This window comes from Diabrotica virgifera, chromosome 3, assembly GCF_917563875.1.
Source record: "Diabrotica virgifera virgifera chromosome 3, PGI_DIABVI_V3a".
Taxonomy (NCBI): domain Eukaryota; kingdom Metazoa; phylum Arthropoda; class Insecta; order Coleoptera; family Chrysomelidae; genus Diabrotica; species Diabrotica virgifera.
In genome coordinates, this window is record NC_065445.1 from 41,929,534 (window position 1) to 42,001,622 (window position 72,089).

Sequence of the window (72,089 nt, forward strand, 5' to 3'; positions counted from 1 at the left end):
TTTATAAAAAGTTCTGCATGCCCCAAAACCTAAGATTCAATCATCAGATATCAAATTTTCTGAATATTATACGAGGTATGTCAAAAAATATGAATTTCGGTCAAGGGTAAAGTACCTTTATTTCTCTCAATATCGAAAATTCTTATGATAAAAAGTTGTTTGGAATTAAAAACTAAGATCAAATATGCAATTACATGCTTCTTATTGAAAAAAAAAATTTTTTTCTCAAATTTAAGGATACCCAACATTGTTTTTAATTATTACAAATATGATAACTCGTTTATTATTCATTTTACGAAAAAAAGTTATTCTTCGTAAAAAGCTTTGCATGGTCTAAAATCTTAAACCACAACCATGATATATAAACTTTTATTAATTTTATACGAGGTGTGTCAAAAAATATGAAATTCGCTCAATATTATAGCACCTTTATATTTCACAGTATTTCAATTAGAAGGATGTAATTGCATATTGACACATAGTTTTTAGTTCTAAACAACTTTTTTAATAACTGTTTTCAATATTGTGAAAAATAAAGGTACTTTACCTTGAGTGAAATTCATATTTTTTGACATAACTCGTATAAAATTAATAAAATGTGATATCTGTTGGTTGCATCTTCGGCCTTATGACCTACAGAGCTTTTTATAAAGAATACATTTTTTTCGTAAAAGTAATAATAAAAGAGTTATCGTATGTGTAATGAATCAAAACGAAGTTAGTATCAATAAATTTGAGAAAAATTTGGAAAATATTTTTTTCCAATTAGAAGCATGTAATTACATATTTGAGCTTAGTTTTTATTTCCAAACAACTTTTCAGAATAAGCATTTTCGATATTGAGAGAAATAAAGGTACTTTACTCTTGAACGAAGTTCATATTTTTTGACATACCTCGTATAATATTCAGAAAATTTGATATCTGATGATTGAATCTTAGGTTTTGGGGCATGCAGAACTTTTTATAAAGAATAACTTTTTTTCGTAAAATTAATAATAAAAAAGTTTCCCATATGTTTCCAACTCAAGTAGACACGCTGTATATAATACAAAACAACTTAATAAAACAAAATATTAATATAGGATATAATACAGGAAAAGACAGGATCAGATGAAATGGATAAAATAAATAAAATAAAGAAACACAAGGAGCGATAAGCGACGATATTATAGTATTTTTACTACAAAAACGTTATTACGTAGGTCAAAATTTTTGACGTAAGAGAACTGTCAAAACATTAGAATGTGACTTTTCATTATTGCCGTGTTTATAATAAACATAGCAATAATGAAAAGTCACATTCTAATGTTTTGACAGTTCTCTTACGTCAAAAATTTTGACCTACGTAATAACGTTTTTGTAGTAAAAATACTATACAAACACTAAGCATCAAATTTTTGAAACAATGGAAAACTGCTCACTGCATGGCTCAGAGACGTGGGTAAGTAAAGAAATGGAGGGTACAATAAATACAATGGAATTGCTGGTTTGGAGTAGGAGCAGTAGGTTAACACTAATGGACAAAGTGAAAAATGAACGAAATAGAGAAGTAATGAAAGTGAAGGAGACACTAAATGACGAAAGAGAAAACGAAAATAATCTGGTATGGACATTTTGCAAAGGATGAACGAGACAAGAATACCGCTGAGAACTTCGAAATGTAAAATAAATAAAAGGAGTAAAAGAGAATTAGATATAGTGCAACGGACAGATAAAAACAGGAATGGAAAAAGAGACCTCACTAAACAAGATACATATGACAAGAAGCAATAGTGATTGGGATGTGATAAATATTAAACATAATAATAGTACATTATTTCACGGTGTTTGCTCTAAATTTTAAAGAACCCCTTGGATTGATATGAAATTTGGCATAAACATAGCTTAGACGTCAAAGAAAAAAGTGATATTGTGCCGATGTGTGCTTTTGCCCTGCGGGTGACTTTCACCCTCTCTGGAGGGTGAAAAGGTATATGTCCAAAATAAGTCCGGAAATGGATAAACTGACTAATTTTAAGTAACTTTTGTTCTATAGAGCTTTTTTGCCAAGTCAACACTTTTCGAGTTATTTGCGAGTGAATATGTTCATTTTTTAACAAAATAACTACATTTTTAGACGGTTTTTCGGAAATAACTCAAAAAGTAAACATTTTGTCGAAAAAAACGTTCTTAGCAAAAATATAGCCTGTAAAAAAATGGTGTAGGCGTGAGGTCTGTGGATCTCGTAGAACCAGGGTTATAGCCAATGAAAAATAGGTGCATATTCGCCAAATTTCAAATATAATATTCAGACATGAAATATCCAAAAAATTAAGCACTTTTTGGGGAAAATCAATTATAACTTTGTTAAAGTGTTTAAAAAAAGCATTATTCGTGTTTTTATAAAAAGTTTCTAGCATCAAATTTAAGCAAGTTACGCTCAAAATAAACTTGGTCCCTTTTGTTTTGGCAAAAAAAAAATCGGGAACGCCACCCCCTAATTAGCAACTTAAACGAAATTAATCGTTACCGCTCCACAAATTATTTTACTTATGTATAGGTCTGGATACCGCGTATGAAAAAAAAGTTGATTAATAGCAAGCTGAAAATTTGTTAATAGCTTAAGGGTGTCTAGTCGAATAAACTTTGATATGTGTGAACACTGGAACAGGGGCAGTTTTAATTGTGGAACAGGTTAAAAATTTGGAACGGTCACAGCACGAAAACGGCACATTTATTTTGTCCGACAGAACAGACTTAAACTCTTCGAACAGAGATTAAACTCTCATGCAAAAATCAGACTGCTATTTATCACCAAATGGGCGTTTTAATGAGTGGAACATGTAGAATATGTCAAATGACAGGCATTATGACAGGTAATAAATAGCAGTCTGATTTTTTCATGAGAGTTTAATCTCTGTTCGGAGAGTTTAAGTCTGTTCTGTCGGACAAAACAAATGTGCCGTTTTCGTGCTGTGACCGTTCCAAATTTTTAAACTGTTCCACAATTAAAACTGCCCCTGTTTCAGTGTTCCCATATATCAAAGTTTATTCGACTAGACACCCTTAAGCTATTAACAAATTTTCAGCTTGCTATTAATCAACTTTTTTTCCATACGCGGGATCCAGACCTAGTAGTGTTTATATGATCTGTAAGTTTCATCGATTCAAAGTGCTTATTTTTGAAAAAAATTGGTTTTGAAGTAAAATTTTTAAAACTTAATTTTGAAAAATATGCTTTTTTCAAAATAACTTAAAAATTGTTAGAGATACCAAAAATCCCTAAAAACAAAAAAAAGTCAGCATTGCTTTTGTAAATATCCTGTATTTTTTGTTTTTCTCTAAGACAAACATTAATTAAGATTTGGTGTTTCTAAATTTGCATACATTCTTGATCAGTGACTCGTTCAACCACTTTAACTACAGCCCTTTCAAAAATAAGGAGTTTGAACCGATGAAACCTACAGATCATATAAGCAATACATACATGAGTCAAAAAACTTGTGACGTCGTAATAGGTCTGGATCCCGCGTATGAGAAAAAAGTTAAAGTCTAGCCGGATAAACTTTGATATATGGGAACACTGGAACAGGGGCAGTTTTAATTGTGGAACAGGTTAAAAATTTGGAACGGTCAGACCACGAAAACGGCACATTTATTTTGTCTGACAGAATAGACTTAAACTCTCCGAACAGAGATTAAACTCTCATGCAAAAATCAGACTGCTATTTATTACCAGTCATAATTCCTCTCATTTGACATATTCTACATGTTCCACTCATTAAAACGCCTATTTGGTGATAAATAGCAGTCTGATTTTTGCATGAGAATTTAATCTCTGTTCGGAGAGTTTAAGTCTGTTCTGTCGGACAAAATACATGTGCCGTTTTCGTGGTCTGACCGTTCCAAATTTTTAACCTGTTCCACAATTAAAACTTCCCCTGTTCCAGTGTTCCAATATATCAAAGTTTGTCCGACTAAACACCCTTAAGCTATTAACAAATTTTCAGCTTGCTATTAATCAACTTTTTTTTCATACGCGGGATCCAGACCTATAACGATTAAGTTCATTTGAGGTATTAATTAGGAGGTGATTTTCCCGATTTTTTTACCAAAAAAAAAGAACAAGCTTTATTGTGAGCGTAACTTGTTTATTTCTGACACAGGAATTATTTTTTTGTAAAACAAAAATGAAGCTTTTTTAAACACTTTAAATAAGTTGTAATGAGTTTTCCCCGAAATGTGCTTCATTTTTGGTTATTTCACGTTAAAATGTTCCATTTGGAATTTGACGAATATGAACCTATATTTCATTAGATATAACTATGCTTCTACTAGGTATAGAAACGTGGTATATACACCATTTTTTTAAATTTTTTAAAGGCTATATTTTTGCTAAGAATGTTTTTCGACAAAATACTTACGTTTTGAGTTATTTGCGAAAAACCGTCTAAAAGCGTGGTTATTTTGTTGAAAAAATGAAAATATATTCACTGGCAAATAACTCGAAAAGTATTGACTTAATGAAAAAACTCTATACATATATCAATAGTTACTTAAAATTAGTCAGTTTTCTCAGAACAGAGGTTCTCAAGGTCTTTTCAAGTCATCTTTGGTGCCACCTATATTTTTGGATTGCATGATCAAGACTTACGAAGTACTATTATTATAATTTTTTTTGTGTTTTGTGTACCAACGTAAATAATGACATGTACCTACCACCAGTGGTATGTACCACAGATTGAGAACCGCTGATTTAAAACATTTGGCCTTTACTAAAAAAAAAAAATTGTTTTTCAAAAAAAGAATACTTAAACAATTATTTCTTTTTGGAACAGTTGAACCTAGGTATTAACAATAATTTACCTAAATAGGTACGTAATAATTCTAAACAATACTAATTTACTAACATTCATAGGACTGTGTACCTAATTCTCATAGTTCCGAAAAACTGTTAAAAAAAGGTAGTATCACAAAAGCAGCCTCGAGCAAAAATCAATTTTACTCATTACTCATAAACAATAAACAGTAAAAATAAATCAATAACTAATTTGACCCGCTTTTAAATAGTTTATGTTATGAACTGATATGCAAATGGCATAGCTAGATAACTCAGTTTGTTTATAATAGAGAAATCAGCAAATAATGAAAACTTAATACAACGATAATGTGGTTTGTTCAGTTTAGCTGTCATCACCATAATAATCAAACTGTTTTATTGGTAATTGTACTTAATCAGTCTGTATCCAATTGATTTTAAAATTATTTTTTGTATTATAAACATTTTTTTGTATTCAAAATAGATTTTTATATTTTTTTGGGTAATATATACCTATCACATAATATGTTCTTCACAATTTTCAAACAGTCAATAGAACTAACAAATGGCACAAATAAATAAGTAGTAAATAAGTATAACTAAAATTATTATATATCTACAGGTTTTAATTTGTTTATGTTTTTGTTTTCTGCATAGCTATCTACCTCATCATTCTCTTTGCCTTATACACATTTATGAAGTAATTGGGTATTATATTTTTATTTTATTATTAACTACACCAGTTGTAAACTAAGTTGATGCCTACTCTTTAAAACAATTTTAAATTTTAATGATAATGAGGAGAACATTTGGTAATTTTTTGTTTTGTCAAAAAGTATCTTCTCATTTTCAAATATTTTAGTTAGGTATACTATATCTATATCTGTTAATATGCGAGTATAAAACATCGCATTTTTATATAACATTTGTTTAAAAATGGATGTAGTTTATCAATGTTTTGTATAAAACAAGAAATATTTGTCGTTATTTCAAAAGAAATAAATTTTCAAATCCTATATGTACTACAAAAATTAAAAATTAAAAATATAAGAGAGTATAATACTTATGCTATTATTATAGATAATATAATGATCATTATTTACGTTTATGTTATTATTTCAATGTTAAGGCACTAATAATTAACTCTTTCACCTCATCTAAAATATTTCAGTGTAACATATCCTATGCAGAAATGGAATTGTAGACGCAATTAAAACAGCCACGTTTGTACGTTTTATGTTAGCAGTCAATTTAGTTTACCAGGAGCTTTGTCAATTTAGTATTTTATGTTTATTAATAGAGAGTAGTTCGTTCCAATATATGCACCAGGCGATACCACTTGTAAGTAGCCTGACCCTGCCGTGGAGGGCTCGGACCTGTTATATCCCTAGCTACTCATTTGACCACGATGGAACCAAATGATAATATAGTCTCCTGTTTTATATCGCTGACGCGGCTGTGGGATTATAGCAGGGTAGTCTGCTATATCTAGGGCCTACGGTAAACAAGGAAGGTAACATGGCCAGTGCTACGCTTCAACCGCCTATTATTACCCCTGGCTTTACCCAAGGTACTCATTTTATTCAGGCTGAGTCGACCTGGGGCCTATAGACCTTTTAAAATGTCTAGTTGTTCTTGTTGGCGCTAGGATTTGAACCCCAGCCTACCAGCACGCGAGTCAAGCATACTACCGCTTGAGCTATGCCGGCCCTTGGAACCAAATGATAAGGAATCAAAAACCAAAAACCAAAACCAAACCCAAAACTTTTTCTCAAGTGGCACCTCAAAGGATTTAGCACCTCTGAACACGCGGTAGTCTCCTCATCACCATCAAAGGGACCCACATGAGGGCCTTTTTGTTCTTAGTTCCAGTGAACGGTTCACCAACGGAGGTCTCTGTATCCCCGTAGTTCCATTCTCAGCCGTTGAGCTCTCTCTTGGGATACTTGGGATTAGGAACTGTAAGATCACCTCAATTTGAATACTCATCCTCCTTGTTTCCATTTCCTGACCGGGATGAATGGACAAAACGACAACCTGTACGTATCCGTCGGAGCAGAGGGATAGAATTTGAGTCTAGTCATACTTTCTTCGGCCATGTATAAGTCATTCAGGCCGAGATCTTTGCGATCTTGGTATGTGTTCAGGAAATCTTTGCGATCCTGACCAATAAGATCAATTCTATATTTGTACCGGGAAACATATGTGGGGAAGGGAACGAACGGGCTGACGACCTGGCAAGACAAAGTCATCTACATTGTCTGTGGTACCTGAACCTGTGATTGGAGTGTCGTTCAGTATTGGGCGAGGTAGTCACAATAAGCTTCTTTGCAGAGATTCCAGAGCTTCTAGCCTAGTAATGGAAGTATGAGAAAGGCTGGGCTCCACATAGTGGGGCCCTTCAAAAGTCTTAGAGCCCAACTTCTCCTTCTAATCCGTCGAATATGCTCTCTGTTAGTCAGCAGGATTACCGGCCACTTCGTAAACTCGAGCTGGATCCGCATGCTTGTATTGGCAGATAGCCCACGGTGCTATCTATGTGATGATGAGTGAGAAGGAGGAAGCATCCCTTAATATTTTTTAGAGGTGCTAGGCATTGTTCTATCAGAGGTTGCACATTTTGGGTTCATCCTGTACCTATGCAACCGAGCCAAATAAAATAGTTACCTCTAAAGAGACTTGTGGCTTTCTATGAGGCCGTAATAGTTTGAGTCCCAGAAACGCCGAAGACCAGGTCCTTAAAGGTCTAATCCATTTAGTCCATCTAGGTCTAATCCAGTGTCTGTGATTTTGTCTTTTTTGCTGATATCTCAGCAACATATTGATACAAGAAAATTTAGAATATGTACGCCATTGTGAAGGTTTTTATATTTCTTAACAAATAAACTATTAGATATTTACATAAGTATAAATATATAGTTTTAAAAAGCACGCCTAAATTTCTGCAGAAAACGTATGGGTTTGCTTCCTACAGTAATTTATTTATAGATGGTTTGGCTAATTTCCCTAAAGTAAATCGTATTACCAGCTAATAGGGAGATAACGTAGAATGAAGTAAACACTTCTGTTGTATATAGGTATATTATAAATTTATTAAAAAATTTTTTTAAAATTCATCCACAAGGGAGTGGTTGTACAAAACGTTTTCGGTCAAACTGACCATCCTCAGTGTAAACCTGGAAATAAGTGAACCACTTAGATAGAAATGCAAAAGGGTGAAATTTTGACAGTTAAAAAAAGAAAATGTGGTTACTTACGTCCAGTGTACAAGTAATTGAAACTAGCCACTTGAATAGGTGTAAAACCTCAAAATAACATTATTGCTACATTATGAGCTGTATAGTAATCGACAATAAGTCGATGTATTAAGATTAAAAATGTATCACATGTGGATGTATGTCATCCTTGCTCGGAATTAGCACAAGGTTGTGATCAGGTGAGAGGTTAACAACCAACTGATTAGACAGATTGGTGCCTGAAAATTCATGACAAGATGTCAAAGAAGATAGGTGGATTTCTCAAATGTCAACCGAAAAATTTTTGACAATGTGCATTAATATTTAACTTAATTATTCAATTGTGAATATGCAACTATTAAATTTGTTTGATATGAATTCTAAATTGTAAATAAAGGTTAATAAGCTATAATAATATATTCATTAGTGCACCGTAAACAAAAGCAAAATTCTACTCATATGCTGTGACGTCATAGACTGTTTGTCTACTGTATAGGACTGATAATAATTATATTAATTTGAGCAAAGTTATAATGAATGAATATTATTGAAAATTATATAGAAAATTTTTAAAAATTTTTTATCAAAATATGATATTTTAATAGAGTAGCAGCTGTAGAATTGGAAGAAATGCCAATAGGGAATGGTCGGTTGCATATGTTTCAGGGAACCAACGAATATAATGAGAAAATACCAATCTATAGATCTGTAATGTGAATTATTGGAGGTATTAAAGGAAATGATATTAAAAGAGGGAAGTGGAATTGAAAAAATGTATGTACATATCTTAATCAAGAAATCTTCTCTAAAAATATTTTGTTATGACTGAATGTAAAAAGTTTGTCCCATATAGAACTATTGAAAATCTAAATTTAGAAAAATTATTAAAAAAGGTGATAAGGTAAGTTGCCTATGTTCAGTGGACAAATAAATGAAATATAATTACTGTTTTGAAATTAAATTGTGTGAATTGTTAAATGGATAAAGACTGATATTAAATTAGGAAAACTGCGCTGAAAGAAATGTACATGTTTTGATCAAAGAAGAAAATTAATTTTGATTGTAAGCTCTAAATGTAAAAAGAATATGTCACATATTAAACTATTGAAATTCTAGATTGAATATTGTATTGACCAAAGTTGGTATAAAGTAAATTTATTAAATGTTGATAGCTGAGATTTATTTTTTAATTTGAATCTAAATGAAAAATAGAGTGAATCAATTAAAATGTTGGAAATTCAACAAAATTTTTGGTTATTGTCTATATTAGAATGTCATATCCGAAAAGATCAAGGGTTCCATGGTGTGATTTTGATATAATGAGAAAATGATTTTGTTAAGTGAAAATAATTAAAGAATGAGATGGAAGAGATAGAGTCTTGACAGGAGCACAGAGTGAAAAAAACTGGAAGATACTAAAAGAATATTTGATTAGGTATAATGTTTGGGTTTTTTGTTTATTTTGGGTTTGTAGTGGTATGTATAGGAAAGAAGGCCAATGTGAAGGTGAATAAAAATATAGAATTATGGAAATAATTGTCTATGAATGGGGGTGAAATCACGGTTAAGAGAAAGTTGACGGTTAACACAGTTTGGACTTGTCCTTGCGTCCCTGACAATCTCTAAATCCTCATATAGGTCTAAACGAAGGGTATTCTTATCTTGGATGTTATGAATCAAAGTCACACCATCTGGGATGTTAAGGTGGTGTTTGTTGACTTTGAGATGGTGAGAGAAAGCTGATGTATTGTCACGTTTAGTGTGCTCTGCTGCTCTAGTAGATAGTGATCTATAGGTTCTTCCTACATAAGAGGCATCATAATGTAGGAAGAACCTATAGATCACTATCTACTAGAGCAGCAGAGCACACTAAACGTGACAATACATCAGCTTTCTCTCACCATCTCAAAGTCAACAAACACCACCTTAACATCCCAGATGGTGTGACTTTGATTCATAACATCCAAGATAAGAATACCCTTCGTTTAGACCTATATGAGGATTTAGAGATTGTCAGGGACGCAAGGACAAGTCCAAACTGTGTTAACCGTCAACTTTCTCTTAACCGTGATTTCACCCCCATTCATAGACAATTATTTCCATAATTCTATATTTTTATTCACCTTCACATTGGCCTTCTTTCCTATACATACCACTACAAACCCAAAATAAACAAAAAACCCAAACATTATACCTAATCAAATATTCTTTTAGTATCTTCCAGTTTTTTTCACTCTGTGCTCCTGTCAAGACTCTATCTCTTCCATCTCATTCTTTAATTATTTTCACTTAACAAAATCATTTTCTCATTATATCAAAATCACACCATGGAACCCTTGATCTTTTCGGATATGACATTCTAATATAGACAATAACCAAAAATTTTGTTGAATTTCCAACATTTTAATTGATTCACTCTATTTTTCATTTAGATTCAAATTAAAAAATAAATCTCAGCTATCAACATTTAATAAATTTACTTTATACCAACTTTGGTCAATACAATATTCAATCTAGAATTTCAATAGTTTAATATGTGACATATTCTTTTTACATTTAGAGCTTACAATCAAAATTAATTTTCTTCTTTGATCAAAACATGTACATTTCTTTCAGCGCAGTTTTCCTAATTTAATATCAGTCTTTATCCATTTAACAATTCACACAATTTAATTTCAAAACAGTAATTATATTTCATTTATTTGTCCACTGAACATAGGCAACTTACCTTATCACCTTTTTTAATAATTTTTCTAAATTTAGATTTTCAATAGTTCTATATGGGACAAACTTTTTACATTCAGTCATAACAAAATATTTTTAGAGAAGATTTCTTGATTAAGATATGTACATACATTTTTTCAATTCCACTTCCCTCTTTTAATATCATTTCCTTTAATACCTCCAATAATTCACATTACAGATCTATAGATTGGTATTTTCTCATTATATTCGTTGGTTCCCTGAAACATATGCAACCGACCATTCCCTATTGGCATTTCTTCCAATTCTACAGCTGCTACTCTATTAAAATATCATATTTTGATAAAAAAATTTTAAAAATTTTCTATATAATTTTCAATAATATTCATTCATTATAACTTTGCTCAAATTAATATAATTATTATCAGTCCTATACAGTAGACAAACAGTCTATGACGTCACAGCATATGAGTAGAATTTTGCTTTTGTTTACGGTGCACTAATGAATATATTATTATAGCTTATTAACCCTAATAGCACACGACGTCCAATGGACGTCCAAAATAGGTCCATTTTTGGTCCTAACGTCCATGGACTATAAATGGACGTCCTTTGGACGTCCCACGTTGGACGTCCTTCGGAAGGAATAAATATGGACGTCCTTTGGACGTCCGACTTTGGACGTCCTTCGGACGGAATAAAAATGGACGTCCTTTGGACGTCCGACTTTGGACGTCCTTCGGAAGGAATAAATATGGACGTCCTTTGGACGTCCGACGTTGGACGTCCTTCGGACGGAATAAAAATGGACGTCCTTTGGACGTCCGACGTTGGACGTCCTTCGGATGGAATAAATATGAACGTCCTTTGGACGTCCATATACTGGACGAAATACGGACGTTTTATGAACGCTTCCCTAATAGCACACGACGTCCAAAATAGGTCCATTTTTGGTCCTAACGTCCATGGACTATAAATGGACGTTCTTTGGACGTCCGGCGTTGGACGTCCTTCGGTGGACTAAATATGTACGTCCTTCGGACGTCCTTCGGTGGACTAAATATGTACGTCCTTCGGACGTCCGATGTTGGACGTCCTTCGGGTGGAATAAATATGAACGTCCTTTGGACGTCCGTACTGGACGAAATACGGACGTTTGCTGATCGTCTATATTGGACATATTATACGAATTACGGGATAAAATAGCAAAATAATTCAATAAAATATTTTATGTTAATAAAATAGTTTACATCGAAAAGATAATTATATTTAATTCAAAATTGCACAGTTTAATATTCTAAACATGTTTTTGTTTTTTTTTTGTAAAGTGTGAAAATCTTATTTGTAAATTATTTGTTACAATGTTTTATTATTCTAGTTACCAAGATCACATAAGTTTGCTAATTAATTCTAGTAAGCAAAAATATAATTTTTATCAATGTATCCGTACTACAAATGAATCTTAAGAGCATCTTTTTGAAGTTGAATATACGTGCTCAAAATAGGTCCAGTCTTAGTCCTAATGTCTATGGACTATAAATGGATGTCCTTTGGACGTCCGACGTTAGACGTACTTCGGGTGGAATAAATATGAATACGGTGGACTAAATATGTACGTCCTTCGGACGTCCGATGGTGGACGTCCGATGGTGGAATAAATACGAACGTCCTTTGGACGTCCGTACTGGACGAAATACGGACTTTTTGTGGACGTCTGAAAATCACCCCCACTACTTGGTTCCTCTGTTGACAAAACTATAGCGATAGGCGATAGATTTTCGATTCACCCACCGATATCAGTATCAGTTCGAAGTTGGAGAGTTGATCTCTCAGTCGTTGTCGTCGTTAGGGCTCCGCGTAGAGTTTTATTCATTAACCACTGATTTTCATAATGTAAGAAATTATATTATATACGAATTAAAGTGTAATATACTTATACATATACTATATATTACGTAAAACTATGAAGACGCTGTTTCACAACATAACACAGAGTCCGACCGCCTCATCGGGCCATTTAGAGCATCAATGCATAAGTCCATCCAATGGATTATTATGTGCCCCTTTGACATAGGCGCACAACATTTTAATCTACCACCCTGAGGATTCCTGCTCCTGGAGATTTTCTGAAGTGCCGAAACAGTCTATGTTCCTGATTCCTCGATCAGATGAGAAGTTTTCGGAGCCATCAACCCCAGACAGCTACTGGAGCTCCACGTTGCAGCCAGTCACTTCTTGGTAAGTGAACGCCAAAGAGGAAGCATTCAGACTCTGCTGCTACCACCGTCTGGACATAGCCTATCGATTCCTGATGGCCTAGAGGACAAACTCGCCGAGAATGGTGGACAAAACCACCAGCCAGGACAACTGGTATCCAAACATTGGTATTATTTACGTTTTTTATTACATTTACATATTTTTTCATGCTCTTTGATATATTTCTTATGCTTTCTGGTATATTTTTCATACATTTTTCAATCTTATGGGTGTTTGGTAAAGAATGGGCCATAGCTTAACCTTGGATTACTGAGCTTAAAATAGGTCGATTTAAGCTAACTTACTTTAGTACGAAAGATGATAATAACCGAAATACAGGGTGTCAAATTTAAACTTTTATTTTATTCTTGATTATTTCCTGGGCAATACATCATTTTTGGTGTTGAATTTAGATTTCTTGTCCCAAAAAACCCCCGCTTACCAAATTTCGTGATATTATCCCATGCTTGTTAGGAAATATTCAAGAATAAATAAAATAAAAGTTTAAATTTGACACCTTGTATTTCGGTTATTATCAACTTTAGTACTAATGTAAGTTAACTTAAATCGACCTATTTTACCCTCCGAAATCTAAGGTTAATCTATGGCCTATTCTTTACCAAACACTCTGTATAAGTACATAATTGCATTCTAGCCAATCTTTTTGATTTTCTATAAAGTATAGACTTCCTTGAATTTTTACTGCAATGTAACTTCTTGGATTTGAATTTAAAATTTATTGTTAAAGGAAATTTCCGCTAGCTCGGTGGCCCCTTTGTTCGTCTTTCTACTACTTTCTACCCAACGGTTCTTTTGTCAAACAGATTGGGTTGGTATGTACCTGGTAAGCAAAAGGTATTTATCTCAGTATTTTATAATCTATTTATAATATTGAAATATCTAAGCGAAGGCGGATGAAAAAAAATTAGACAAAAGTTGAATGATTATTATAATATAATATTACACTATATAATAAGTATACATAGATAGAATATTTTCTTTTTAAGAAATTGTCCATTATCTCCAAATGAGCAAGGTGTCGATTTGAAATATATGTATAATATACAGCCCATTACGCACCACCTTAAAAATTGAGCATTTTTGATGTCTCGAATTTCCTAAACCAGTTGTCCCATCTAGGTGATTTTTTTTATAATATCCTCCTTAAGGTGATACAGTAGCGATCAACAGGTAGCAAAAACGCGTTCCAAGATTGCGGCTGTAATTTTGAATATTTTTTCGAGATATTTGGCACACGTATTCGTAATATAATAAAGAATGGCGGTACAGAGCCCAATTTGAAAAATATATTAATATGTGGAAATTACTCTGTAATTAAATACAATATTAAAAAAACAAGCCTGTACCGCCATTAAGAAGAACAAAAAATACACTTTCTTCAAATAAACTTTTTTATGCGATGCCTAGATTTTGTGTCATTTTGGAACTACTAAAATTTTTTATTTCATTAGTAGTTCCAAAATGACACAACATCTAGGCATTGGATAAAAAAGTTTATTTGAAGAAAGTGTATTTTTTTGTTCTTCTTAATGGCGGTACAGGCTCGTTTTTTTAATATTGTATTTAATTACAGAGTAATTTTCACATATTATTATATTTTTCAAATTGGGCTCTGTACCGCCATTCTTTATTATATTACGAATGCGTGTGCCAAATATCTCAAAAAAATATTCAAAATTACAGCCGCAATCTTGGAACGCGTTTTCGCTACCTGTTGCTCGCTACTGTTTCCTCTTAAGCTTGTCATGCACGGGGAGCTATATACTGTAATATATATTATATCACATCGCTCTCTATAGTAATGAGTGAGCCTGCACACACGGAACCATTAGTTCCGTGTGCCACATCAATGAGGGTTGTTTGTCTCGTTAATTTATTGACTAATACGAGATCTGGTCTATTATGCGCCACTGTTTGGTCTGTGAGCACAGTGGGGTCCCAGTATAGCTTGTAGTTGCCATCCTCAAGCATACTCTCAGGGACGTATTGATAATATGGGAGATGGTCGGTTTGGAGATATGGTTTTATTATTATTATTATTATTATTAATTATTATTGTAGTACCATTTAAACACAACGTTTTAAAAACTTTTTTGCCTGTTATTGCTTTTTCGAAAAGTTAATTTTTATCGAAATATTTTGAATATTTGTCAAATCCACCACATATTTGTATATGGTTAAGTACCATTATGGAGACTTGGTAATATTATGCAAACTTATTTATGCTTTACATTTTTAGGTATATTTTGAACCATATTAAAAAAGAAGCCAGATCTCGATAAAACGTGCCTTATCGAAAAAAATACAAAGAGGCAAAAAAGTTTTAAAAACATTCTGTTTAACTAATGGTACCTCAGTAATAGTTTAATTGGAACGTACACATTCAAAATTACTGAATAGAGAATTGAAAACCCTTTCAACTGAGGTGCCACACAACCCCTATTCCCATTTAAAAAAATCATTGATTACGTCATCACGCTCAGATGGGTGACATCACTAGTATGAAATATATGTCAAAAAGTTGTAATTTAAACACAAAAATCGACCTGTTTCCGGATTTTTCTCTATAGTCGTCCATTTTAGAGAAAATTAATTTATTCCATAATTTAGGACCTCTCTGTATATATTATATCACATCGCTCTCTATAGTAATGAGTGAGCCTGCACATACGGAACCATTTGTTTCCTGTCTGCAGGCTCACTCATTACTATAGAGAGCGATATGATATAATATACATATATTACAGCATAGCTCCCTGTGCATGACAAGCTTAAGGAGGTAACCTATAGCCTAGGCTATAATATTATAAAAAAATCACTTAGATGGGACAACAGGTTTAGGAAATACGAGACATCAAAAATACCCCATATTTAAGGTGGTGCGTTAATTTCTTGGAGAAGTGTATTGTAATTTAATGTAAATAATGTAATATCCAATAATTGTAATTTAATATAAGATGTAATATAAGTTTCTTAAAAAATATATTTTTTATTTCCCACAATACATTCTTCACAGGTCTAAATATCAACTATAGACGTCCACCGAACGTCCTCCCAGGACGTTAGATGGATGTTCGGCAGCAAGACATTGGACCAAACTGGGACGCCCTATGAAGGCCCAATTGACGTCCACCGAACGTCCCCTTGGACGTTAGGTGGACCTCCATTGGACGTTTGGCAAAGTGGAATTTGGACCAAAATTGGACGTCCTGTTAAGGTCCAATTCACGTCCCCTAGGACGTCCGATTAAGGTCCGATTTACGTCCGATTAAGGTCCAATTTACGTCCAATTAAGGTCCCATTTACGTCCGATTAAGGTCCAATTTACGTCCGATTAAAGTCCAATTTACGTCCGATTAAGGTCCAATTTACGTCCGATTAAGGTCCAATTTACGTCCGATTAAGGTCCAATTTACGTCCAATTAAGGTCCCATTTACGTCCGATTAAGGTCCAATTTACGTCCGATTAAGGTCCAACTTACGTCCGATTAAGGTCCAATTTACGTCCGATTAAGGTCCAAGTTACGTCCGATTAAGGTCCAATTTACGTCCGATTAAGGTCCAATTTACGTCCGATTAAGGTCTAATTTACGTCCGATTAAAGTCCAATTTACGTCCGATTAAGGTCCAATTTACGTCCGATTAAGGTCCAATTTACGTCCGATTAAGGTCCAATTTACGTCCGATTGAGGTCCAATTTACGTCCGATTAAGGTCCAATTTACGTCCGGTTAAGGTACAATTTACGTCCGATTAAGGTCCAATTTACGTCCCCTAGGACGTCCGATTAAGGTCCAATTTACGTCCGATTAAGGTCCAATATACGTCCCCTCGGACCTTAGATGGACGTCCAATGGACGTTCGGTAGCGCGACATTTGGACCAAAATAGGACGTATAAAGGACGTTCCTCGGACGAAAACGGACGTCCAATGGACGTCCCTAAAGTACGTGAAGGACGTCCAATGGACGTCCATTGGACGTCCTTGTGCTATTAGGGAACCTTTATTTACAATTTAGAATTCATATCAAACAAATTTAATAGTTGCATATTCACAATTGAATAATTAAGTTAAATATTAATGCACATTGTCAAAAATTTTTCGGTTGACATTTGAGAAATCCACCTATCTTCTTTGACATCTTGTCATGAATTTTCAGGCACCAATCTGTCTAATCAGTTGGTTGTTAACCTCTCACCTGATCACAACCTTGTGCTAATTCCGAGCAAGGATGACATACATCCACATGTGATACATTTTTAATCTTAATACATCGACTTATTGTCGATTACTATACAGCTCATAATGTAGCAATAATGTTATTTTGAGGTTTTACACCTATTCAAGTGGCTAGTTTCAATTACTTGTACACTGGACGTAAGTAACCACATTTTCTTTTTTTAACTGTCAAAATTTCACCCTTTTGCATTTCTATCTAAGTGGTTCACTTATTTCCAGGTTTACACTGAGGATGGTCAGTTTGACCGAAAACGTTTTGTACAACCACTCCCTTGTGGATGAATTTTAAAAAAATAAAAAAATTTTTTAATAAATTTATAATATACCTATATACAACAGAAGTGTTTACTTCATTCTACGTTGTCTTAACAAAGGTATACAGCCAACTACAGGGTTTACCCTTTTAAAGTTTTAATAGGGAGATATTCCTGTACTTTCTTAATATCAGTTCGAAAATACTGTTTTCTAATATCAGTACGAAGAGCCCTATATTTTAAGTCGACCGACACTAGAAGTCTTTTAGTATTTGTTGAATTTCAATTATAGTTTTTCCTTTTGTTTCTGGAAGGACAAAGTATATAAATAACACGCCCGTAAAAGAACAGGTACTAAATATCCAAAAGCACCAATATGTTCCAATAGCCTCAGCTAAAAGGGGATACGTAAAAGCTATAAGAGCTAATCCAATAGCCGATGATGCCATAACAAAAGCTACTCCAACTGATCTTATATCCGATAAAAACAACTCACCTGGTATAGTTACAGGTATTGGTCCAAGTCCCACGAAATAAAATATCATGAATAGTGAAACACACACGATAGGTAGCCATTGGAGATGAGCACAAAGTGGAGATTGTAAATGTTTTAGATAGAAAAATAAACCCAGAATTAAGGTGCAAGATCCTACTCCTAAAGTAGATGGAATCAACAGGGCTTTTCTACCAAATTTCTCAACTACGAAGCAAGGAAAAACAGAACAAAGAGCTGACACTATTCCAACAATAATAGCACCTGTATTACCAGATATGTTTGTACCAGCTTCATTAAGAATTGGAGCTAATAATGAAGTTACAATAGGAACTCCAGACGTAGAACGTATCACCATTGGTACTATGGACAAAAGGTAACCAACCCTTCCTTCCTTTGTTTTTGAGAAAGCAAAAAAACTTGGTTTTACGTTTCTGTTTATAGCTTGTAAGTTTAGCATAATTTTGTTAAAATCCTCCGCGAGTTCTTCTTGAGATTTATTGCTTCTTAGTTTTTCTACTGTACTAATACAGTCAGCTCTATTACCTTTGGAGAGCAGATAAGTTGGACTTTCTGGTGCAAACAGACAGAGGATTTCGAAAGGTATCAATGGAACTGCAGTTAAAATAGTAAATAATTTAAAAGAACATGTCGTTCCAAGAATATACGTATAGAGGGATCCTAAGGGCAAAAATAATAACATTACACAACCGTATTTGGCCCTATTGTGGTCCTCACAAATCTCTGTGAAGTACACAGGAATAACAGTATACAAAGCTGAAAAACATGCTGTCCCTATCGAAAGAAAAATAATTATTAACTCTATTCTAGTACTAAAAGCTACTCCAAGGATATTTATGAACATTGCAATGCCCAAAATTTGAAGATTTCCTTTTCGTCCAACTAAGTCTGATAACTTGGGTAAGAAAAGTGACCCAAATATTGCTATAAAGAACGGCACTCCTACTAACAGTGATACTTCTATAGTTTGGATCGGCATTCCTAGTGGATTTTCACTGGTGTCGTTAGATTTTAGCATCACTAATGCTGGAGAAGGCCAAGCCAGAGTCGTTGCACCAGAAAACATAACCAGCATTGCTGAAATATAAAAAATGTGTTACAATAGTTTTAATGAAAATTTTTTGTTTTCTTAGGAATCCAATGAAATTTATATATTTGAGGTCGTGTGAATAAAAATAACCAATTACAGCAACATTACACTAATAACAGATTCCATGGGCTGTTTTCATAGAACCAATACACTGCCAATACACCAATACCCTACACTGAGATACCATCAAGGCCATATGATAATCTACGATAAAAAACTAACTGAAGAACGGATATGGTATTTCAGGAACCTTATAAACATCATACAGGAAGAACAGCACAAAGAAAGATCTATATCACAGCGGACATACCCGTCAAAAATCCCTCTTTTGAAGAAACCCAAAAGGCCTTAAATAAGCTGAAAAATCACAAAGCGCCGGGTGCGGACGAGATACCAGCAAAATTTCTGAAGTATGGTGGAGACTGGAGACTCACTACATCGCCAAATCCACCAGTTAATAACACAAATATGGTTAGAAGAAAATATACCAGCAAGATGGAAGAAAAACATCATAGTATCCATCCACAAAAAGGGGACAAAACAAAATGCGTGAATTATAGAGTAATTTCACGCCTAAACATGGCGTAAAATCCTCTCAAACATCATTCTTAGTAGACTAATCCAATATGCTGAAAATGTCCTAGGAGAATATCAAGCCGGTTTTAGGGAAAACAGATAAAAATAAATCAACTATTTACACAGAGACAGCTTCTAGAAAAGGGATGTGAGTATATCAGACCCACACAAAATCTCTTCATAGATTTTCGACAGGCATATGATAGTGTAGAAAGAAGCCAAGTATGGAATGCTATGGCGGAGTTCTCAATACCAAAGAAACTCATTCGGATGAGCAAAGTCTGCAAGGAGGGTGGAATATCTAAAGTACGTGTAAATAATACTGTCTGGCAGCTTTGAAATCAACAGTGGACTCAAACAGGGTGATGCGTTATCTCCACTACTTTTTAACCTTGTATTAGAGAAAGCCATGGGGTCGGCCGAAATAAAAACAGAACTGCGATCGTTCAAAAACCCAAGCTATTACTAGCATACGCAGGTGGCATTGATCTCGTTGGAGACTCCTTCCTATCCACAAAAAGACATTTTCAACAAGGTGGAAGAAGCAGCAAGCGAAGTAGGGCTGAGGATTAATGAAGAGAAGATGAAATATATGTGTATAAATAAAACTAAAAGACACGATAGGACAAGACAAGAAGAAGAAAACACGAAGAGATAGGATAGGACCAAATGTGACGGTCAACACCTTCAGTTTCGAAAGAGTGCAACGTTTGTTGGCAAATCGCTGTCTATTCGCACTGGATAAGCGTATAAGATCAGAAATCTTACAAGACGTTCCAAGATCAAAATCTATAAATCCATCGTCAGACCTGTACTAACATATGGATGCGAAACGTGGACCATGACCAAAGCAAACGAAGAAAAGCTCAGAAGTTTTGAACGAAAAATACTGAAAATTTTCGGACCTCACCACGACGTTAACACAAACTAGTATAGGTTCAGAACCAATATCGAATTAAAAGTACTCTACAATGACACCGATATTATCCAAAAAATTAAATCACAGCGACTAAGATCGGCACGTCATGTGCACAGACTTCATAATGAGAGACTTATAAGACTGGTATAGGAAGAGATTCCTACAGGCAAAAGACCACTCGGACGTCCCAGAATGCGATGGATAACATTCAAGCAGATCTCCGGCAAATGGACATTCCATTTGACCCTAGGTTGATGGAAGACCGAACAAATTGGAAAAAAGTTGTACAGTCAGCCAGGACCCACCCAGGGTTGTAGCGCTAGGTGATGATGATGATGATAATACTGTTACTATAGGAACAAGTAACTCCATTTCCACCTCCTGGGGGTAGGGCGGGGATCAACTTTTAAACCTTAAAGGGGAAGTTTAGGTTTTATTGCAGATTTTCATTGCTCCTGAAAAATTAATTACCTAACATTTACCTGAGATATTTTTTAAAATCGTTGCTAGATGGCGCTATAATCTTTCGCTAACAGTTTTCTCCTCAATCAGGTTCGGCAGCTTAACTTATTAAACCGATTAGTTAAAGTCTCTAGTGAACCCTCCGACTAACGGTCGTCCTGTAAGGCTAGAAATTTGTCTAGTGATAATTCATAGCACAACAAGGCTAAAAACCATGACCTGGCAGGCCTCAGCGGTGCACGTGTATCTACCAGGTGAATGGAAAAGTGCAAATTTAGGGGGTAAAATAAACTTTCTCCTGTAAGGTTTAAATTTAAGTATGTGTTTGAGTAAGTCATTTAGAAGAAATGTGTACAATGACAGGCGATTCTGAAGAGCATAAGACCTTGCCAGGCGAGGGGAAATATTAGGGGTTTTTCCTAAAATTATTCTTTTTGCATCGAACAATTTTTTTTAGGTTTTTTTAATCATTCCAAACAGAAAAGGTCTTTAGTGATTTTTCTCTTAAGTTAATAGTTTTTCTTATATAAGCGATTGAAAATTTTGAAAATTGCGAAATCGGCCATTTTTTACCCTAAATTGGACATTTATCTAAAAATTTCAATGTGGCCAAGGTACGTAAATATTCTTTAAACATTGATTAATGAAATTTCGAAGAATTTGTTGCAATAAAATATCGAAAACCCCTTTGTTTTTTTATTTGCTGATCAAGCGGGCGCGACACTGTAGTACAAGTGAGGACGTTTGAGTATGCATAAATTCATTATCTCGAGAATGGGCAAATTTGAAGATAAATTCTCAGACAGGTCGATTTTTATTTTTGAATTAGGACTTTTTGGCATATATATGTGAGCGGCCGTAGAGTAACGGCATAAACGCTGGCCTCATACGCCAGTAGACGTGGGTTCGAGCCCTGCCAAAGACAAACCATTTTCATTTCCAATAATGACACGAGCCGTCTCACCGTGCCTCGGAGAGCACGTAAAGCCGTCGGTCCCCCTGGGCTAGTGTACATCGGCACTAGTTACTAAAAACAGGGTTAAAGATGTAAATGGCGCCGGAACTATCCGATAGGATCTCCCCGGCAAAATTGCCATCCGATATTATTATTATTACTAGTGACGTCATCCATCTGGGCGTGATGACGTAATCGATGATTTTTTTAAATAAGAGTAGGGGTTGTGTGATAGCTCATTTGAAAGGTTATTTAATTTTCTATTCACTAATATAAACATTAACATAATTATTTATACAGGGTGTACAAAAAAAATTTTTCTTCTATTTGTCAAATTTAATCAAAGTTAATTTAATAAAAAAAAATTTTTTTGTACACCCTGTATAAATAATTATATTAATGTTTATATTAGTGAATAACGACTTAAATAACCTTTCAAATGAGCTATCACACAACCCCTACTCTCATTTAAAAAAATCATCGATTACGTCATCACGCTCAGATGGATGACGTCACTAGTATTATATATGTGCTAAAAAGTTCTAATTTAAAAATAAAAATCGACCTGTCTGAGGATTGCTCTTGAAATTTGCCCATTCTCGAGATAATGAATTTATGCCAACTCAAACGTCCTCACTTATACTACAGTGTATAATACAGCTTGATTAGCAATTAAAAAACAAAGGGGTTTCCGATATTGTATTGTAAAAAACTCTTTGGGATTTCATCAATCAATGTTTAAAGAATATCTACCTACCTTGGCAACTTTGAAATTTTTAGATAAATGTCCGATTTAGTTTTAAAAATGGTCGATTTCGCAATTTTCAAAATTTTCAATCGCTTATATAACAAAAACTATTAACTTAAGAGAAAAATCACTAAAGACCTTTTCTGTTTGGAATGATTCAAAAAACCTAAAAAAAATTGTTTGATGCAAAAAGAATAATTTTAGGAAAAACCCCTAGTCTTTCCCCTCGCCTGGCAAGCTCTTATGCTCTTCAGAATCGCCTGTCATTGTACACATTTCTTCTAAATGACTTACTCAAAAACATACTTTTTAAACCTTACAGGAGAAAGTTTATTTTACCCCCTAAATTTGCACTTTTCGATTCACCTGGTAGATACACGTGCACCGCTGAGGCCTGCCAGGTCATGGTTTTTAGCCTTGTTGTGCTATGAATTATCAGTAGACAAATTTCTAGCCTTACAGGACGACCGTTAGTCGGAGGGTTCACTAGCTCTTAGACTATTACTAAGATTATGCAATTGGCAATTAATTTAAATTTTGCAATCGATTGTTTTTGTTTTACTTCATTACTTTTTTATTTTGTATTGACGATTTATGTAATTTTAGGAAATTGTGTTTGTTATTGTTTTGTTTTTTCGACTCTTTGTAAGCTTTGTCGATAAAATTGTATAATTTTCAATGACAATAATAATAATCCAAGTAATGAAGCTTAAATTAGGACAAAACCTCGCAATTTTTACAGAATGGATCGATTTGCTTGAAAATTTAAGAACAAGTAGTAGATAGTCCAAGGATCAAAATCTATACCATGCCGAAAGGCGCTTTTATCATGGGGGTGGTTGCCACCCCATCTCGGGGGTGGAAATATTTTATTATATTTTAATTGCAAAAGTTGGTAAAATCATTCATTCTAAGCAAAAACCGTTCCATACATTTTTTTAATAAAGTTGATAGTTTTCGAATTATTCGCTATCGAACGTGTTAGTTTTATATCGAAAAAATCAATAAGTTTTCTGCTAATAACTCCAAAAGTTTTCGTTTTATCAAAACAACTTTACTTAACAAAAATGTACTCATTGAAAAAATAAACAAAACCATTTCTTTAAATTTTCTTTAAAACCAAAAGTAATCGAGCTGTACATTATTATATGTTGGCTCTTCTTCTTCAAATGGTAAATATTGTAGTTTCAAGGTCAAAAGACGGGAAAACTATGCATTTGTCGAGGACAACTTGTTTTAACTAATTTAAAGTACTTAAAAATATCTATCTCCAGAAATAAAACAAAAGTCTCTAGCTCAAAAATTAAGTGACATAATGAAAAGAATGTCAATCCCTATTTTTTTTCTGCGAAAAAGTGATCGCAAGCAACCCCCTAATCACCACCCTAATTAAAATTAGTCATTGACCTTATTTGGTCTTTTTTATTTATGTAATATTAATAGTTTCTAGAAGTTTGACCGCCTTAGAATGATTAGTTTCTAAAAAAATGGAGTTAAAACAAATAGCGAATTTTTGTAGTTTGGAAAAAAAAATGGCTTTTTCTTCAGAATAGCAAGATTAGTATCAGAGATACGAAAAATTGTTTAAATATGAAATTGTATCTTATTTAATTCCCAAGAACTTGGTTTGCAAAAATTTTTTCTACGACAAACATTGAGTAAGCTATTGACAATTAAAGCTTGTAATAACATGCAAAAACCATCTTTACCAACCCTTTCAAAGTCACCTCTTTTTCCGACTGAGGATTTTAAAAAGATTTAATATTAACAGGCTTATAGACCTTGTAAAACCCTAGAAAATTATTTTTTACCAAACTGTCTAAGATAAAAAATAAAAAGTTACGGTTAAAAAATCAATATATTTTTTTGAAGAAAAAAGGAGAAATCCAATTGGAAGCATAATAATCTAATTTAGCGGTGTTTTTAGTCAATGGTCTTCATCATTTTTATTTATTTGTGTATTATTAACAGATTCTAGAAGTTTAACTGGCTTAGAATGATTAGTTTTTAAAAAACTGGAGTTAAAAGCGAATAACGAATTTTTGTAGTTTGTTAAAACATGCCATTCTCTTCAGAATAGAAAGATTAGCATCAGAGATACGAATAAATGTTACAGTATAAAATTATAGGTTATTTAATGCCCAAGAACATAGTTTGAAAAAAATTTTTCTATAGCAAAAATTGAGTGAATCGTAAATGAGTAGGTATATCGAAAAACATTGATTTTTTCTATACAAAACTAACACTTTCGATAGCGAATAAATCGAAAACTATTAATTTTATCAAAAAATGTATAAAATATTTTTTGCTTACGATGAATGTTTTTATCAACTTTTGCGGTCAAAATATAATAAAAAAATTTTCACCCTCGTGATGGGGTGGCAACCACCCCCATGATAAAAGCGCCTTTCGACCTCATATAGGTTTTGATCCTTGGACTATCCACTACTTATCCTCAAATTTTCAAACTAATCGATCCATTCTGTAAAAATTGCGAGGTGAAAAGCTTCAGTTCCTGGCCTATAAAGCATATTTCTATTCTATTCTATAATCCAAAAAAACGAATTATCGTGATAGTGATACCCTGGAAAAACTATGGAAATAGTCTAATATCTAAAGAAATACACGTCCAAATAAAAAACTAAAAAAACTGGTGTTTATTATTTTTTACAAAACTATTGGTTGACATCAAGCAGGATCCCCCATCCCCACTCCCTGGGGGTGGGGGCTAACTTTTAAATCTTGAATAAGAAAACTTTATTTTTGATTACAGATTCGGATTCTACATGAAAAAATACAATTTGTGTGTATTTTAAAAAGTACTTTCCAAATGAAGGTAATTGATCGCTATTCAAATATTAAAATTAACGTATTTTAAGATTTTCTTAATCGTCTGTTTCTAAAATAATGAATTCATTCCAAAAATTTGCATCTCACTATATAGATATTAATGATGTAACTAATATTCACATTTGCGAATGTGTATTCACATATTTTTGCATATTTTCTATACTTTATTTGCGTATTGCTTATATTTTTTTTAATTAAGGAAACGTAACGTAACCTCGTAGACTGTAGACTTTTATCTTGCAGCCATCACTTGACTTTATCTTTTGGTATTATGTAATAAAGATTAAGATTCAGATTTATTATCATATAAATGATCAGATAAATGACATATAAATGATGAATAAATGTAAACAACCAAAAACAGATAATTTTCTGAAATTTTATCCGTCGCTAGTTAAGCATTTATGTTAGATAATCATCTTCAACGATAAGAAAAACAAATCAAACAAAAGTTATCTAACTAACTGTCTATGTACTCCACTGAAGATATCTGGAGAAAAAAAACGTACGTATGTGCCGGATTAAGAATCCTGAGGCTCCTAGGCAACCCAAGCTATGAGACCACTTAAGAAACCTAGGTTTCTCCGTTTTTAATAATTTTTATTTTTGTCGCCTGTTGCGAAATAAACCAAAATGACTGTAAAGCAGGAATAAATTGTTTTCCCTGCAAGTTTGAAGCTTGGCTCTAAAATATTTGAACTGTTCTATTTCCTTTTCAAGTTCAGATTCAATATCATCAGGATAGTTTTCATGTAGTTTTGAAGCACACTCCTTTATTTGAGTATCACTGAATTTTGAAAAAACACAAAAGACCAAATACTGAGTTCATTGACCCGTACACTGTCAACCAACGACTCAGCTCAGTAATTAGAGTATAGTAGAGAATATTCAGAGTATTGTAGGTCGCAGGCCCTCTGCTCGTAATAAGCAAAATTATCGTTTTGGAATTATAAGAAATCCAAAAGTGAATTTAGAAGCTGAACTGTAGTTTTAAGTTCAATCTCTTCTCTCTGCAATGATTTACTGACAGCGTTGATGCGTTCTAAAATTGTTACCCAAAACTCATTATTTATGAATGTTTCTTTTTTTTTACATTTCTTCCAATAAATACTTAGCCTCATGAACTTTTTAAGCTTGCTGATTAGTGTCTTCAGCAAGAGTATGAAGAGCAGATTTGAAAGCGATTTAACCTTTAGGCAAGTCTTATGCCATGTGTTGCTTTTTCTTATAAGGACTAGATCGTGGCGAATGAGATCGCTTAGTGGAGTTTCATTTAAGCATTTGATCATAACTTCCCAACGGTGGGTAGAGGATGAAAAAAAGGTGTACACAGAATGAACAAACCTAAAATACGATATTCTATTGAGGGAAAATACGTCAGCCAATCTCTTTTAATTTTTTTTCCACTGATTTGTTTTCGAAAAACCATAGAGTGTATAAAAAGCTTGTAATGCCTTCAAAATTTCTTTTTGACGCTGAAACACTTCCATCAAGGTTTTTACATTCTGAAGACCTTTCTCAATCCAAAATGTCCTTACTTCTTTAGTTAATGTATGCCGTCATCCTATGCCGTTTTCCGAATTTAGGACCCAATTTATCTTTAACTTAAATTTTTAACTTAGTTTCGGTTTCTGGTTCTTTAACCTCTTGAACTGGAATAGAACTGTCGTTACATGTTTTTTCATCTTCTTCAGTTAGGGAAGCTATGTTTCCCTCAGTTATTTCTATTCCATCACGTGAATTTTCATTGGTTGCTGCTTCACTAGCTATGGATTTCCGTGTGGAACTGAGTTTAAATAAGTTTTGCTTCTGTTTTGGATTTTAATTAAGGATCTTTTCTTTCTCCTGATTTTTCTTGTGTTTTTTTGCTCACTTTCGATTCTTGTTTCCATCTGTAGTACTGGTCCTTCTACCAAAGGGCATTCATTAGCGATGTATTCCCACAGCATATACTTTAATTGTGAACAAAAGTATGCATTGTAATGTAGCTTTATACGTCCACCATAACTTTTATGGTATTGCGCGATATTTGAATCGTTCAACATTTTTTAGTTTTGGTCCCCGCGAGGTCCCCTTTGGGGCCGAGGCCCCTAGGCAATTGCCTACTTTGCCTAATGGTTAATCAGGCACTGCATGGGGATGGTGTAACACCTCTGAACATAAGCTGTTTTTTTAATTCTTCATTTTACTCATATTTTGAGTGCAGGGAATCAATTTTCGCTGGAAATTTTCCTAGACGAATAGATGAAATGTGACTGCATATTGTAAAGTCCCTTTTGTCCTCTACCGAGCGTCCGATAGGTAGAATTATTTTCATAATCCTGCTTAAATATGCAGCTGGCTTCGTTTCGATTCGGATGTGTTCATGTAGCCCCACTGAAGACGTCTGGCAAGACAGAAATGTACATATGGGGATGGTGTATCACCTCTGAACTGAATTTAAACATGAGCTGTTTTTTAATTTTTCATTTTACTCATATTTTGAGTCCACGGAATCAACTTTTGTTGAAATTTTTCCTAGGCGAATAGTGAAAAAAATAGAAAGAAATATGAAGAAGAGAGAAGAAACACAAAAGGAATGTGTAGATAAAAAAAACGGGAACACGTGAGTAAAAAGCTTGAAGATATTGAGCAACACTGTATTAATAAGAACATTAGAAATTTCTACCAAGAAGCAAAAAGAAGTAAAGAAAAGTATTCAAGAGGACAAAAATATTACAGGAGCAAAGAGGGGCACCTAATAGGAGACAAGGAAGGAAAACTGGATAGGTGGAGAGAGCATTTTAAGGAACTGCTAAAAATAAGAGGCAGAAAGGTAATGACGAAATTCAGATGGAAGTGATACAAGAAAACTACAACCAAGAGGATGTTGTGGAGCCGCCGACAGATGAGGAAATAATGGAAGTCTTAAGATGCATAAAGAATAACAAGAGTGCGGGTATCAACGACATCCCTGGAGAGATGATTAAACATGGAGGTAAAATATTAGAAAAGAGAATATGTAGCCTGCTAAAGATGATATGGGATCAGAAAAAAAAATGCCGAAACAATGGAGTCAGGCTGTAATATGCCCGATATTTAAAAAAGGGGATAAATCCCAGTGTGAAAGTTACAGAGGTATCGCTTTGCTTGATGTAATTTATAAAGTCCTTGCCAAGGTTATAAGAGAAAAATTAGACAGATATGTTAGTGTGCAAGTAGGGGAAGATCAAGGTGGTTTTAAGAAAGAAAGATCTACCATCGATCAGATTTTTCTATTAAAGATGTTACAGAGCGGTACCTACGAACAGCAGCTAAATATGAAGCTCCTTTTTATAGATTTCAAGCAGGCATATGATACAGTCGTAAGGAAACGTCTGTATCATGCACTTCGGTTAATTGGGATACCGGAGAAGTTGATCAAACTAGCGAAAATGACACTGGAGAGAACAGAAAATCGAGTAGCTTAGCACTGGAGGGTAGCCTCTCAGAAAAGTTCAAAGTACGAAGTGGTTTGAAGCAGGGAGACCCTCTGTCAACTATCCTTTTCAATTGTGTATTAGAGGCAATTTTCAGGGAAAGCGGGATCAGAACGCAAGGTACGATCCATGATAGAAGAACTCAGGTACTTGCATATGCAGACGACATAGTATTGATAACAAGATTAAAAAGAGAACTGCTGAGAGTATTTAACCTTTTTGAAAGAAAAGCTAAGCAGTATGGTCTGACAATTAACGAACACAAAACAAAATTTATGGAAATGGGAGATACACTAAATGAAGAACAGGTGTTGAAAATTAGAATCAATAACGATGGAAAAGAATATTGTTTCAACAAAGTGAAAGAATTTGAATACCTAGGGGCGACTGTAACAGAGAAAGGAGATGAAGTTCCAGAAATTAAAAAAAGAATTGCGAAGGGCAGACGAGCAGTTGGAGCATTGAACAAACTTTTAAAAAGTAGTCTTATCTCAAGAGCAGCAAAATTGCGGTTATATGGTACGGTGAAACAACCTACAGTACTCTATAGTAGTGACTGTTGTGTTCTGAATAAGAAGAAGAAAATGCATTGGAAAGATGGGAACGGAGTGTGCTGAGGAAGATTTTTGGTGGTGTGAAAGTGGGATAGAACGAATGGAGAAGACGGACGAATGCGTAAGTTCAAGAACGGCTTGGGAAGCCAGTAATCAGCCATATGGTTAAAACCAGAAAGCCTCGCTGGCTGGGACATGCGGAAATGATGTCAGGTGACCGATGGGCGAAGAGTATATTGTTAAGAGGTGAGGGAAGAAGAAGGAGGGGTCTACCGCGGAAAAAGTGGCTGGAACAAGCCAAAGAGGATCTACAAGGAGCAGGCGTTGTAAATTGGAAGACAGCTGCCCTGGATAGAGTAAAGTGGAGAAAGACAGTTAAAAAATTTCAAGTCATGGACCCCTCAGGCCTGCAGTGCTGCTATATACTTTTTCATGAGGAACACAAATCTGCAATAAAAAAAATTGGGGTTCCCATTGAAGATTTTAAAGTTACCTCCAACTCCACCACCAGGGGATGGGCTGGAGCAAGGGTCATGTTTGGAGTTATTCGACAGGTTTTGAAAAATATTAAACACGTATTTTTTGGTTTTTTATTTGGGAGTGTATTTCTCGAGATATTAGACCGTTTCTATAATTTACCTATGGTATCACGATAAATTGTTTTTTCCGATAAGTATAACCGCCATCTATCCACAATTAGAAAATATATCTCGAATAAAAATTGGTTACTTTTACTTGAAGAGAAGTATGTATATTTCGCAAATGTGGTCTCGAGGTAAAAAAGTACAAAAACTCAAAGAAGTAGTACTACAAAGTTTTTTATTAAAAAGGTCAAAACAGGACGCGTTTCGGCTCAGCACGAGCCATTATCAGCTTAAGTATAGGAGCACAAACATCAAGGACTGACCAGAACAGGAAGGAGGGAGAATCAACTAGTTTTCATGAAACAAAATGTTACACAAACATTCATCGTTATTGGTGTTAAGCTAATTAAAACAGTAAAATTGTGTAGGACATATACATGTGGAGGAACCACCTGTTCACAAGATGGTTCCTTCACATGTAGATGTCCTACACAATTTTACAGTTTTAATTAGGTATAACAAAATGTTGAAAATCGCCTAACACCAATAACGATGAATGTTTGTGTAACAATATGTGTCATGTAAACTAGTTTATTATTCCTCCTTCTTGTTCTGGTCAGTCCTTGATGTTTGTGTTCCTGTACTTAAGCCGACGATGGCTCGTGCTGAGCCGAAACGCGTCCTATTTTGACCTTTTTAATAAAAAAGAATGTGTGTGTACTTTGTACGTACGTAAGAAGATATTCTTCTATTATATAATAGGTAATTTAAACGAAGTAAATATACTTAAAAGGTTATTTGTACTTATTTTATTTAAAAGTCAAACTAACTTTCTTATCTACCACTTTCAAAAAAGAAGAATATCTTCAAAAATTATATAATAATATACTTACAATCATAAAATCTATAAAAAAAAAATAACTTGCTTAGGGCTCGAACCCACTTCACGTCTACCGCGCCGTACGAAAGCAGACGGCATTTCAAACTAGATAGTCCAGAAAGCCACTACGCATCCGCTAGGAAAAATATTCTAATTCGGATTTTTTGCACAATCTTACTCAAAAAGGACTCCTTTTAACAAATTTGCATGTTGCCAGGACCAAAAGGTGGTCAAAAATTTTTTAAACGTTTTTTTTTTTGTTTTTTTCCTAAAATTATTTTTTTTGCATGGAACAAAGTTTTTTTTGGTTTTTTCGATCATTCCAAACAGAAAAGGTCTTTAGTGATTTTTCTCTAAAAATGATAGTTTTTGACATATAAGCGATTAAAAATTGAAAAATTGCGAAATCGGCCATTTTTAACACTCAAAAACTACGTGAAAAACTGAAAATTTGAATGTTGCCAAGGTAGGTAGATATTCTTTAAACATCGATTGATGAAATCCCGAAGAGTTTTTTGCAATATAATATTCAAAACTCCTTTGTTTTTAATTTCTAATCACGCGTGCGCGACACTATTTTCCACCGTTGCATGTGTATACAGTATGGTGCAAATGAAAGGAATAAATTCGTTATTTCGTAAACCGGCTACTTTAAGAAAAAAACCCGAAACAGGTCGATTTTTATTTTTAAGTTATGATATTGTGGCATGTATGGTATACTAGTGACGTCATCCGTCTGGGCGTGATGACGTAATCGATTATTTTTTTAAATCAGAATAGGGGTCGTGTGGTGGCTCATTTGAAAGCTTCTTCAATTCTCTATTCAGTAATGTAAACATTTACATAATTATTTATACAGGGTGTCCAAAAAATTTTTATTAAATTAAATTATTTGACAAAAAAGAATTAGAAGGACACCCTGTATAAATAATTATGTAAATGTTTATATTACTGAATAGAGAATTGAAGAACTTTTCAAATGAGCTAGCACACGACCCCTATTCTCATTTAAAAAAATCATCGATTACGTCATCACGGCCAGATGGATGACGTCACTAGTATATCATATATGCCATAATATCGTAACTTAAAAATACAAATCGACCTGTTTTGGGATTTTTCCTTAAAGTCGCCGGTTTACGAAAAAACGAATTTATTCCTTTTATTTGCACCATATTGTCGGTGGAAAATAGTGTCGCGCACGCTTGATTATCAATTAAAAAACAAAGGAGTTTTGAATATTGTATTGCAAAAAACTCTTCGGGATTTCATGAATCGATGTTTAAAGAATATCTACTTACTTTGGCAACATTCAAATTTTAACTTTTTCACATAGTTTTTGAGGGTTAAAAATGGCCGATTTCGCAATTTTTCAATTTTTAATCGCTTATATGTCAAAAACTATCATTTTTAGAGAAAAGTCATTAAAGACCTTTTCTGTTTGGAATGATCCAAACAATCTAAAAAAACTTTGTTCCATGCAAAAAAATAATTTTAGCAAAAAAACAAAAAAAAAACGTTTAAAAAATGTTTGACCACCTTTTGGCCCTGGCAACATGCAAATTTGTTAAAAGGAGTCCTTTTTGAGTAAGATTGTGCAAAAAATCCGAATTAGAATATTTTTCCTAGCGGATGTGCAGTGGCTTTCTGGACTAAGACCACATTCGCGTGTAGGTACGTCATGTAGGAATATACACAAACTAAACGTTTACACCATAAATTTATATGAATTTATTAAAATTATTAGTTTGATTTTTGTCGAAATAAAATACAACAAAATATAGAGTAAGAAAACAATATATGAGATGAAGATTTGTAGGAAGTTTGTTCGTAATCAGATTATGTAAATTAAAGCATTGCCTACTAATAGGTAACTACAATATTTTGTTTACATTTTCCAAATAGATAGGTATTGAAACTATTAGGTATTTCCAACTGAAACATTTAGAATTACGTACCTGCGGCTTTTCAAAACTATTTAAAAAGTCACTATAATTATAAATTTGATTTTATTTCTGTCCACACATCAATAAAAACTAATATTATACAATATTTTTGTTTACCGATAATCTCCATATTGAACAATTATTGACAGATCATTTCAAAATTTCAACACCCAATCAGAGCCCGTATAACCACTAATACCATACTGTCGGTGTGCCCATGCGCGGAGATCAATCAAATTTTACCCTCAATCGATTCGCCGCTAAAGAAGAATATCTTCAAAAAACTTTGTGGTACTTCTTCGAGTTTTTTGTACTTTGCTTACTTTTACTTGAAAGCGATCCAAATCCTGTTATCAGTAACTGGATGGAAGCCGCACAAGAGAGAGATAGATGGAAAGAGCTGAGGGAGACCTATGTTCAGCAGTCAACGCGTACATGTAGGTAGATGATGATGATGATGATAGCTGACTATTCAAACTATTTGAAGTGTACATTGAACTTAAAACTTTATGGACTGAACTTAAGTACCTGCTGTCTTTACGTAGGTAGACATATGAATTGACTATAAAGGATATTTATCTTAGGTAGCATTTATTTGACTACAATTTGAAATAAGACTACTCTGCCCATTTGATTATATTCGTCAATATCAACCATATTAATCAAAACTTATTAAAATAAAAATAATAATAGGTACATACTGATGTATAAATATTAAATCTGGCAACAGTGTTGATATACTAATTTCTGTTTGGCACTGCTTTATTTACACTTATTATAAACAAACATCCGCATACTATCGCTATATTTATAGATTATTATTATCAATAAAAATCTTACTTGTTAATACTGTGTAACATAAATACCAGGTATCTCTTCTTTTAATTTGGATTCCATTATTTGGCTGTAACGGTTGCTCTTGATGCTCTTCGCTCTCAGCCGAAATAAACTTAACCTCCTCCTCCATAGGTGCAGTGTTGAATTAGAACTTATTATTTTATAGTGTCAAGTAATGTATCTAACGTTGTAATACCTACATATTACAGTGAAAATTAAGATATATATTATATGTATAGTTAATGCAAACACTCTTAAGCACATAATCGACGCGTTATCTACGTTTCTATATTTACTCAATTAGAAATTTTAATGTGGTTGACGGTTGACGGCAAGGACAGCCATTTGCCGTTATCCAGTTATTCACTCAATTCACCGAGTAAAAATTTAACTCATACACAAGCAGACAAACACACAGCTACAGCACATAATGCAAAGATACAACGTTGCCAGTGTATACGTTTCTTTTTGCTACTCTGGCATTATGTTTATGTGGGTAAGTCACAATAACTGATTGTACCTAATGAAAATTACAAGTAACGTAGTGAGAAATTTTGGATTAGGTGATAGAAATCAAAGAGGAGATAGGTTGATACAATTCTGCCAAGATAATATGATTGTTACAAACACGTTCTTTGAATTACCTAATAGACGTTTGTACACGTGGAAATCGCCAAGAGATAATGAAAATCAGATAATGAGAAATCAAATAGATTATATCATGATCAAAGAAAGATATCGGAATAGTATTACAGCAGTCAAAACACAACCTGGAGCAGATATATTATCTAATCATAATCTCTTAGTAGCTCACATGAAAATTAAAATGAAAAGAATAGAGAAAACAGCAAAAGAAAAAAGAACTGATATAAGTGCACTAAGAAATCCAGAAATCAGAGAAAATATCAAAGAAAGAATTAACGAACGTCTAAACACCGTACAGATTGAGGGGGAATACAGTGAAGAAAATATCAACAAAAACTGGGGAAAAATAAAGGCTGACTTAATAGAACCTTCAAAAAGTATCTACGCAAACCCAAAGAAAAGAAAAAAGATTGGATGACAGACGAAATACTAAACTTAATGAACACAAGAAGAGCATATAAGGACAAAAATAAATCGTTATACCAGCAAACACAAAACGAAATACGGCGACAAATTCGCATAGCAAAAGAAAATTGGTTAAAAGAAAAATGTGATGAAATAGAAACGCTACAACATAAACATGACAGCTTTAATGTACACAGGAAAATAAAAGAGTTAACTAGAAAACCAGAATACAAACAAAATATACTAGTTGATGAAAAGGGAGACATAGTAATGGATACAGAAAACAAATTGTTGGTATGGACAAACTATATAGAACAGCTGTTTAACGATAACCGAGGCACAATAGATAACGAATATTTCGTTGAAGAGACTGGACCAGAAATAACGGAAAGTGAAGTAAAACACACCATTAAAGAACTGAAAACTGGGAAAGCTGTAGGACCGGATGAAATACCGACAGAAATATTGCAACTTATAGCCGACTGCAATATACATGTAATTGTCGAATTATTTAATATCATATACAGAACAGGTATATTGCCTAAAGAATGGCTTCTATCAACATTCGTGACTATACTGAAAAAGAGAAACGCCAGACAATGTTGCGAACACCGTACCATCAGTCTAATGTGCCACATACTCAAATTATTTCTAAAGATTATTCATCGTAGAATATACAAAAAGTTAGAACAAGACATTGGACAAACTCAGTTCGCATTTAGAAATGCTCAAGGAACCAGAGAAGCATTATTTGCAGTAAATGTGCTAATACAGAAATGTTTAGATGTAAACCAGGACATCTATGTCTGCTTCCTAGATTATAACAAGGCATTCGATACGGTGAAACATAATCCGTTAATAAAACTACTGAGAACAAATATCATCGACACTCGGGATATAAGAATAATAAATAATCTGTATTATGAACAAGAAGCTGTCATAAGAATAAATAATTTAAACACCAATAAAATAAAAATCAAAAGAGGCGTTAGACAGGGCTGTGTCTTGTCGCCATCCCTGTTTAATGCATACTCAGAAGAAATATTCAAAAAGACATTAGAAGATGAAGTAGCAGGCATAAAAAATAAATGGCCTACCCATATGTGAAATTAGATACGCCGATGACACAATACTAATAGCAGAAACTATTACAGATCTACAAAGAATTTTAAATAAGGTTGTTGCAACAAGTGAAGAATTTGGTCTGTCACTAAACATAAAGAAAACGAAATTCATGGTTATATCAAAGAAAAATATTAGAAACATCAATCTACACGTAAATAATAAGACGATAGAACGAGTTCAGAATTATAACTATTTAGGGACGAACATTAGTGAAACAAACGATTATACCAAAGATATCCGAATTAGAATAGAAAAGGCTAGAAGTGCATTCGCTAATATGAAACAAATATTGTGTAGTAGAGACCTCAGCCTAGATCTTAGAAAGCGTGTACTAAGATGTTATGTATTTTCTGTTCTTTTGTATGGTGTGGAGACATGGACTCTCAATAAACAATGCCTCAATAGATTGGAAGCATTTGAGATGTGGACGTATCGAAGAATGCTGAGAATATCTTGGACAGACAGAATAACCAATGAGGAAGTACTAAGGAGAATACAGAACAGCAGGGAGACACTGGATTCCATCAAAATAAGAAAACTTCAATACTTGGGTCATATAACACGTGGTGACAGATATGAACTCCTAAAATTAATTATGCAGGGAAAGATTCAAGGAAGGCGAAGCATAGGTAGGAGAAAAATGTCCTGGCTGAGAAATCTCAGAGAATGGTTTGGATGCAGCTCAACTGAACTCTTTCGGGCTGTAGTGTCGAAAGTGAGAATAGCAATGATGATTGCCAACCTTCGTCGCGGAGATGGCACGTAAAGAAGAAGAATGAAAATTATGTTTTGATTTCACCCAAATTTGAAAAAATGTAAAAACGTTGAATTATCCACGTCCGTCTGTCGTTCCGTCTGTCTGTCACTCCGTAAACTCAACTCCTTAGACATTATACCAGGTAGAATGACAACTGAGATGTCGACTGAAAGCTTAGAATCCAAGGATAGCACTAAAGGTGAAAAATTTGGCCTAGGAATTCCGGTTTTAGAAATGCTACCAGAAGTACCTACTGTTTTAAAGTCACCGGAATAGTACCAGTGATATATTATTCGACGCGCCTATGCAAGATGAGAACAAATATACTTATACTTCTGGTTTCATGACTGTCTGTCCGTCTGTCCGTTCGTCCGTCTACTAATATAACTCCTCTGTCACTATAACAGGTAGAATGAAAAATGAGGTGTCAAATGAAAGCTTATAATCCAAGGATAGTACTAAAGCTGACTGAAATTTGGGCTAGAACTTCCAGTTTTAGAAATGTAACCAGAAGTACCTACTGTTTTAAAGTCACCGAAATAATACCAGCGATATTTTATTCGACGCGCCTTCGCAAGATGAGAACAAATATACTTATACTTCCGGTTTCATGACTGTCTCTCCGTCTGTCCGTTCGTCCGTTTGCTATTATAACTCCTCTGTCAATATAGCAGGTAGAATGACAAATGAGTCGAATGAAATCGTATAATCCAGGGATAGTACTAAAAGTGAGAAATTTGACCTAGGTCTTCCGGTTTTAGAACTGCGACCGGAAGTACTGTTTTAAAGTAACCAGAATATTACAAGCGATATGTTATTCGACGCGCCTTCGCCAGACGAGAACAAATATATATTTCCGGTTTCATGATTGTCTGTCCGTCTGTCTGTCCGTCCGCGATTATAACTCCTCCGTCACTATACCAGGTAGAATGACAAATTGGGTGTCGAATGAAAGCTTATTCTAAGGATAGTACTAAAGCTGACTGAAATTTGGACTAGGACTTCCGGTTTTAGAAATGTAACCAGAAGTACCTACTATTTTAAAGTTACCGGAATAATACCAGCGATATTTTATTCGACGCGCCTTCGCAAGATGAGAACAAATATACTTATAATTCCGGTTTCATGACTGTCTCTCCGTCTGTCCGTTCGTCCGTTTGCTACTATAACTCCTCTGTCACTATAACAGGTAGAATGACAAATGAGTCGAATGAAATCTTATAATCCAAGGATAGTACTAAAAGTGAGAGATTTGTTTGAATACTGTTTTAAAAGTCACCGGAATAGTATAAGTTATATATATTATTCGACGCGCCTTAGCAAGGCGACAACAAATATCTACTTCCAGTTTCATTACTGCCTGATAGAAGGACAAATAAGGTGTCGAATGAAAGCTTATAACCCAAGGATGGTATTAAAGATGAGAAAAACATAGTATTTCCGGTTTTAAAGTTGCAACCGGAAGTATGGCTTTAGAGTCACGGAAATAGTATAAGCTATATATTAAGCTAAACGATCATAACTTCCAAGTGGTTAAAGAATTTAAATATCTAGGAGCAACAATCACAAATGACAACAAGTTAGAGCGAGAGGTTGAAACGCGAATAATGGCAGGAAACAGATCTTTCTTTGCAATGAAACATCTAATGAAGTCAAAACTTCTTTCACGAGGTGCAAAAATCCAAATATATAAGACCATAATACGACCAACAGTCGCGTATGGAAGCGAAACATGGACGCTAACAAAAAGAGAAGTAAATAAATTGCTGGTGTGGGAACGTAAAATCCTTCGAATGATATATGGCCCTTGCAGAGACAGCTTGACAAACGAATGGAGGCGCAGATACAATAACGAGCTAGAGTCTCTGTTCGGAAAAGAAAATCTAGTCAGATATATAAAGGCAAATAGACTCAGATGGGCAGGGCATATCATACGCAGTAGCGACAATTGCCTTATAAACAGGCCAGATGGAAGAAGGTCTGTAGGGTGGCCTAGAAAAAGGTGGAAAGATGCAGTCAAAGAAGATCTAGAGAAAATGGGACTGCGACAATGGGAGTTAGTGGCACAGGACCGACAAACATGGAAGGCAATAGTAAACGCGGCAAAGACTCACGAAGAGTTGTAGCGCCAATGATGATGATGATTATGATATTGCTGTCCCGTTGGCACATTGACGTAACTGCAAATTTATATAAAATGAGTTTATGTCGTCACTGGGTCCTTGGTTACCCCATTCGGTAGATCACTGTCAGACGTGTTGTTCAGCTTTTAGCTACCAGGGAGCAGATGCGTCATATTTGAAAAATAAGCCGACTTCGGAGAAACAATGACATAATGTACAGTTGTGCTTCGATAGGTCGAATGTGTGCTTGTACCTACGGTGCTACATTGACGCAATTATATTTTGTGTTATTGAAACATTGACATAACTGTATTCTGTGTCATTTTTCATCTGGATTTCTCCTTATTGAGAAGCAACATTGACGTAAATGCATTTTATGTAAGTACTATTTTTATGATATTATTAGATTTAAATATATGATAAATGTTCCAGTGACGACTATTAATTATCCTCCCACTACTGACGTATCATCATCATCATCATCAGAAGAAGAAGAAACAGACATAAATATACACCAATATCCCCAAACACCAACACTTGGTAATGCTCTCCTAGTTAAGCAGGAATTAATTAGGAATGCTAAAAAACAAGAGCTCCTTTAATTTTTAAAGAAATGGACTTCACTGTAACGGCCATTTTAAGAAATGGAGTTTTACGATGTAGAAGCACTGTACAATGAAATGGGACTGGATGGTAACTTAATTATAACTGAAGTAATGTTACTTCAAATCTTAAAAGGGAAAGATTACTTCCTGTATAAAGAAAGTTATAAACAACCAACGGTGTCGGAACCAACAAAGGAGTCGGTATTCGTCCGAATTCTTTTCGCCGAAATGCCAGCTGCGTAGGGCTTACTCTTCAAAAATTCCTTTAGGTGATAGTGATAACAAACTAAAAGATTTGAAACAATTGCTTTTAAAATATATAATTCCTGGATTTTGTAAAGCCTTTTACGATTCAATTTTTCGTTAATACTTTTTTTGTAATTTCAATTTTATTTTTAAGTTTCATTTTATTAAAAATGTTTACTTTTACTACAATTTTCAATTTCTTTAATAAACTTTTTCAATGACTTTTTGTTTTATTTCCATGGCACCTTTTAGAACTAGCTAGATAACCAAAAATTTTACAAAATGAGTATACCTGTGGAAATTATTTAGAATATTATATAAAAATTTAAAATTTAGTTTTGAAGATATTATCTTTAAAATTAAATTCTAAATTTTTCTTTCTAAAACTAAATTCTAAATTCTTAATTTTTCATCCCTAAATTTGATCCCCAATTGCAATTGTGTTCAATTACGTTACTTTTGCCACAAAAGATATATGGCAACAATGACGTAATTGCAATTGGGGATCAATTTTTATTGATGAAAAATTAAGAATTCATTTCGAATATGTAGTAAGTTACAGTATATCACGGTGGCCAAGTATAACTGCAATACTAATCGAGTAACTTCTATTATGCTTCATTGCATGAGGTATTAAGTAAAATAATTTTATATTTTTGGCTCTCTTGAAAAGTTACACTTCTGTAGTTGCGTCATTGTTCCACCGGAACAGCGATATATCATTTGACGTGTAGCAAAAAATAGCAAACAGAAAGAGGACACACAAAATACGAAATGAAACAATCAGACAAAACCTAAAACTAGAACCAATCATTAAAAAAATATTAGAGGGACAACTTAGATGGTTTGGGCACGTGTGTAGAATGTCGAACGAGAGACAAACAAAACGAGTGTTCGAAACGAGAGTGCAGGGGAAAACAAAAGAGGAAGACCAAGAGTTATGTAGGTGGATGAAATCAGGAAAGATGACGAGAAGAAAAGATTGATATTCGAAAGTGCAATGAAACTTAACAAAAGATTGGAAAGCATTCCGATGGAAAGCACCAAATTGTTCTATATGGTCCACATAATGTTAAAAAAAAAAGTCACACCATTTTGAGCGTCGGATTTGGGGGGAAAGGGGGGAGAAATCTGTAAATTCGTAGTTTTTTACATTTTTTGTCAATATTTTAATTCAGAGAAATAAGGAAAAAAATATGCTGTTGGTGACACAACCCCCTCCAGGTCGAAACCAAATTTTTTGAGTAGTATGGTATATACATAATTATAAACAAATGAAGATCAAAAAACGGAAAATTTTCGCTTTTTTCGTCTATAACCAAAAAGTTAAGTATTTTAAACAAATTTGAGAATGAGAAACTCATAAATCGTGTAAAAAACTTCAATATGGCGTTCGCTGAATATGTCTATCCTTGCTTTCCTATTGGTTGCTTAGAAAATTGTAAAATAGATCATAAATTTTGAGTTTCTATAAATATTCATAACTTATGTAAAAATTAACTTAGAACGTTCTTATTATACGAAATTTTTTTTTTTTTTATTAAACTTTGCAAATTTACAATCTGCTATTAAAAGCTATTAATAAATGTGAGTATTGCAAATACATGAGAGGAGAAGTTATCCACTGATAACACTCCCAATACTAACACTAACAAGTTTGATTATTATAATTTGAAAGTAAAATTGAAATGAAAATTAAAATTAAAGAATAAAATCTGTTGGCCAATGTCTTTTCAATCTTCGTCTGACTTCTGGTTGGAGATGTAGTTGTCTTGCTTCCTCGTTGGGGTGGGCTGGCAGATGTTCTAAATAATTTCTTGTTAATCTGCTGATTTCGTCTTCAACGAACGGTATACCAGAGTCGTCATGCAGTGTTTTGTTACTAACGTACCACGGGGCGTTGAAAATCATTCTGAGTATTTTGGATTGGATTCTCTGAATGATTTTGGTATTAGAAGGCTTGGCACAGCCCCATAATTGCACTCTGTAACAAAAATAAGAAAACTTCTGTTGGAGTGAAAGTAAAAAGCAAGATATACTCCAACAGAAGTAAGGAAAAAAAAAGAAGAAAAGAAAAGACTAAGGTAACTAGTTGGGGCCTCTTATGAAAATAAAAATGAAGGGGCTTCAGCGGTTGAGCCGAAGTAGGAAAAATAAAAAATACTACTTTGCAGTTGTACTGAAGAAAGGGGAATTAGAAGGGATAATAATTAGACGTGGGAAGAGACAGAGGCAAACTGAATAGAGTTGGCTAGCTATAGATGCAAGAGAGCAACTTGACACTCAAGGATGGATACGGCTCGTTTGCATGCCTGTCGAAGAACAGTAGCTCTATATAGATAGTAATGATGACTAAAAGATGAAATAATAAAATAAGAATAATGTACTGAAAATGAATGGAGATGAATAATGACTAAAAACGAACAAAATAAATAAAACTAACTAATCATGGGCGCCATGAAAATGATCTTCGATCATTTTCCCAGGTATCTTATACTGCTGTCAAATATTAAATATATCAAACCTGTAATAATGAACATAAAGGAATAATAAAATAATTGATATACAAAATAAATACATATTTATTAAAAATAACTACTAGATTTTTGACAATCTCTGAGTTACACAAAGTGTATATCATGTGACTCTAAAATGACATAAGTTATACAAAAAGTCATCTCTAAGATAACAACAATAATGTTATCTGTTACAAAATTACAGGTATTAGTACCTCTTACTTACATATAGGGTACAAAATTACATAAGTCTTCTACCAAATGGTTATAGTACGCCTGCTACGTACAACTAAAGGAAACCGACGAAGATGAAAATAATACAAATAAATAGGCCCAAGCCTCACTAAGAGAAAACACAATACTGAATAAAGCAAAATTAAATATACAAATGAATAAACGTTATAGAAGTGAAGTTAAGAAAAATACCGACAAAATGACCTAAATTAACCGAGCAAATGCAATGAAATAAAGTAACGACGAAGTAACCGAACAAACGAAATAAAGCGAATAAATACAATATTTGGGAAACAAGCAAGTAATGTTACAAAATAAATTTACCCGAATTACATAAACCAATATCAAAGCAATAATAAAGTATTAAAAACCTAATTTTCTCTAGGCTTATTCCTGTGCACAAGAAGTTACCGTAGATACAAAGTTTGGGAACCAAATAATCTAATATACAAATACATATGTCAAAAAAAACAGAGGTAACCTAAATCTGGAAAAAAAAACATAGTGTATTTAACAGATAGTCTGAAATATAAAAAAAACCAATAGTTACTAAAACTCCTCACTAAATGTTCCCAAACGAGGTTGCGGTTGCATCCTAGAAAATGAGCATCACTATGATGCACCTCCATGCCCCCCCGTAGGCCCAGGTGGCAGGACGAAAAGGAGCTGGAATGTCCCCCAAAAAGCTTGTTCCCAAAACATACTCCCAGTTTGACTTGGCGGTAGCTGCAATAAGGTCAAGGTGGCTTCCCTAGGTAGTCAAGGTGGGTACGACATCACATGAGGGTTAGTTTTCTTCCAAATGGCGGTTAATTTTTTATTCCTCTTCCACTGATGGTACTCCCATCCTTACTCCAGGAAACCCGTACTCCAGGAAACAAGTGGTGGTAACTTTTTACTATACTTCCAAACTTAGTTGAAATAAAAATTAATTTCGAAGAAATTAACCGCCATTTACGGTACTAACCACCAACACCAACCTGTCAACCTCGCAGCCACCGGCCAAGTGCCTCTCATTCCTCCCACAGTCAGCGAGGAAAACGTCAAACTCTCACGGAACACGAATTAAACGACAAGGAACGGTTCAACAACTATGTTCCGTACAGTGTGACGTCACATGAGAAGTCCTTTACGATAAATTAAAGAATTTAAATGGGAGGTCAAGAGAAAATAATTATTTTTTTTTTTTAAAATAATTACAGCGCTAAAAATGATAATATAACGGGTGGACCGTTACAATCCCCTCCTACTCGGGAAAAAAAAATTTTTTAACCAAAAAAAATTTTTTTTTTTTTTAAACTTCAAAATATTAACAACTAAATTTACAATAGTCTAACAATCCACGTTGATTCGCAAGATTACTTCTAAATATAAACTAATGGTCAAGGAAAAATAAATCAATACATGACTCAAACTCATACTAAAATGTTACTATGTTACTCTCTGCTACCAAATATTGACATAATATTGCTTAAAAGTCAAAACAGAACTAAATATTGCACTAAAGTTCATAATAATGCTAAGTGTCGAACTGGGCACTAAAACCAAAATTGAACTATCCATGGACATCAGATTTATAAAGGGTATATCCAAGAACGGAACAACCAGGAAAAGGTGTGAGCCAATTCGAACCATATCAAAAGTAAATGTACCAAAGTGAATAAAAAAAATCAGTAACTAAAATAGGTAAAGAATTGAACACTTTATCCAAAACTGAACTAACAATGGACACCAGATTCATAATAGTATATCCAGAGAAGAACAATCAGGAAGATTTATGGAACAATTCTCACTAATGTCAAATAATACCAATAATAAACATACCAAAGGAATCCAAAACTCAATAACCAAAATAAATGTGGAATCGGACACTTAATCCAAAGTCGAACTATCAGTGGACACCAGATTCATAAAAGGCATATCCAAAGAAGAACGACCAGGCAAATTTATGGACCAATTCACACCAATACTAAACCACATAACAGATCAGGTCTACGTACACCCACATCCGGTAATACGAACCTATCCAACTAAATACACAAAATAAATGAAGAATCGGACACTTATCCAGAATCGGACTATCAATGGACACCAGATTTATATAGGAGTATATCCAAAGAAGAACGATCAGGCAAATTTATGGACCAATTCTTACTAATACTAAATAAACTAAATTATTGGATCCAATGGTAACTAATACTGAACAAAATAAATAAATTAGGTCTACATACACCCTCATCCGGTAATATGAACCTATCTGAACTAAGTAATCCAAAATAAGTCAGAAAAAAATTACTAACAGACTAAGTAACAGAGATGTAACCAAACTAAATCAAAGGTAAGATAAATACCTAAAGTGTATTGACTAAAGTATTCTAGAAAATACATAACTTAATTCATGCTGGTATTCGCGAACTATAGCATGTTGCTACAACAGATGTATGAGAATAACCAGACACAGATAAGGTACTAATATAAGAATAAGTAAGAAAGAAAACAGAATGAATAGTGAACTTACAAGGTCTATGGCACTATGATAAATAATAGGAAGAAAAAAAAAAAAAATATATGATAAGTGATAGGGAAAAAAAATTGACGAGAACGAGCACAATTTTAAATAAAACTGCAAATTCATGCGTTCTCACATACGTACATAGAATTATTCAGGAAATATTCCAGAATCTGAATAACAAAACTAATGCCTACGAAAAGAAGTGGGAATATATTCAAATGAACAACTCATCTGTCTAAACACTCCAAATACTGACTTAACGAACCTACTATGTATAGGGATGGCCTAAGCATTGATTTATAAACAAGTGCGCAAGATATTTATCCATGTTTACTCATCAACTCAAAGTACAAACATACTATGAAGCAAAAGGCCTAATATGAACTAAATACTTCCCTATTAAATTGTAAAAAAACTGAAATAAGTAAACTGATTACAGAAAAATGTTTAGGAAATGTAATGATGAAAAGACATCTGCCTACTCTGCCATGAGGACATAGATTACGAAACCGGACAGCAGTGATCAGTTGCTGAATTTCGAACCCACATATTCACCAACTTTGAGCATCAACAGACTAAGTAGTTTCTAAGAAGAAATATGAAAGACTCAAGAATTCATACATACTTACATCAAAATTCCAAACTAATTCCAGAATCATACTGTGTAGGATAGAAGGATATAAATTATTATAAAGTGTTTAAGATATTGGAGACAAATAATGTTAATAGAGTAACCCAATAACAAATTAAAAACCACATCTTTCCAATATGGCAAATTCAATAATAAGATATAAATATGATCAAAAAAAAAATTAGTAAGTAATCAAATATTCCAAATAATATAACACATAACCTGAGATAAGTAGTGCATAACATACAGTTCCATAATAATATCCATATTAAACAAGAGTACCTACTTGTATGAGCTTACCTGTCCAAATAAGTATATAAATATATAATAATTCAACAACCCTTCTAACTTAAGGGGTTAGGTGTGCAAAAACTAAACAAAAATACAAGTGAAGTTCTGATTAATTGTATAATCCTACTGACAGGATTAGCAATTAATAACATTGACTCATAATAATAATTACAATGCACCATGCCTAATACCAAAAAAAAAGTTAAACTCATACATAAAGTACTACATAATAATTAAATTAATAAGTAATAAATTAAAAGTCATCAACAACAAAGCCAAAGATGAAATCAAGCAATGTATGTAGGTACCTGCATTATCAGATGACAAAAAAAATATCAGACTAAAATTTCTAACCATACTAAAGATTGAGCTAAGCTAAAGACAAACAGAAGAAGAGATTAGCTTGAACAACACTGTTAAGGTAATCTTCTTCTGAAGACTGTTCTATAACTTAGTAGGAAAATAGTATCAATGTTTCCTAACTAATAAAGAATTTATATTTAAATCTCAACCTAAAGTATCTGATTTCTATGAGCATTATATTATGGTACCCACATTGATATAATATTATTATCAACAATAATAAAACTAGAAACTGAGATGGATAATGGAACTACTTTACTATACAATAATTATAATTGTTATATTTAACACTACCAATTAAAGAAAAATAGTTTGGATGACCATCTGTAACCATCCGAACCATGCGAATTCAACGTATCATGTATAGAAACTAATGTCTGGACTGATATTGCTTTGTGGTGTGTGCCTGTCTTACCAAACAACCCAAATATCAAAAATAACAAATATAAAATATAATCTAAAGTTTGTAAGACAAAGATACATATGTAGAAAATATTAGCGACACACCAACAAATCAAAATGCCAGCAAAATATATAAATAATCAAATCAATAGCGTAAATAAAATACCTAAATACTGAAAATGATTTCTAGTTATGTATAAAATATAACCATACTAGAAAAAAATGTATGCATATATTCAATGATTAATTGTACGCGCAAACGTACTACCATTGGTAGAAGGAATAAAATTTAACTAATAGAACATAATGTCAGTTATGTATACTCAATCTAAATACATAAATAAGTTTCCAATAAAAATACAAAATCCAAACTAACATATGAGCTGTACCACTAAAACTAAAAATGAGGTATCGAAATAAACTAATCAAAACCAAAAGCAGCATAAGTCTACCTGTTTAGTATTCGTAAAGTTTTAAAGACCAAAAATAAATCAGAAGTAACATGTATACAAAGATATCAAAAAGTTAATAAAACAGAAAATTCCAATAAAAGAAAATTGAACTAAAAGAACTACTGTCTTAGAACCATAAACGGTTGGCACCACTCATTGGGCAGCCAGTGTAACAAAAATAAGAAAACTTCTGTTGGAGTGAAAGTAAAAAGAAAGATATACTCCAACAGAAGTAAGGAAAAAAAAAGAAGAAAAGAAAAGACTAAGGTAACTAGTTGGGGCCTCTTATGAAAATAAAAATGAAGGGGCTTCAGCGGTTGAGCCGAAGTAGGAAAAATAAAAAATACTACTTTGCAGTTGTACTGAAGAAAGGGGAATTAGAAGGGATAATAATTAGACGTGGGAAGAGACAGAGGCAAACTGAATAGAGTTGGCTAGCTATAGATGCAAGAGAGCAACTTGACACTCAAGGATGGATACGGCTCGTTTGCATGCCTGTCGAAGAACAGTAGCTCTATATAGATAGTAATGATGACTAAAAGATGAAATAATAAAATAAGAATAATGTACTGAAAATGAATGGAGATGAATAATGACTAAAAACGAACAAAATAAATAAAACTAACTAATCATGGGCGCCATGAAAATGATCTTCGATCATTTTCCCAGGTATCTTATACTGCTGTCAAATATTAAATATATCAAACCTGTAATAATGAACATAAAGGAATAATAAAATAATTGATATACAAAATAAATACATATTTATTAAAAATAACTACTAGATTTTTGACAATCTCTGAGTTACACAAAGTGTATATCATGTGACTCTAAAATGACATAAGTTATACAAAAAGTCATCTCTAAGATAACAACAATAATGTTATCTGTTACAAAATTACAGGTATTAGTACCTCTTACTTACATATAGGGTACAAAATTACATAAGTCTTCTACCAAATGGTTATAGTACGCCTGCTACGTACAACTAAAGGAAACCGACGAAGATGAAAATAATACAAATAAATAGGCCCAAGCCTCACTAAGAGAAAATACAATACTGAATAAAGCAAAATTAAATATACAAATGAATAAACGTTATAGAAGTGAAGTTAAGAAAAATACCGACAAAATGACCTAAATTAACCGAGCAAATGCAATGAAATAAAGTAACGACGAAGTAACCGAACAAACGAAATAAAGCGAATAAATACAATATTTGGGAAACAAGCAAGTAATGTTACAAAATAAATTTACCCGAATTACATAAACCAATATCAAAGCAATAATAAAGTATTAAAAACCTAATTTTCTCTAGGCTTATTCCTGTGCACAAGAAGTTACCGTAGATACAAAGTTTGGGAACCAAATAATCTAATATACAAATACATATGTCAAAAAAAACAGAGGTAACCTAAATCTGGAAAAAAAAACATAGTGTATTTAACAGATAGTCTGAAATATAAAAAAAACCAATAGTTACTAAAACTCCTCACTAAATGTTCCCAAACGAGGTTGCGGTTGCATCCTAGAAAATGAGCATCACTATGATGCACCTCCATGCCCCCCCGTAGGCCCAGGTGGCAGGACGAAAAGGAGCTGGAATGTCCCCCAAAAAGCTTGTTCCCAAAACATACTCCCAGTTTGACTTGGCGGTAGCTGCAATAAGGTCAAGGTGGCTTCCCTAGGTAGTCAAGGTGGGTACGACATCACATGAGGGTTAGTTTTCTTCCAAATGGCGGTTAATTTTTTATTCCTCTTCCACTGATGGTACTCCCATCCTTACTCCAGGAAACCCGTACTCCAGGAAACAAGTGGTGGTAACTTTTTACTATACTTCCAAACTTAGTTGAAATAAAAATTAATTTCGAAGAAATTAACCGCCATTTACGGTACTAACCACCAACACCAACCTGTCAACCTCGCAGCCACCGGCCAAGTGCCTCTCATTCCTCCCACAGTCAGCGAGGAAAACGTCAAACTCTCACGGAACACGAATTAAACGACAAGGAACGGTTCAACAACTATGTTCCGTACAGTGTGACGTCACATGAGAAGTCCTTTACGATAAATTAAAGAATTTAAATGGGAGGTCAAGAGAAAATAATTATTTTTTTTTTTTTTAAAATAATTACAGCGCTAAAAATGATAATATAACGGGTGGACCGTTACAACTCCATATGTCCATATAGGTTTTATTATGCCCTTATACAAGAGAAGTTTATTATCTGTAGATAACTGCGACTTTCGGCCTATTAGCCAATTCATTTGACGTATTTTCATGTTGATTTGGATTTTTTTTGCCAAGATGTGTGCTTTCCAAGTGAGCTTTTGGTCAAGTGTCATTCCCAGGTATTTGACTTCTGTTTTTACTGGTAGTAATATGTTGTTCAGTGTGATTCTTGGACATACGATGTTCCTGTTGGTGAATGTAATTTGATTAGACTTCGTATGGTTAACTTTGATTTTCCATCTATTCATCCAGTCTTGTAGTAGATTCAGGTGTATTTGAAGGTTTCCTGATGCTACTTGGGGGTCATCATCGATGGATATTATGGCGGTGTCATCTGCGAACATGGCTACTGTGGTCGTATTTGTTGTTGGAATATCAGCAGTGTATATGAGGTACAGGAGGGGACCCAGGACACTTCCTTGAGGAACACCGGATTTTATGGGATAGTAATGAGAGGTTTCTGTAAGGAATTTGACTTGAAAGTGGCGTTCTGTGAGGTATGATTTTAAGAGTAGATAGTGAGGAGTGGGAAAGGATGACTTAAGTTTATACAGGAGGCCGTCATGCCAAACACCGTCGAATGCTTGTTCTATATCCAGGAAGGCAGCAGTGCAAATTTTTTTTTCTTCGAGGCATACATTAATGTTTTTAACAATTCTATGACATTGTTGTAAAGTTGAATGGGCTTCGCGGAAACCAAACTGGTGTGTTGGGATCACTGAATCAATTTCGATGTCTTCTGAGATTCTTTGGAGCAAAAGTCTTTCTAAAATTTTTGACATTATTGGAAGTAAGCTGATTGGTCTATATGAGGTAGTAATATTTGGTGGTTTATTTGGTTTACTTATCATAATTATTTGTGCAAACTTCCAGTTAATCGGGTAGTAGGTTAATCTTATGATACTATTATATATCATTGTTAGTAGGACAATTGCTTTTCTGGGTAATTTTTTAAATATTAGCCCGGTGATCATGTCGAAGCCTGGTGCTTTGTAGTTATTGCATCTAGAAATTTGTTCTTTCACATTATTAGGAGTAAAGCATTTGATTGGTAGCATCATTGGACATGGAGTATCTAAGAAGTTTTTAACTTGTTCTTCGTTATTATAATTATTAACTTCAGGTGCACTAAAAACGTGTGAGAGATGTTCAGCAAAGATGGACGCCTTTTGTTGTTCAGTTTTTCCCCAGCTTCCATCGGCTTTCCTTAGAGGTGGTATGTGTTGTGTAGGCCTCTTGAATGATTTCGTTGCTTTCCAGATACTGTGGTCTTCTTTTGATAGGCTCTTAATGAATAGTTCAAATGTATCATTCCTCGCGTCTTGGAGAGCAGTTTTAAGTTGTCGTGTTAATCTATTGTATTTATTTTTATCTATAGGATTGCGACTTCTTGCCATATGCGCCTGGCTCTTCTTTTTTGTGCAACAAGACGTTTTATATAAACGGGTATGTTGGTGTCACTTGGTTCTTTCTCATTCTGACGGGGGGTAGCTATTTCAGCGGCTGCATGTATAGTTTGGGTTAGAAGAAGCACAGCATTATCGATATCATCTGGTTGCTTTAATCTTATATTTAAATTTATATTTTCATTTATGTAAGACTCGAATACATTCCAGTTGGTCTTTGATGTTGTCAACTTAGGGATATTCGGACGTTTTATAATTTGCGTAGATAGTGTGACAATTATGGGGGTATGGTCAGTGGACAGATCCCAGGATGCTTGTATGTCAAAATAATTTAAGGCCATGTTATGGAGGATAAAGAAGTCTAGTAAATCTGGGATTTTGTTTAGATCTGTTGGCCAGTAGGTGGGTTGCCCTGTAGATAAGTAAGGGCTGTTTGTGTTAGCTATGGCTTGTCTGAGATTTTTTCCCTTTGTTGTACATAGTCTCGAGCCCCAGTCTGTATGTTTGGCATTCCAGTCACCTCCAATTAAGAATTTTTTTGATAGTTGTTTAAAGAAGCCTTCATATTCTGCTGTGGTGATATTATGCCTTGGAGGGCTGTACATTGCCGCAATGTCAAAGGACCATGGTTGAGAACTGATACAGATTACTGCAGCTTGTATTTTTTCCGTCTGATACATTGTTTCCTCATAGTGTGGTATGGTGTTCCGTACAATAATAGCAGCGCCACCGTGTGCTGTGCCATCAGGATGGTTGGTGCTGTAAATAGAATAATGAGGGATCTTGAACATCGTTCTGTCAGTGAAGTGAGTTTCCGATACGAGTAGAACATCAATTTTGTTATGTTGAAGAAAGTTAATAACTTCTGTTTTGTGGTTGCCTAGGCCATTGGCATTCCATTGTGCAATTCGTAGTGACTTAATTTCCATTACTGAATTTATTTATTACTGTGGAAAGCATGTTTAAGATCACGCTATTTTGATTTATTAGTTGTAAAAACATAGTTTTGAATTCATTAAGGAAACTCTTCATCATCTCTCCAATGTCGTTGTTTGTATTGTTTACATGTGTTCCACTTGTTATTTGAGCGTAAGTTGCGTGATTTTGGTTGTATGAGGTCGTATTGTTATGTTCATTATTTACATTTGTTCCACCTGCTGTTTTTGTGTAAGTCGCGTGGTTTTGAATGCTATTATTCTGTACATTATATCTGTTACTCGTATATTGCAATTGATTGTTCGCTACAGTGTGCGATGATACTACTCTTGTCCTGTTTCTACTGCTAATTAACTCTTTATATACCGTGCATCCTTTGTAATTTGCGGTGTGTGCTCCATTGCAGAGAGCGCATATGGCAGGTGTGTCCCTAGGTTTTTTACAATCGGCTGACATATGGTTGCCTCCACATTTGACACAGTGATAAGGTCTATTGCAGTATGTCTTAGAGTGCCCATACAATTGGCATCTAGTACACTGGACAATATTATTCTTTTTATACGGTGGCTCGATAACTATTTTCGCGTTGTTTATAAATTCAATTTCATATATTTTTTTATTATTTTGATTAGGTTCTATATCGACGTAGAACATCATTAGAGGGTCCTTACTTACTCTGTGTTTTATATTTACAATATTGCGTACTAAATGTCCATGTTTTTCTATTTCACTTTTTATTATATTAATGGGAACTGTATGATGTAGATTACGAATTACAACTCTGTATGCTCTATCCTCTTTCATTTGGTATGTATGATGCACAATTTTTTTGCTGTTTAAATGTCTTACCAGTTTTCGGTATGTTTCACTGTCCCGGGAATTTAATTTTATTGTGTGGTTCTGTAATGCTGTGCAATAGTATGTCTCTGCTGTTGTTACTTCGGATAGATTATTAACCATTTTATTGTAGTCAGTAACACCATATATAAAAATTGGTGGGGGTTTCGAGACTGCTGGAGTTTCGTTGGTATTTTCTGTACTGTTATTGTTGTCTTTTTCGTTATAATTTTGTAGAACCTGAAATTTATTGCTGATTACTACCGTGTCTTCGTTTTCTGTTGGTGTCGGGGAATTTATTTTACGTTTTTTGTTATTATGTTGTACAGTTTGCCATTCGTGGATGTCCGATGACTCCATGTCGCTGATTTCCCCTGAAGATTCTTCGCTTTGTAATGTTTGTGTCATCTCAATAGAATCGGAAGCTTCATTTTGAGGTGTAGCTAATGTAGTATTTATTTTAGGATTATATTGACAGTTTGAGGAAGATTGTGATACTACTTGGTTAGGAACATAATATATAGTTGTTGGTGTGTTGTTTAAAATTTGTGTTGAATTTGGTTGTGAATTTTGTGGAAAAAGGACATTTGTCCTTGATATTTGTCCTGTTGCTGATATTGAACATGTATAGGTTGACCATTTACAGTAGTAGTATAAAAAGGAACACTCACCGATAAATCTGGTGGAGCACTCATTTTAACTGTTAAGTCCGAATATTTTAATTTTTAAATAGTTTATAAATAGTATATCCACTTAATACACGATAATGACGATAAAAACGAGGCCGGAGCCCGTTTCTTATCACACTATAAACTTTCGCCTAATTCGTATCGATGTTTACAGGTCGAGAGTCAAATGAATACTTATTATACGAAATGCTGAGACTTCTGGTGCTTAAATTATACCCTAAATTTCAAAGCAATTGGTCAAATAGTTTAAAAGGTATTTAATTTGTTTTTCCCAAATTAATTTTTTTTCAACGCTATAAGCCAGAAAATGATGAAGTTACATTAATACTTTGGATAGTTTATGAAAAAAGAAGATTATTAGAGAATTAAATTAATTTAAAAAAAAATTACAAAAAATCTTCTAAATACAGTGGAACCTCGATAACTCGGATTAATCGGGACCGCGGCCGATCCGGGTTATCGAAAATCCGAGATAGCCGGAGAATATGGTAAAAATTAATAAAATACGGTATACTTACAGATAAACTCCGTTAGAAATGAAATAACATGAAATATATTTATAAATATGCACAGTACCTACTCATTAAAATTACTAAAAAAAACACCAAACACAAACGTAAGCAAACGGAAGCGAACAATACAAGACACACAATACAGTCACAACGATGTAGTGTTATTTAAGAACAGTGAAAACTAAAGACCATTGTTTATAAAAGAATTTTTTAAATAGTCTTTCCTAAACAATGCTAAGACAGTTTGAAATAAAAAGGAATAGGTACTACAGACAGGTGGCTGTTGTTTCTGCGGCGTGTGCTATGAGTCATTTTTAATATCGTATAGTTCAAATTACACACATACACATTATCTCTCAAATATTATATTACATACATTTTTATTGTTGAAAGGTTTGTCTGATAATTAACTATTTTGATGGGAAATAAGCCACAATTAAATTGAAAAATAATTTTATTAACGTTTCGCGACGCCCAAATCGGGTTGTTGTCAAAATACAAAATATTGAAAATCAAAATGTTTATTTGATGAAAATCGGTCCGGGTTAGCCGGACTTCCGGGTTATCGGGGGCCGACTTATCGGGGTTCCACTGTACTGCAAAATTATTTTGCAAAAACACATGAATTAAAAAAAGGGTGGGTTAACTTCGTCTCTAATTGTCCTAGGACAATTGTTTTCATTCTAAATGTGTATAAAAATTCATTCTTTTCAAATATGAAAAATAATTTTTCTACGGGTAACGGTTAAAAAGTTATTCTGATTGTTTATAAGTAAGCAAAAATCGACGTGTTTTTGCAAAATAATTAAATTTTTAAAATTACTTTTTGTCATTTTTTTTTTATTAAGTCAATAGTTTAAATGTTCTTCTCCTATAAACTGTCAGAAGTCTTACTGTAATCTCATAATTTTGTGACTTATAGTTTTAGTAAAAATTATTAACAAATAACGATTTTCACTTTTTTTGCAGTTTGCGCAGCAACCAATTAACTTTTTAACTTTCAAAAATAGGCATTTTGAAGGTTTTTCAATGTTCTAAAAAACTGAATTTTGTAATTTTATGTCAACTATTTAGCTTTTGAATGGAGTGCAAAAAATCAAAAAAATCGCGATTTTTGCACTAAATTGTTAATAATTAAAAAACGGACGCAAACTATAGGCAGGAAACAGATATGTTTTCTTCCTATAGGTCTACAATAACTAAAAAAGTAGTCAGCTACCTGGATCTTTGAGTGTCCCGAGAAAATCCTTATTACCCTGGACTAATTACAAAATATACCTAATTACGCTACCTAACATGTTCAGTAAATTCAATAGGTATATAAGTTTTGTTGAATTAGTGATACTCGTATATGATTAAATTATATAATATGCGTGCATAAATTCTGTATGACGGTTAAAAATTAAAATGTTATGAATATTACAGTTGAAAATATATCAATAGTTGTTGCTGTTCGTTTTATGGAAGCCTGATTAAATCTCAGTACTAAATCGCATTTTAAAATGTCACCGTACAACACCCCAACGAGAACTAAAATTATCAAACTAGTTGATGCGATAGTAATTAAATGGGCTAAGTTATTGGCAGCAGCACCTTGGCAAACTACACAAGTAAATATAAATAAAGCATATAGCTTTATAGTGGCAAGTGGACTAACTGTTGCATATGTACTGCATACCAAACAGGGCATTATAAAGCTTGGATTGAAAAATGCGGTGACTAGCATTGCTAAAGACCTGGTTATAACCTTAGCCGCCGTTTTCCTTATATACAACTCAAATTTTTTAAGGAGAAATGTTTGGATTGCGTATCTTGAATATGATTCAAAACATAACAAATGGAGAAGATTCCAATACGAGCAAGTACTCTTTCATATCGCATATATAAGTGTCATCACAACTGTCCTTATATGTCAACCAGGATTACTTGATTTTTACGGACTTTTAGCATTTTCATCTAAGTATATGGGAGAATTTATAACTCTTTTCTCAGGACATATCGCTCTCAAGATAAAAAAGAGACTAAGGCAACAATATTTAACTTTGAATAGTGTGTATTTGAAATCCGTACCAGAATCTTATAGGATGAAAACACTTCTTTCAGTGATGTCGAACTATGTAGAGGCCATGAGTCAAATCCATGATCATAATCAAATGTTCGGTCACAGTAACGTTATGTGTCATTTATATTTAATATTTAACACATGTAATACAGTTTTTCATGCATCTAAGCATCAATTTTCTATATTTTATTTATTAAGAGCAGCTTTCATAATGGTAAAGTATTAATTTGTATCTTTTTTTTTTTAAATTAACGTGTCTCAGCAACGCAGGCCATTGACGCGGTTACAAGTAAGGTTTACAAGAGTTAAGAAAATAAATAATTTAAATTAAGAAATTACAATATCAGCAAAATGATAAAAAACAACATTTATATGGCGTAGTATAACCGAGAGTCTTTGAGAAACATTATCACATTATTAAAGTTACTATTATCACTAAGAGTGGCGGTTTGGTCTTCATCCAGTTTATGTTGTCTTCGAGTGTTCGTGTATAGCTGGCACTCAACTAGTATATGTTTGACGGTGACACGAGTGTTGCAGGTATGACACCAAGGAGGATTTCTCTGGCTCATCAGGTAACCATGTGTAAGACGGCAATGTCCAATTCTTAGTCTTCTCATGACAACTTTGTCCCTTCTACAAAGTGCTGGTATTTTTAAGGCAGGTATTCTGGGTTGAATACTATGGAGTTTTGAGTTTGTTCTATTCCAGATGTTTTGCCAGACTCTCAAGCACATTTGGTTTACTGTATGTTGTAAATCTACACCAAGTTGTATACTCTCCATTGGAATGTCAGAACAGGATGCCTCTTTGGCCGCTTGGTCGGCGTTTTCGTTTCCTGTAATACCCACGTGCGATGGAGTCCAAATAATGCTAACCGAAACGTTCATATCTAACAATAGGTGGCATGCATTTTGGATATTTTGAATTAGTGGGGTTTGGGAGTACAAGTCCTTGTTGGATAGTATGGAGGATAGCGAATCAGTGCAGATTGCAAGGTTTTTGCTTTTGTTGGTTGGACAACTAAGTGCTTTCATGACAGCATATAGTTCGGCTGTGAAGATGCTACAGTAATATGGACGACGGTAGGTAGCTATAACTTCGTTGGTGGTAGTCACAGACGAACCAACTTGATCTTCGAGTTTAGAAGCATCTGTGTAGATGATTGAGTCATACGGTTTGGTGTGGATGAGTTCGAGGAAGGATGACTTTAGGGCGGAACTAGGGGTTTCTTTTTTGTTATATTGTGTTGATAGACTGGTGTTTATAGTGGGCAATGTTATTGTCCATGGTGGAATGTTAGAATATGAAATTGGATTAGTAGTTCGTAAGTCTATATTACCTACTAGTTCTTTAAGAATTTGAGAGGCTGGTTTTACTGTTCTGGGTTTGTTTACTATTGCTGGTTTGGTAGAGTTGATTAACCCATTGACTGGATTATTTGGGTTAGCTGATGCGTTGACAAAGTATGACAAAAGAAGTCGCTGACGGCGAATATGAGTAGGTGGTTCGTTAGCTTCGACTTGGATACTTTCAATGGGACTAGATCTAAACGCACCAAGACATATCCGAAGAGCGGTGTTTTGGATGATATTGAGGCAATTTAGTTGTGAATTGGGAGCTGACATATATAATATACTTCCATAGTCCATTATTGAACAAATTAAAGATCGGTAAATTCTCAGCAACATATCTTCATCTGTTCCCCACTGATGATGCGCTAGAGATTTTAAGATATTTATTCTTTTAAGGCAGGTACCTTTTAATTCTTGAATAATATGATATCTCCAAGATAACTTTTTATCAAAGATTACACCTAAAAATGTTTGTTGATGTACTACTTGTAGTAGGGTTCCATTTAAGGTTAAATTAATTTTGTTGGGATTATGTTTTTTACTAAAATGAATTATTTTAGATTTTTTTGATGAAAATTTAAATCATGTTCCTTTTGACCAACTGTGGATATCATTTAAAGCAGTTTGAATTAAGGTGCAAGTGGATGATGTGGTTTTGCCTTGAGAGAAAATTACTAGATCGTCTGCGTATATTGTATATTTGACTGGGGGTCGAATCAGTGTGCCAATATTGTTTATACTCATCAAGAATAGAGTAGTACTTAGAACCGATCCTTGTGGTATACCATTTTCAGTAAGATGTATTGCCGAGAATTTTCCGTTGGTAGAGACTCTGAAGGTTCTATTGGATAAAAAGTTCTCGAGAAAGTAATATACATTACCATATAATTTCATCTTTTGAAGTGTTTCTAGAATTACCGATTTCTGAACTGAATCAAATGCGCTCTCTATGTCGAGAGATACAGCAATTAGATCTCTGTTGCTGGCGAAGGCAAGTGCAATTTCATTTTGTAAGATAATTAGGTTGTCTAATGTACAGCGATTTTTCCTAAATCCTGATTGGGCTTGGTCAAAAAAACATTGCTTTTCAAGATACCAAATAAGTCGAAAATTAAGCATCTTTTCTAAGAGTTTGCACAGTGTGCATGTCAAAGATATTGGTCTGAAAGAGTTTACTGTGTTATACAGTGAATCAGATTTCTTGATTGGAATAACAAGCGATTGTTGCCAAAGAGAAGGAAAATCTTGGCTTGTCCATATAATGTTAAATAGCTCAAGTAGTTTCGATTGTGTACTTGAATGTAGATTTTTAAGGAAAATAGAGGGGATCATATCGGGTCATGCTGCCGAATTTTTTAAAGTGGAAATGTCAAATTCGAGTTCTGACAAAGAAAATGGAAGATTTATACACTCTATACACTCTGCAAGATTTATACACTCTGCAATTTGTTGCGTAAGTTTTTGAGGATGTTTGTTGTTCTAAGGATATATTTTTACCTTTCGTTTTTTTGCTAAAATATTCAGCAATTATTTCTGAAATTTCCTGGTCATCAGTAATAACTTTATTTTCTTGGATGACTGCAGGAATTTTATATGATGTGTTGTGTCCTTTCATTTGTCTGATTTTATTCCACACTTGAGAGGGATTTGTGTTAGAGTTAATAGAGCTAACGTATTTTTTCCACGAATCCTTCTTGCTTTCCTTCAGGGTACGTTTCGATAAGGCTCTCATTTTTTTGAAATGTATAAGATCTGTTTGATTGCGTGTTCGTCGGTATTTATTTAAAGCTTTTTTACATTCTCTTACAGCAGTTTGGCATGTATTATTCCACCATGGCACAGCTCTTTTTCTTGTGAAACTTGTATTGTAGGTGCCAATGCATTGTTCAGCTAAAGAGAGTAAACAATTAGTAAAAATATCTACGTTTTTGTTTAGATCATATTCAAACAAGATCTGATCTGTTTTTTCCCTAACAATTTCGCTAAAAATATTCCAGTTAGCTTTTGAAATTTTCCATTTAATCTTAGTTTGAATGGGTTTAGAAGCATTATTAGAGATGATGATTAGGTAGTGGTTACTATTGTATAGGTCGTCCAATGTGTACCAGGAGAGGAGAGGAGCAGAACCAGGGTCACAAATACTTAGATCAATAGATGATGTGATGCCAGATTGGACATGAAAATATGTGCTGCTGCCTGTATTTAGAACATTTATATTTAAATCGTTTATCACCTTCTCAATTAGCTTGCCTCGCGCAGATGTGTATTTGGACCCCCACATAGGACTATGGGAGTTAAAGTCACCAACTAGAATAAATGGAGTTGGGAGCTGATTAATTAAATTTGTGATTTCAGTTGGAGATAGTTTGTAATTTGGAGGAATGTATAAGTTACATATTACGATTTTTTGTGGACACCACGCAGTTATTGCTGTAGCTTCGAGATCGGTGTCTAGATGGAATTTTTGATGGTATACATCAGAGGAAACGAAGATTGATGTCCCGCCACTTGCTCGTAGGTGCGAAGTTCTGATAAAATGGTAGTCAATGTAGTTTTTTAGAAAAGGTGTATGAGAATGGGTGAAGTTTGTTTCTTGGAGACAGAAAAACTCTGGGGAGAATTCAGAGGTGAGATGTTGAAGGTGTTCTAAGCGTGGATAAAATCCATCGCAGTTCCACTGGATTAGAGTGAAGGATAAAGTAAAGTAAAAGATATTATTTATTTTTGTGACTGTTGGGAGGTAAGTGAAGTATCAGAGAATGACTCGTCATCACTAAGATTTGTTTGTAAAAGGCACGGCATTGTTGATGTATCATTATTTTCTGCAGATTTATCATTGCATTGTTGTTTGATTTTTTTTATTAATCGTGTGAGTCTGTTTTTTATTGTTCGTTCAGAAAGGTGTGTATACATAGAATGTAAATTAGTAAGAAGTGTGTTGATGTCGTTTGTAAACTCTAGGGCTTCATGGTAGGGGTCATTGCTACCTTTACTATTTTCTAAAAATGCAAAAAGTTCGTTTAGAGAGGATATTTTGTGGATTTTTGTTGTAGTATTCAGTTATGTCAAGTCTAGTAATATCGGTGATAATAGTATCATCCGTTTTTCGCCTCTTCTTCTTGGATTTCTTATTACTTTTTATTTCATTGGGGATATCAGGAGGTTGCATTTCGGAGGTGTCAGCTAACGGGGATGTAGGAAGACTAGATTCGTCATTAAGTGAGTCCGAAGGAGGTCTTTTTTGGCCTGTTGCTGGAATTTGAGACGACTGATCGCTTTTATTTATGCTTGTGCTGGGTTCGATGTTAGTGGGTGGGGCTTGGGTCTCTGTCTGTGTAGGAATGATGGAAGATGAAGGAGGTCTTTTTTGGACTGCTGCTTGAATTTGAGATGACTGGTCGCTTTCATTTATGTTTGTGCTAGGTTCAATGTTAGAAGTTGGGGCTTGGGTATCTGACTGTGTAGGAATACTGGAAGATGGGGGATTATTGCAATTATTTGCAACGTGTCCGGTTTCCTTGCAGAGAAAACATTGCATTCTATCTGTAGAAAGGAATATTCTATGTTCCGTGCCATCGTATGGAATAAGTAATGATGTTTGTAGTTCGTAGTTTTCAGAAGGGGAAATTATATAAACTTGGCGCCTGAAACTTAATACGTGACTGTATTCGTCTCCAGGAATACCTGCTTTGAGAAACGATATGGGGGATGCTAGGTGTACTTTTTAGGGGGACTTTTTATAGCGTTTTCAGCAATTTCATGAGAAATAATAGGTGGAATATTCGAAATTAAAATTCTTTTGGTTGCAGATATAAGCCTTCGAATGTTGAGAGAAAATGTGTTGATTTGAATTAATGGGTGACAATTTATCAATTTTTCAACTAGTTCGGAGTTGGATAAGTAAATACATACCCTATTACCAGATATTCTAGATGCGAAGCAAATATTATTGGCTCCAATGATATTACTAATTGCGTGAACGTAGTCATATAGTTTTAAACTGTTCTCGGCATGAAGAACTACTGCCTGATTTTTTCTCGGAAACGATGGCCTCGGGACGGCTTTTAATGCAGCAGTGTACGATAAGTTATTGTTGGTGGTTGAGTTGGTGTTGTTTGCAGTTTGGTTTGTTAACATTGTTGGTTTTGAGCTGTCCTCGTAGTCAAAGACAGCTTCTTCAGTTTGGTTTGCCATAATTATTGAGAGTCAGGAGGTTGCACCTTATTATTCAACTTATTATGCACCATAGTGGTGAAAGTTGCAGAAGTACATGTAGAAACACTCTACACTCGCATACACTGCACTTTGTTTTTGTCCGGAACAAGTTTAAAAACGCAAAACAAGTTTAAAAACTATTTATAAATACGGTAATTTACGAGAACAGCAAAAACGGTGTTCCTCGTTCAGATACTCGTATCGAACTCAATTTGTACCTTTTAAATTTGCATAAATCGAAAGTCAGTAAAAAAAACTTTGCATAACCATCATTGTACTACGATTCCTTTTTATTTTATACTTACATACTACACCAGTTATTCTCTCCTCTTCTAAGCTCAGATTTCAGTTTTGTTAATTTTCGTGTTATACCTTACTATTTAACCCGGCACCTGCCACGTGGCTTTGCAAGGCGACAACTGCCACGCGGGGTGCTCACAGCACCCCTTAAAAATTTTCTGTGATCTACTTGTTTAAAAAACAAAATAATGTGTTGAGTAACACAAGAATATAAATAAACATGTTTTATTAACTTATTAGCCACTAAAATGTTATAAAAGTTAAAAAATAAAATGAAAAAGGTGTTATAAGCAAATTAGCAAGTACCAAGTCATAATAAATGAAATCAAGTAAAATATCTAAAAAAAAATAAGATTTAGTGAGTATAGAGTCTATATAATAATTTAAATCAGTTATTTCAATAAAAAAATGTAAATTTGACTTGTTTATCAAAAGTACAAAAAAAATTTAAAACTTAAAGTGCCAGATGATGACACCCCAATTCGACTTTAGAGCTATAAGTTCAGAATGACACTAAATAACCACTTCAGACACTAACACATATATGCTATATAATATTATAGAAAGCTACTATGACGCACAGCTCGGTTACCAAATTTGAAATACCAAATATTTGATAAAAATGTGTTATGGGGTGCTAGTAGCACCCCACGTGGTAGGTGATAGGGTTAATTGTTTATTATTCAGTCCTTTCTTCCTTTGTCTCATAAATATATACCAACATCCCCCGTTTCTTTGCTCTTCATGTTCCTTCTAGTCCTGATGTTATTTTCTTCATTATTATCCAAATAGGCGCTCCGTCTGTGAGTATCTTACTCCGTGGTGTTACAGCCGTTCGTGGGTTTTAGGCGGCTTCATAACATGCCTTCATTACTCTCTGCCTTGAGCAATCTCCGCGTTCATAGCTTTAAGGTGTCCTGATCCATCATCTCGTCACCGGAGTCGAGGTCTTCCAGGTAGTCTTCTTCTAGTTTAACCTTCTTTCCATTTCATCCTTACTCTTCTTTCATCAGAATGTCTTCTGAGTTGTACTGCTCATTGGAGTCTTATGGACTATGTCTTTTATTATGTGAGCGTCTGGATGTAGTCATCCGACCTCCTTATAAGTTCTTATCCTTTTTTGTCATGTTGCTTTATTAAGCACAGGCCCAAAGATCTTACTTACTCCGTGGCGTTACAACCCTTCGTGGGTTTAGCCGACTTGACAACATGCCTCCACTGTTTTCTACTTGTTGTTTTCTACTCTACCGGTGTTCGGTTATACCGGTTTTTTCTACTTGCGGTTTACCCTGGCGGTTATAACCGATCAAAAAAACCGGTTATTCCAAAAACCGGTGTTTGGTTTTTTTCAATCTATAATCGATAACCTTTAGGTTACAAAGTTACGTTTACATTGCACTTTAGTTTAAGATACTTCATTCGAATCGGTATCAATATTATTTATATCAATACTATCGATCAGTAAAAGATCATATCAATAATAAAAGACAGTATACTATCGATTTAATCCGTGTTCATCTTCCAGACAATACTAGGTTTGAAGAATAATATATGTACTAGCTGTCTAGCTTATAGATGCTTTTATATCAGCTTATAGAGGTTTGTGTGTAAATATATGAGGGTGGATTAATTATATGGACCTCATAATATATAAAAAAAACTTCCTTATTTTTTCTCTGAACTGATTATTTTTTCCAGAGGTAACTTATTCGGATTTTCACCGGATATTACATCAAAAATAAAATACCGGTTATAACCGGGATAAGAAAACAACCGAAAAAACCGATTATTCTGGAGTAAAAAACTGGTTTTAGGTTATAACCGGTAGGTTTTTCCCATCCCTGCTCCACGCCTATCGCGCTTAGGTCTCCTGCTATATTATCTCGCCACCGGAGTCGAGGGCGTCCGCGTGGTCTCCTTCCAGTTGGGACTTCCTCCCACACCAGTCTTATTATTCTTTGGTCAAAATGTCTTCTGAGGTGTCCTGCCCATTGGAGTCTTCTGGACTTTATTTGTTTTATGATGTAAATTTACGTCTGGGTAAATTTCTTCGAGCTCTTTGTTAGTTCTTATCCTATATTGCCTGATGCTTCATCCAGCACAGAATCAAAGATGTTCCTTAGGATTTTTCTTTCCCAAACAAGTCCCAAAGGCCCAAAAATCTACCTTATGCTTTTTCTTTTTCAAACACGTAGTCGCTTTTCGTTTGCCTGTATTATTGTCCACACGACTACGGGTCGTATAATTGCTTTATTCTTTTTCTTTAAGTGACATCTCCGTGACGAAGGTTGGAAATCATCATGGTTATGACCTTCGAGGCAGCTGCTCTGCGTTGCCTTGTACTTCAACCAAACCATTCTCTCAGGTCCTTCAACCAGGGAATGCGTCTCCATCCTATGCTTGTATCCTCTATTTTTTATTTGTATTATATTGCAATTTCCTTTCTTTTATTGTGTTATCAATTGTCCTCTCCCTGAATATTCAAATTAACACTTCTATATTCGTGACTCTTTCTACCCACGAAATCCTTAACACTCTCCTAAATGTCCCCATTTCAAACGCGTTAAGTCGAATCATTGCATTTCAGTTTAATGTCCGTGATTCAACGCTCCATTGTTTAAAGCCCACTGTGTACATGACCTTTAATTAGTCTTATTCTGTGGGCAATGCCAAATTTTGCAGCATGAAACCTCTTTTTTTTTGTTTCTTTCTCTGTTTGTTTCCTGTCTCTGATTGTTTTATAGTGTGGCAATTTGAAAGGGTGTCCCCTCTATAATTTGATCCTTATAGAAAATCTAAAAATTTGCAGGTTCACGTCAAATTTATTTGTGAGGAGGCATTTTGTACCCCTGTTTTTAACTAAATTACATCAACCTGCTAGCGGGGGCGAACACAACCCCAAAATGTTTAATGGAAAGGAGGTTGATTGATACCTCATTTTAAAAGTCGTTCAACTACCTTTTCAAAAATACCACATACATTATATATTTCTTTTCAGTACTTTTAAAGAAATCTTGAACTTAATACTCCAAAAAATTTTTGGAGTTCTGAACTCAATAATTAACCCGGGAACAGTCGCGCTCTCTTCTGTCACGTAAGCAGTCTAGCGTTAGATTAAATCTAACAATACGAATTTAAATACGAATATAAAACACTTTTTTATTTTATAATATGTTTATATAGTTGCTATTTTAAAAATATTTATTTCTAACAATTTTAAAGCTAATTGGTCCTTACAAGAGCCATAAATTTAACAAAAAAAAATAAAAAAAATTCCTACTCATTACTACAATATTCCGCGAGGCATTTACGAGTGGAAAGTTGTTGTTCTGAAGCTAGTTCCTTGTGGCATTTTTATTGGAAGAATTTTTTGCTTAGCAACAACACTTTTGTTTATTTTAGTAGTATTTTGTACTTTGACAACGGCACCCGATTTGGGCGTCGAAACGTTAATAAAACTATTTTTTCATTTTAATTGTGGAAAGTTGTCTTGCAAAATTTTTCATCAAGTTATCACGGAAAAAAATATTTACTTCTAACAATTTTAAAGTATATTTTTTCCACAAGAGCCATAAATTCAACAAGAAAAAAATAAAAAAAATAAAAAAAAATCCTACGCATTACTACAATCTTCCTCGAGGCACTTACGAGTGGAAAGTTGTGTTGCAAAATTTTTCATTAAGTTATCACGGAAAATGATAAAATGTTAGATTTTTTTCTAACAATAAATCTTTACGGTTTTTACATTTTTTATTGATTTTTCCAAAAATACTCCAAAAATACGAAAATACTTCAATTCTCTAAAAAATATTCAATTTTTAGTTAAGACTCAATGTCCCTATCGCTGATAAATTTGACTTGTTTTTGCATATTTTTTGATTATATGCGTAGAGACCAAATTATAAAGCGTGGTTCTCTCTATTTTTGGAGTTCTGAAATCTATACATAATATGTGTACAATTTTAAGTACTTTGTTTTTCCAAAAATATGTACTCCAAAAATACTCAAAATACTCCAGTTCAGAACTCCAAAAAATTCTGGAGTTCTGAACTCAATACTTAATATCTGTACTGTTTCTAAGTACTGAAAAGAAATTTAATGTATGTGGTATTTTTGAAAAGGAAATTGAACGATCTTTAAATTGAGGTATCACTCAACCCTCCTTTACATTACAGATTTTGGAGGTTGTGTTGAGATAATTATCACAAAATAACCATAGGACTCACCTAAAGAACGTCCAAACGAAGAGGGAGACTGTATGACTATAAGACGCTGGTTGTGAAAAAAATCTGAGGCTATTACCTGTAATAAAGGGGAGGGGTTTAAAGACTATTGTAAAGAAAAAAAACTAGCAAACAATACACTGGAAAATAAATAAAAAAACAAAACAATACTTAAAACAAATAAATCAAACAAATGAGCATACAGAGAAACAAACTACTATAAACTACTATATTGCTTAATAGTGTAATGAGTCTTTCAAAATGTCTGTGTGTGTGAGCACTATTGTCTATGAAAAACTTCACCGGCTAGGGTGGTATGAGGTGGACGTGGCAGCGCTGTTTGGCTTCAGCTAAAGCGTGTGATACACACGCGAGTAAGTACGCGAACTTATGGCTCGACGACCTTTTTCGCGCGTGTGTCACAGCAAGTACGCGTACTTTAAGTCCGCCGAGTAAGTAAGCCGTTGATCCAACAAGTTTGAAATCTTACTCGTAACCCGTACGTTTATCACTGCCACGAGCCGCGAGCCTCGAGCCACCATGTTATTGCGTTTAAAGTTATACTTACATTTTCACTAATTAAGCAAATTGCCTAGAAATAATTCAATCGTTTATTGTTGAAAGGAGGCAAGTAATATTTTATAATTTCGAGAAAACCGTAAACACTATTTGAAGCTTTTTTGATTATTTGTTTTTGAGTAAACCTAATTATTTATAGGCTGTTTTATCCTCCTGATGAAAATATTACCCTCTTATCTATGATATTTTGCTTGTTACCCAGACTTTTCGATTTCGTCTTTTTTTATTAGTATGAAATAGTTATTTATGATAGAAGTGTTAAAAGTACACGTTTAAGGCAAGCATGTGAAGTTCGCAGAATCAGCGATAGCGAGTTCTGCAATTCACATGAATGCCTTAAAAATGTACTTTTTAACACGCATATCATACAATATTTTTTCTACAAACGTAATTACAGGACAATATCTACAAAAACTTTTACTTGAACTTGACTGATATTCCATTTTTATATTTTTTTTACATTACATTAAAATTGCCTATACGGTCAATACGAACTGCAGTGCCTTTAAAATGTTAAAGCACTAATGCCTTAAAGTAGCATTTTTAACGCTCGTGTGGAGTGCTAAAAATTGCATTTTTAACACGGTTGTAAAAAAATATATAATACGACAGGATACGATACGAAGTATATAATACGATAAAAATCCTAAATAGCACAAAGCGTCTTCCCTCGATGACATCGCAATGAGTTATGAGTAAGTCTACCGTGTATCACCGACGGCGAGCCGAGTAAGTCCGCGATCTTTAAACCCGTGTACTTAAAGTTTGCGTGTGTATCACACGCTTTAGAAGTTGCATCGCTTCTAAGCGTGTGATACACACGCAAACTTAAGGTACGCGGGTTTAAAGATCGCGCACTTACTCGTCTCGCCGTCGGTGATACACGGCAGACTTACTCATAACTCATTGCGTTGTCGTCGAGAGAAGATGCTTTGTGCTATTTAGGAATTTTATTGTATTATATACTTCGTATCGTATCCTATCGTAATATATATTTTCAATACTAATAAAAAAAGACGAAATCGAAAAGTGTGGGTAACAAATAAAATATCATAGATAAGAGGGTAATATTTTCATCAGGATGATAAAACCGCTATAAATAATTTGATTTTCTCAAAAACAAATAATCAAAAAAGCTTAAAAAAGTGATTTACGGTTTTCTCCTTTGCCTTATAAAATGAAACTTGTCTCCTTTTAACAATAAACGATTGAATTATTTCTAGGCAATTTGCTTAATTAGTGAAAATATAAGTGTAACTTTAAACGCAATGACATGATGGCTCGGGGCTAGCGTACGTTGGCGATAGCACGTACGGGTTACGAGTAAGATTTCAAACTTGTTGGATCGACGGCGTACTTACTCGGCGGATTTAAAGTACGCGTACTTGCTGTGACACACGCGCGAAGAAGGTCGTCGAGCCATAAGTTCGCGTACTTATTCGCGTGTGTATCACACGCTTAAAAGGGGTGACACACACGCGAGTAAGTACGCGAACTTATGGCACGACGACCTTCTTCGCGAGTGTGTCTCCGCAAGTACGCGTACTTTAAGTCCGCGGAGTAAGTACGCCGTCGATCCAACAAGTTTGAAATCTTACTCGTAGCCTGTACGTGTATCACTGCGTCGAGTCACGAGCAGCGAGCCGTTATTTTATTGCGTTTTAAGTTACACCTATATTTTCATTAATTAAGCAAATTGCCTATAAATAATAATTGTATCGTTTATTGTTGAAAGGAGACAAGCTACATTTTATTTATAAGTTTTTAGAAAGCCGTAAAAAACTATTCTAACATATTATACTAAATTTTTTTAGATTGTTTGTTTTTGAGTAAACCTACTTATTTATAGGCCTACCTATTATTAGGCCTACCTTGTATTAAATTATAATAGATCAAAAACAAGTGATATATTTCACATCATAGTTTTGACAGCTTACCTAACTTACAAAAAAATGAACGAATAAATGAACGACGGTGGTCTATTAGGACAATTTAAAAAAAAAAAAATAAAACGATATTTTTTCCAAAATATAATGTAAAATGTAAGTGTTCATTTTAATGAAACGTAGGTACTGAAAATAACGACATTATACCTAAGCCTGTCGTGTGTCACCAACGGCGAACCGAGTGTCTTCGATCTTTAAACCCGCGTACTTAAAGTTTGCGTGTGTGTGTCACGCGCTTAACCGTCGTTCGCACAAAAAGGGGCACAATAATTAACACTTACACTAACTGATTATATTATAATGAAGTATTAAAAGAGAAACAAATAGATATATGCCCTCTACATGAAACAAAAAAGAAAGGAAAAAAACAATCAAGATTAGGCGAATATATACTAATCTATAGTGGAGCAGCAAAAGAAAACAGGGCCAAAGAAGCAAAGAAGGTGTAGCATTACTAATACATCAAAAATACCAAAATCACATCAAAGAGTGTCAATATATATCTGAAAGAATTGTCACAGCAAAAATTAGAATGGAAAAGGAAGACCTAAACATCATCGGAGTATACGGCCCAGAAAATAACAAGCCTCAAACAACAAGGGAAATCTTTTATGACGAATTACAACAAGTAGTAGATCAAGTTAGAGGGAAGATGATAATACTGGGGGAATTTAACTCTCGAAGAGGTAACCACGTAATACCCGGAATTAAGCAAAAACACAATGAAAATGTTAAAAACGAAAATGGAGAACTGATGATAAACTTTTGCACAAATAACGAACTTAGAATAAACAACACATTTTTTGACCACAAAGACCAACACAAATATACATTCAATAACACCCGTAGACAAAGATCTATGATAGATTATGTTGTAACCAACAGAGATACACATCCATCAAAAATAATCGACGTAAGATGCCTCAACTCAGCAGATGTAGGTAGCGACCATAGCCTAGTATTATGTAAAATAGGAATCACTATGAAATATTTCACACTTAAGAGGGCAGCACCAACACAAACAAAAATCAGAGTCGAAGGACTACATACGGAATCCACGGAATACTTATACAGGAAAAGAATATTAGAGAAGATTGCTGAGAATGGAATATTAGAAAACGATAACATCGATGAAAGCTGGCAAAAACTCAAAGATAATATAATCGACGCTGCAACAGAATCACTTGGAGAGAGAAAAGTAACGAATACTCACATATTAAAGAGGAAAACCCCGTGGTTTAGAGAGGAAGTTAAGATAAAATGCGAAGAAAAGAAGATAGCCTTTTTACAATATAGAACAAAACAAACACAACAAGCATACAACCACTACAAACGAATCAGAAACGAAACGAATACTATAGTGAGGCAAATATAAAGGGAGCACTGGCAGAGTATCTCAAAACAGATGGAACACGACTTCTACGGAACACAAAAAGAAGTATGGAGAATGATCAGAGGGCAAAGAAAGGAGATGAACGAAATAATAAAAGTGAAACACATTCAGAAGGAAACATGGGCACACTACTTCCGATCTTTATTTGCTAAAGGCGACGATAATGAACCACCAACACCTGAAGTTACGACAAACGAAGAAATAAACATCGAGGAGGGAGAGGTAAAGGAACCATTAAGAAAATTAAAAAATAGAAAATCTACAGGAGAGGACAGAATATCGAACGAACTCCTAAAGTACGGAGGACAAGATCTAACTAAACAACTATTAAAACTAATACAAAAAATAATAGAACAAAACAGAATACCACAAGAATGGAGATCAAGCATCCTAATAACTCTTCAAAAAAGGAGACAAATCAGACCCGGAGAATTACAGAGGGATTAACTTATTAAACACAACCTTAAAATTAACAACAAAAGTGATAACAAACAAATTGAATGAAATTATAACATTAGCAGAAGATAGGTCAGGAAGGTCATGCACTGACGCTATATTTATAATGAGGCAAGTTCAAGAGAAATCGTTGGAATACAACAAACCGGCATATTTATGTTTCGTGGACCTTAAGAAAGCATTTGACAGGGTCCCATTAAAGGACGTTATTCACTTGTTATACTCGAGAGAGGTACCTCTAGGAATAATTAAAACGATAGAAAACATCTACCAGAACAACACAATATAAGTAAAAGTGGAAGATGAACTAACGGACCAAATTGAAGCCGGCAATGGGATAAGACAGGGCGATTCCTTGAGTCATTTATTGTTCAAACCTGATCATGGACGAAATAATAAAAAAGTAAGAACTAAAAAGGATACCAAATGGGAGAAAAACAATTTAAAGTAATCTGCTATGCGAACGATGCAATACAAATATCTCAAACTGAAGATGATTTACAACGTATGCTGTACCAATTCAACATAATCGCCAGAAAATTTAACATGTTAATTTCTTCAAAATAGACAAAATGCATGGTTATAACAGCATATCTAATAAGATGTAAATTGGAGCTAGAAGGTCAGACAATAGAACAAGTGATGGAGTTTAAATACCTAGACATCACAATATCTAGCTACGGAAGACTCGAAACAGAATTGGAAGATCAAGTAAATAGAGCAAACAGAGCCGCGGGTTGCCTGAATAACACAATATGGAGAAATAAAAATATCAGAAAAGAAATGAAAGGCAGAATTTACAAAACAGTCATCAGACCAATAATGACATACGCGGCAGAAACACGACCCGACAAAGAGAGGACAAAAAGATTGCTCGAAACAGCGGAGATGAAAACCCTTCGAAAAATCGATGGTAAGGCTTTATGGAACAGAGCTAGGTGTACAGATATACGACGGAGGTGCAAGGTGGATAACATTAATAACTGGGTAAGAAACAGAAGAATAGAATGGAATGACCACATAAGCCGAATGACAACAAATAGGGTAGTCAGGACAGCGAGAGACTGTTCCACAATAGGAAGACGATCAGTTGGAAGACCACGAAAACAATGGAACGACAACTTACTAGAGTCACATCAAAAAAAGAGACAGAGTCATGTCTATACAAAAAAGAAGAAGAAGAGAAGAATACTAACTGATTGCTTTTCTAATAATTGGAGTCAGGTCTGGGGCGGACATTATTGAAGCACCACAGAGAGGTTGAGTGTTCTTTTTCTTAATTCTCACTTTGGAGGGTTACGAGCAACGAGGTGTTACTCGGAGATCAACTGAAATCGCCCTGCCCCTAAAAAGGCGAGCAAAGTCGAGGTTGCCCTGGTTCATAGTGCCATGGAAGTTAGCGGGTGGCACTTTTGGACTCGAAGAGAAAGTCTTGGAACATAAGAGGCGTCTAACAGCCAAGGGGTATATGTGCAATTTTGGTCAAGTTGGAGATAATTACAGTAAAAGATAGTCAATTCCCATTTTAATGCTGTGGACAAAGGATACAAATGAATTTAAAAACCAGTAGTGACATCTCTGGATATTTCATTTATATCTTGAAAATAGTTTGTTTATCATTTGGCATACATTGGATATGAGTACGCTTATATCCATTGGCCTCCAAACAAGTGTTAGTTATATCGTTTGCCAACCAACTCGTTAATACTTGTTAGTAATTGTCTAGTAATTCTAAACTAAATCCATTGTCTATAATACCT

General features: G+C 34.1%; 1 protein-coding gene across 2 annotated transcripts; it reads right to left on the bottom strand.

Moving 5' to 3' along the window:
- Positions 1-13,930: 13,930 nt before the first annotated feature.
- On the bottom strand, positions 13,931-34,386 carry LOC114327740 (facilitated trehalose transporter Tret1). 2 transcript variants are annotated; one of them, XM_028276443.2, is made up of 2 exons: positions 33,884-34,386; positions 13,931-19,098 (listed from the first exon to the last, which is right to left on the bottom strand). In XM_028276443.2, exons 1-2 carry the CDS (start codon positions 34,008-34,010, stop codon positions 17,762-17,764), a joined length of 1,464 nt encoding a protein of 487 aa, XP_028132244.2. In that variant the 5' UTR covers positions 34,011-34,386; the 3' UTR covers positions 13,931-17,761. The 2 variants fall into 2 exon arrangements, with proteins under 2 accessions (XP_028132244.2, XP_028132245.2); XM_028276444.2 differs by lacking the exon at positions 33,884-34,386 and adding an exon at positions 25,742-25,878.
- Positions 34,387-72,089: the final 37,703 nt, after the last annotated feature.

Bases quoted from the DNA above. Each gene is read 5' to 3' on its own strand.
- LOC114327740 (XM_028276443.2), bottom strand. From the start codon at position 34,010: ATGGAGGAGGAGGTTAAGTTTATTTCGGCTGAGAGCGAAGAGCATCAA. The intron at 19,099-33,883 runs GTAAGATTTTTA...TTTATATTTCAG, and splicing joins ATGTTACACAGTATTAACAA to CAATGCTGGTTATGTTTTCT.